The sequence below is a fragment of the Zootoca vivipara genome, chromosome 5 (assembly GCF_963506605.1).
Source record: "Zootoca vivipara chromosome 5, rZooViv1.1, whole genome shotgun sequence".
NCBI classification, from domain to species: Eukaryota; Metazoa; Chordata; class Lepidosauria; order Squamata; family Lacertidae; genus Zootoca; species Zootoca vivipara.
The window spans coordinates 18,686,739-18,758,827 of NC_083280.1; positions in this window are offsets into that span (position 1 = coordinate 18,686,739).

Below are 72,089 nucleotides of genomic sequence, written 5' to 3' on the forward strand. Positions count from 1 at the left end.
AAATTGCCTTGGACCAGCCCTGATTGCAGCCTCAAGTGTTTATAAATAACATAAGCGGTGATAACAAAGACGATGTGTCTGTCTTGCATCTCACAGGAAATGGACATCATCTTTAGCCAGCAGAGATGTTTCGATATGGAATTTGTGGTGTGTTCTGTCCTCCCCTTCTTCCACTGAATAATAACACAGTGCTTCCAACTGATAAGGTCCTTTCCTATTTCATTTGGCATCTTTTAATAAACAGTGTGATATAAACAGTGGGGAAACCATGGCACCTATTTCTGCCAATGTTCTTGTCTCAACCAGGCAAATTCAGTATCTCATTAAATGAACTTGAAGGATGCCTTAGATTTTACAGATGACTTTGTTTGTTTATACATAGATATGCTCTAGTACTCAATACAAAAAAACCTATGTTTCTGAGATCCAAGAGTAGATTTGAATAATGTAATAAACTCATATTCCAACACACACATACACCCAAGATAATACTCTTCTACGGTGTAACGTTGTTAGCATTTTGCTTATGGGACTGGGTCCAGTGTTGATTTAGGGCACTCAAGTGTGAGCAAACAAGTGAAATTGTGCCCTAGGATTTAAATCTTTCAGTAATGCCTGCTTTGTGATGAAAATCTTTTCTTTATTTTTTAATGGAAAACTGTATCTGTCAGCACAGTCATCACTCTAATTTGTTTTAAATGATTTACTGGAATTTGATGTGGTCCCGTCCCCCCCCCCCCCCGTGACTTGCTTTTTATGTATTTCTTGATAAAATTAAAAGCACTGATGCTTCAAGTTGAAATAGAAGCTTCATCAATGTGTTGCTAGTGAGCCTATATATAAATATATATTCCAGCGTATAAGACGCCTGGGCATATAAGACGATCACCAACTTTTCCAGTTAAAATATAGAGTTTGGGATATACTCGCCATATAAGAAATACGACCCGGCGTATAAAATGACCCCCAACTTTTGAGAAGATTTTCCTGGGTTACAAAGTAGTCTTATACGCAGGAATGTACAATATATTACTTTGGAAAGCTTATTGATAAAACTCTTTTAGAAAAATGTTAAACTCCAAGGGCATGGATCCAGAATTCTTATGAATTCTCCATAGTACTATGGTATTGGAGAGGCCTTCTGGACCCCAGAGGCAAACTCCCTATTTAACATAAAAATATATATTCTGCTGCAGCCCACCTAGTTAGTAAAGCCCAAAAAGTAGGACCTGAACACAGTTTGTGATTCCCAGCTAAGTGGTTCAGAACAGCAAATCACATGCATGGGATCAGACTGCTCAAAAAAGGAAGGAAGGAAGGAAGGAAGGAAGGAAGGAAGGAAGGAAGGAAGGAAGGAAGGAAGGAAGGAAAGAAAGAAAGAAAGAAAGAAAGAAAGAACTAGAATTTTTAAGATGTTCTCTCTGCCAATGAGCCAAGTTCTCCCTCTCTTAACTCAGTAGGGGCCAGATGAATCAATTTGATCCTACTGACATTGTACCTAACTTAATATGCAACCCCCGCTCGACCAAATAACTCTGGATTGCAATTACTTATACGATCCAAAGAGAAACCAGAGTGTGCTCTGGATTGCAATTATAATCTCAGTAGGGTATTGGTGCCATAGCTTCCTAGTGCAATTGGTTATGGAATGTGTTTGACTAGGTGCTGAACTGAAATAAATTTGGTTCAAACCTTAGTCATCTGTTATCTTGTCTCTTGAAACTTTGCAGAACAGATTGTAAATCTGAGGAAACTGCCTGCAGAAATTAGTACTATGGCATTTGTTAATGAATTGCCTTTCTTCTTTTGTGGATGTTAAGTCCTTTCATTGGTCAATTCGTGACTGTAGACATTGTTAACACACTCCAAAAGCACACAACCAGAAGAATGGGAAATAGGGAGTTATGTACTTTCTAGGGAAGTGTAACTATCTCAAGATAAGGAAGAGGTTGGAACTGGCTACAGGGCTTCCCTTTTTTATGGCCAACCTAAGTCTTCTGTAATATGTTGTTCCATTCCCAATTCAGCCATAAAGAGAACTTCAAATCTGCATTTAGATTACATCTGAATTCAATGTGAAAGTAATATCTGAGCCATGCCTAAAAATGGAGTTCACATGGCAGCAGCAATGGCAAAGGTAGACCCATTCCAGGGACCACGCGTGGAGCACTCAGAAATGTTGCTTCCCAGAGGAAAAGAACTAAGGCCCAGTCCATTATTTTGATAAATAATGAAATGCAGAGTAAGTGGCAGCCTGAATGTAGCCTAACGGAATCTCTTTGCGGTGTTCTTCTCCGCAGGGAAATGCCAAGCAGAAACTGGCTTGGCGTGCATTATGCTAAAAGCCACAATTCAGCGCTGACTTTCTAAATAATGGAAATCATAATTAGTGATGTCACTGCCAGCAGATGGGCAAATGGAGTTTGCGGTTGCCAGCAAACAAAAGATTGCCAAACAGCCAACATGGGGGTTGGGGGAATTAAACACTAAAACTAATTTTTAAATGCCACTGACAGCGTTTTAAGTGGAAAGACAATTAACAGCACTCCGTCCATTATCACGGTTGGACGGGCAGGGGAACCAGTTTGCTGGCATTCTGACTTAGCCTCCCATTGTTTTGCCATTAGAGCAACACTTACTTATTTACAAAATCTGTTGATGCAGTTTGGATGCTATATATCTTCAGGGAGGTTTGGTTTGGTTTTGTTTAAAAATAAGGTTCTGTTCCACCTCCCCAAACGTTCAAAGTGGCATACAAAGCAGTTTATGTAGTCAGCATCAATTCAACACACCATAATTCCACAGTATTAAAATGGTAATTGGCCAGTTAATAGATTTCCACAGAGAAAATTGGGGCACATCCAGGAAAGGATTAAAACAAGATTTTCTTATTTCAATCCCTACAGGGACACATAAATATATTGTGGTCTAAGGAAAACAGAACACATTGGGATATCCCTATGATGCACAAGGAACAATGCACTCATATACAAAAATGGCAACACTCTGGAAGGATCCAGGGGGAAATACTTGCATTATCAAATTGCAATCATCCATCTCTCACTGGCTATATCAATAAGTCCATAATCCTGGGTCAGATTTTACTTTCACAAAATGAAAATTCACATCTGTTTCTGAGTTGCTCCGTGCTCTCGCTTCTCTTCAGTTTGTATGCCGGGTTCTGGGTTGCTCGGAATAAAATGATATTCTGCATTTCCTCATTTACTATGATGGGGAATCTAAAAGCAACTGTGTTGGCCAAAGCAGATGAAATTTACAGGCACAGGAGCACTTCCAGTATGGATGAAGTCTGCCAAATTGCAGACAAATTGGTCCAGGGCCTTTTTATGGGATAAACAAAAGGGAATCATTCTCCTCTATAATGACTTATGGGGGAAGCAGTCATTTGTCTCTTGCTCTTCCTTATCTTAATATAATTAAGAGTGATGGATATTTTTTCTTAAGTATTTTTGAATAAAAACAACAACTTCCAGGTTTATACCATGCATACCTTTCCATTGCCTGTGTCCTCCAATAGGCCTTGTAATGTAAAGCTGTCTCCAATTATGTCTACAGAGTTCTGGAGAGCTCTGAGTTTGTTTGTGTTTTGTTAAAGCACAGCAATGTAGGATTTTAAAGAAATTTAAATGAAGCTTTTAGCTTCTTCTTTCTTAAGATCCTGCTTCAGTGCTTTAGCAGCAGCAGCAACAAAAATCCATAGTTCTTCAGCAACTTTTCAGACAAACCATACACCTAAAGAAACATGGAGCCAAAGGAAAACATGTAGTTATATGCACAGAAAAATACAGAAATGACACGGGCCATTTCGGGGGCCCTGATTTGACTCAGGGGAGTTTACTGATATTGCGCTTCAACTAAGGAGATGGGGGAAGTTCCTCAAAATCACCCTGATTTGTTTCATTACTCAGCTCCCACACAGAACCTATGTATGTCCCAGTAAATACTGTATACATATCTGCACGGTACAGAAGTGCACAAACAAAATCCAAGCACTGTTTACCTCTAGGAAAATGGCACTGTAGAACTCTGCAAGGCTGGAATAAGACATTCATCTGGTGTAAATCAGAAATATATTGCCAAAATAGAAAGAGAGAGAGAGAGAGAGAAAGTTTGGGATAAATCTCTCCAATAAGTAGATTGATGCATCTTAAGTCCTATACTCAGTGGAAGAGGAACATGTTCTGTTAAATGAAGGGTAAAGTTTCTATTCCTATTGCACAGATTCCTGTCACAGAAAAGGCCATACACACATACAACTGCATAAATGGTGTAGAGCATGGGTCAGCAAACATTTTCTGCAGGGGGCTGGTCCACTGTCCCTCAGACCTTGTGGGGGACAGACTATATTTGGGGGGAATCCCCCCCACTGACTCTCCCCTCCCGTCTCCACAGCACTGGATGAGCCCCAGTGGCTGCTAACCTGTGCCTTTGCAGCAGCAGTGGATGGCAATGGTAGCAGCAGTGGGATGATAAACGGCGCGAAAGGGCTGGCTCCAGAGAGGGGCTGCTTAAAATGGCACTCAGCCAACCGCAGCTCAACAAAGCCCCAGCCCCCTTCCTTCTCTAGGCAGGGATGGGAGAAGCCAGGAGGAAGGAGGGAGGAGGCGATGCTGCGATGTGTGTAAGGGGGGGGGGAATGGCGCAGCCCGAACGATCAGAATCCTCATGCCGATCCACACGGCGATTCCTGCACAGTCAGTGGGCCAGATCCAGAAGGCAATTGGGCCAGATCCAGCCCCTAGGCCTTAGTTTGCCGACCCATGGTGTATAGGCCTCTTTCACATATCCAAGTGAAACAGGGGAATCAAGGAGCAAGACCAGAGCAGTACATCAGCATCAAGGGTTTGCCTAGGCAGTGAGGTCTGGAAAACAGATAGACTTTAAAGCATCTTTTGATTCTCTTTAGCTTTCTTGATCAGAGGCCAATTTGACAGCATCAACAGTTTGCGAGAGTCCATGTAGGTAAAGGTAAATGTAAAGGACCCCTGGACCCCTGGACGGTTAAGTCCAGTCAAAGTCGACTATGGGGCGCAGCACTCATCTTGCCCAAGGCCAAGGGAGCCAACTTTTGTCCACAGACGGCTTTCCGGGTCATGTGGACCTGGGTCATTAAACCGCTTCTGGCTCAATGGAACACCATGGAGGAAGCCAGAGCACATGGAAATGCTGTTTACCTTCCTGCTACAGCAGTCTTTATCTACTTGCACTGTTATGCTTTTGAACTGCTAGGTTGGCAGGAGCTGGGACAGAGCAACAGGAGCTCACTACCGTTGAGAGGATTTGAACTGCCGACCTTCTGATAGGCAGGCCCAAGAGGCTCAGTGGTTTAGACCACAGCGCCACCCGTGTCCCATGTATAAACAAGCAAGCATGACTGCAGCAGCCAGAGCACTTCTCCTACAAATTGTGAGAAGAAAGTGGACAATGGATGTGCTAAAACTTGGGGCAAACCAATGAAACTGAGTGGCAGTAGGCAGTGTCAGCCCAAGACTTTTTGCAGCCTGAAGTAAAGAACAAGATGACACTCCACTTCCATGTCAGAGTCCAACCAGACAATGAATCTTACATCAATGAGAAAATGCCTTCCACTGCACATGAGTGTAGCAGGCTGGCTTGGCAGGATGTATAGCTAGGGCTCTGAAATATACTCGGAGTCAAGAGTGAATTTCATGCTCTTTATTCAGCTCATAGTCATCAAGGAGGAGAAGAGAAGACGAATGCTCTTTTCCCAAAACCATCTGCTTATATACATTATTTACACAATGGGCCTTGCGTGATTGGCTACTTCAGGGCTACACCTGTGGGCCAATTATATTGTGGATTGACTTTTGCCTGCAGCCTGATTGGCAGCTCCTACAGGCCAATCAGGTAGCAGATTCACTTCTGCCAGCCGCCTGATTGGCTGCTCCAGCAGGCCAATCAGGTTGCGGATTCACTTCCACCTGGAGTTGGATTGGGTAGCTCCCGCTGATTCTGAATCCTATTGTTCTAGGATTCAGCTCAGTACATAACACCCCTCCCCTCTAAGTTCCAGTCCTGCCCGGCATTCGTAGTCCCCAAGGTCTGCTGGCCGCCTCCGTGTGCGTTGTGGCCTGGGGTGTTCCTTGGTCAGGGGTTCTGGTTCTGGCTCGTGTTCCGAGGCTGCTGGCTGTGCCGGGGCTGTCTGGTCTGGCGCCACTGAACCACTAGGTTGTAGCTCTGGTTCCGGTGTCCTTCCAGCCTCGGGGCGCCCCTCTGTGCCTACTGCTTCTGCTTCCTCTGCCCACCCCTCTCGCTCTACAGGCCTCACTGCCCTGCTGTCCCCTTGGGACCCCTCTGTCCCGCTCTCCTCCCGGGTTCCTCCTGGGAATCGTCGCCGTATCTGGTCGCAGTGGCGGCGCCAACATTGCCCCCCTTCCGTTAGTACCTCGTACGACACGGGACCGGTCACCTTGGTGACTGTGGCGGGTACCCATGCTGGGCCTGCCCCAAAATTCTTTGCATACACTGGGTCCTGGGCCACAAATGTCCGGGGGTTCCTGCCTTTCCCCACCACTACCTCATCCTGAGCTCTGTCGGGGTGAAGTCAGTCCAGTCTAGTTGCAAGGCGCCGGCCCATTAGTAATTCAGCTGGGCTCCGGCCCGTCGTTGTGCTTGAGGTGCTGTGCTGTGCTAGAAGAAATGCGGCAAGGCGGTATTCCCAGTCCCCTTGTGTCATGCGGCGGAGGCTGTCCTTGGTGGTCCGCACCATGCGCTCCGCTTGGCCATTGGTGGCAGGGTGGAATGGTGCTGAGCGGATGTGGCGGATGGCGTTCTGCGCTGTGAAGGTCTGGAACTCCTCTGACGTGAATGCGGTTCCATTGTCCGAGACGAGGGTGTCAGGGAGCCCGTGGGTCGCAAACAGCTTACGTAGTACCCGGATGGCTGCCGCCGTAGAAGTGGATGGTACCAGTGCGACCTCCAGCCATTTGGTGTAGGAATCCACCACTATGAAGAATGTTTTTCCCTGGAAGGGGCCAGCGAAGTCCACGTGCAAGCGTGACCATGGATGTCGGGCGGACTCCCAGGGCTGGACTGGGGCCCTTGGGGGATCCGGGCGGGATTCTTGGCAGGTCTGGCAGTGTTGGACCCAGGCCTCTATCTCTCTGTCAATCCCCGGCCACCACACATAACTCCTGGCAAGGGCCTTCATCCTCACTACCCCTGGGTGTGTCTCGTGTAGGGCTGTGAGGACCCTTTTGCGGAGGGGCTGGGGAACAACAACCCTGCTTCCCCATAACAGGCACCCCTTGTGGGCCGACAGTTCATGTTTGCGGTTTGTGTAGCCAGCGAATTCTGGCCCGGGGCTGCTGCTGGGCCATCCTCGCCACACCCAGTCCAGGACCCGGGAGATGACCCTATCTTTTGTGGAATGGTGCGCAACTTCTTGTGCCTGAATGGGTCGGTCGGGAAGCAGCTCCAGGGTCATAACCTCTTGCGCAGGCGCTGGGTCGGGGCCTGTTTCTGGTAGTGGTAGCCTGCTGAGGGCGTCTGCGTGGCCCATCGCCTTCCCAGGGCGGTGGATTAGTGCATACTGGTAGCCGGCAAGGAAAATTGACCACCTGAGGACGCGGGGAGACAACACTTGGGGGGTCTGCTTCTCAGGGGCAAACAGGCCAAGCAACGGCTTGTGGTCAGTCACTATGGTAAAGGGCCGCCCGTACAAGAAATCATGGAATTTTTTTACGCCCTTCACGATTGCCAGACCCTCCTTGTCAATCTGTGAGTAGTTTCGTTCGGCTGCAGCAAGCGTCTGGGAGAAGTATGCCACCGGCACCTCTCTTCCATCCGGGAGTTGGTGTCCCAGGACAGCGCCGATGCCATAGGGAGAGGCGTCGCATGCCAGCACCACTGGCAGCCTCTCGTCGAAGTGTGCTAAGACCGAGTTCGAGACGAGCAAGTCCTTGACTGCCTGGAATGCGGCCCTTTGTCGCTGGCCACACACCCAAGGGGCCCTTTTATCTAGGAGTCTGTGTAGGGGCTCCGCTACCGCTGCCTTATGGGGAAGGAAGGCATGGTAAAAGTTCAATAGTCCCAAGAATGACTGAAGTTCGGGCTTGCTCTTGGGCGCTGGGGCCTCACAAATGGCCCGTACCTTGTCACCGGTTGGATGGACCCCTTCTGCGTCCACCTTAAATCCCAGAAAGTCCACCTGCGGCACTCCCAGTAAACACTTTTCCCGCTTCACCTTGAGGCCCGCCGTCTGGAAACGGTGCAGGACGGAGCGTAGGCGGTCCTCAAATTCCTCTGGTGTGGGCCCGGCGATCAGTACATCATCGAAGAAGGGGGTGACACCAGGAATCCCTTTAAGGAGAGAGTCCATTAGATTCTGGAATATGCCTGGTGCCACGCTAACGCCAAATTGCAGCCGCTTTACTCTGAATGCCCCTCTGTGCGTCACAATCGTCTGAGCCTCTGCTGTGGCTTCGTCCACAGGCAACTGTTGATACGCTTGGGCCAAGTCCAGTTTGCCAAAGATTTTTGACCCAGCCAGGGTGGCGAGGACATGGCTGACCACTGGCACTGGGTATGCATGGGCCGTGAGAGCCTTGTTTATGGTGCATTTGTAGTCTGCACAGATGCGGACCGAACCGTTAGGCTTGACGGGTGTGACAATTGGAGTTTCCCAGGGGGCGTTGGGCACCGGCTCCAGCACTCCTTGCTCCACGAGCCGGTCCAATTCCTCGTCTATGCGGGGTTTCAGGGCAAACGGGACCCGGCGGGCCTTGTGCCTGATGGGTCGTACAGCGGGGTCTAGCTGTAGGGCAATGGGGGGGTCCTGTATATCGTCCCAATGCCCCATCGAAAACCCCTGGAAACTCTTTGCATATGGCATCCACGTCCACTTGTAAGCTAGTGCGGTTCACCCCGGTAACGGCTAGCCCCAGAGGTCCAAACCATGCCAGTCCCAGTAAGCTAACGTAGGGGCCCTTAACTACCAGCAAGTCCAATTGTTGCTTTCGCCCTCGATATTGCACCCTGAAGGTCCCCACCCCCATAGTAGGGACCTTACGTTTCTGGAAGTCCCGGAGGGTGAATGGGGCCGGCCTTAGTTTGGGACCCCCATTAGGGCACAGTTCCCTTAATGTTCGGGCCGAGATTATGGATAGAGTTGAACCCGTGTCCAGCTCCATGCGGCATGGGGCTCCCTATATCTGTACCTCTATATAAATTTTCTCTGTGCTGGGATGGGGCAACTGGAATACCTGGTAGTCCGTGATCTCCGTCAAGTTGCCTTGGTGCATGGTGCCGTGTGACCTGGGGCTCCTGGGTCGGTCATCTGATGCTTGTCGACGGGTGAGTCGAGCCCGACACACCCGGGCGATGTGTCCCAATTTTCTGCACTGCCTGCACTCTGCGTTGCGGAAACGACAGGTCCTCCTCTCGTGGTTCTCCCCGCAGCTTGCACAGTTCCCTCCTTCTCGTCGAGGCTGCTGTGGTGTGTGTGCTGCTTGAGTGCGCCGCTGTACTCGGTGTACTTCCTCCCTGTCAGATTCGGATTCGTCGGTGAGGTCTTCGTGGTAGACCCTCGGTTGGGATGGCGGGGCTGGTCGTGCCTCTTGCGTTGACCTCTCGGCGGCTTCGGTTGCCAGGGCTTCCTCCAGAGCAATCTGGAACGTGAGGTCTTTTTTGGCGTAGAGGCGTCGTTGCAACATCTCGTCCCTCAGGCCACCGACGAGGCGGTCACGAAGCATGTTCTCCAATTCTGAGAAGTTGCATAACCGGGCGGCTTGGCGGAGGGAGGTCACAAACCCAGTTATGGTTTCCCCCGGGGCTTGCCGTTTTGCGTAGAAGGCATTTCGGCAAGCTACCACCGAGGGCTGTGGTGAGAAGTGCTCCTTCAGCCGTTCCATTATTGTTTTGTAAGAGACGGTAGCGACATCTCTAGGTGCAAGGAGAGCCCGGGCGATTTCAAACGTCTCCTCTCCACAGACGCTGAAGAATGTCGCCCTCTTCATGGCATCGTTGGTGACTTCTTTCGCTTGCAGGAGGAAGTTGAAACGGGCGGCGTACCCTTCCCAGTCTCCTGATGCTGGTTTGAATGGCGAGAAGCTGCTGTCGGTTGCCATTCTGGGTTCCTTGGGTCCTGGAGCTGAAGCCTGGATGCACGGTGCGATGCAGCGGTGCAGCAGGTGGCGGTGCTGCGGTGCAGTGCGTGGTGGCGGTCAGCTCAGCAGGATCCCATCCTCGTCGCCAGTGAAATATACTCGGAGTCAAGAGTGAATTTCATGCTCTTTATTCAGCTCATAGTCATCAAGGAGGAGAAGAGAAGACGAATGCTCTTTTCCCAAAACCATCTGCTTATATACATTATTTACACAATGGGCCTTGCGTGATTGGCTACTTCAGGGCTACACCTGTGGGCCAATTATATTGTGGATTGACTTTTGCCTGCAGCCTGATTGGCTGCTCCTACAGGCCAATCAGGTAGCAGATTCACTTCTGCCAGCCGCCTGATTGGCTGCTCCAGCAGGCCAATCAGGTTGCGGATTCACTTCCACCTGGAGTTGGATTGGGTAGCTCCCGCTGATTCTGAATCCTATTGTTCTAGGATTCAGCTCAGTACATAACAGGCTCACAGCTCCAACATAAGAGCAGCCTGCTGGATCAGGTCAATGGCCCATATAGTCCAGCATCCTGTCCTCACAGTAGCTGAACAGTTGCCCATGGGAAACCTGCACACAGGATTAGAGCACAATAGCACTCTCCCCTCCCATGGTTTCCAGCAACTGATATCCATAAGCACTGCTTCCTGTGGTGGAGGCAGACCATAGTTCTGGCCCATACAGCTGTCCTGCTCAGCACCTTCCTGAACCACTTAGCCTACTCACCATCCTGCTGCCATGCAACTGTGGTGCAAGGGTATATCATCTGTGCAGAGCAGCAGATGTCCACGCGTCACATGTGAGATGGCCACTGCTGAGAGCTGGTGGGGAAGGTGACCTCAACTTCACAGCGCTGTTGAGGGTAAGGATGCCAGTCAACCCAGACTAGCAACAAGTGAATGGGAAGGAACCAGCTCAGGAGGATGGGAACGGCTGGTGGGTTCAGGGAGAATAGCTGGATTAGGGGGTGACACTGCCCCTTCCTCTGAATCTGCTGCCTAAGCAAACTGCCTCACTCTGGCCTTGGCAATAAGCCCAAGACTAATAGCAGTAAGTATGTCTTCACACAGCGTGCAATTAACTTAGTGGGGATGGATCCTAGAATAAGTTAAGGAAGCTCAGAGGAGGAGAAATATCCAGCTCTTCATTCCCCTGGCACCTCTATATAAAAGCCACTCTGGGTGGTTGGAGGCCCTCTTGGACAAAGTGTCATGGGTGCTGCTGTGGAGCTGTGAAATTCAGCTGTGAAATTCAGGCTCCTAAGCTAAGGAAGTACACAGAAAGAAGGTTTCCCATCCCCCTCCTTCCTCCAGCAAGCTCTTGAGTCCTGTCAAAGCTCAGGATGGCCCACAGACTCTCTGTGGAGTCTGTGCGGTAGGGCTTGCAGGTCACTATAGAGGAGAATGAAAAGCTTTCCTTCTTTAAGCTTCCTTACCTGAGCTTAGGGTCAAAGCCATGGAATGGCTTTAAATAAATGATTAGACCAGGGGTGGGCAACCTGTGGGGCTCCAGCCCTAGCCAGAATGGCACAAGGAGCTGTAGCCCAGCAATATCTGAAAGGTCACATGCTCTCCATCCCTGGATTTGACTGACATTTGAAAGATAAGCCTGTCAAGGATGTTCAATCTATAACAGACAAATGGAACATCTATGTACAGGGAGAGCATACCTGTAAATATCCGATAGTGGTGACAAGAAACAGGGGTGGACCACAGTGTTCATGTTCAGCTTGCACGTTTCAAGAAGCATTTGGTTGGTCCATGTTAAACTGGAAACAGAATATTGGTGTACCTTGAAAATGATCCAAAAGTTAATTATGTTCTCATGAGCACATATTTTTTCCACAAACAAAATGTTTCTTCATTCTGGCTCAAATCATGAACGAGAATTTTGCCCATTTCTAAAAGAGCATGAAATCTGGCCAGATGCCCCCTTTTGAGATTCTTTGACTTGCAATAAGGTATCATTTAGCTTCTTCCTCCAGCACAGCCAGATTTAAATGTGCCTCCTGAACTATTGCCAGATGAAAATGAACTCCATGGTGTATTTAATAGACTTTTCCAACTGATTGCCTAGCATTATATCAAAAGCCAAAATGTTTTGGTAGGGGACAAACTACATAGTTGAGTAAGCAGTGCTATCAATAATAAATTATTTGGTCAAGAACATGCATGTAAATGTTCTGAAGTAATAGATAAAGACACTTTCTATGCAGCAGAAGGAATTATGTAGGCTGACATGGAGAACTTCTATCCTTCTGTTGAGTATAGCATTTCCTGAAACTGAAAGGAAACAGGTTTTTTTCATCACACTAGACATCTATTACATATTTTGTAAAGTGGTTTGTCTGTCTGTCTACTATGGGTTAGGATACCTCTTGAGAGAATGCTGGTAAACATCACATGAGGGTTTCAAGGTAGAGGAGGTAGTGTTTTGTCTATGTTTGGATGCCGGATGCCATTTTTGAATAAAGATCATTGACTGAAGTGTTCCAAGCTGCCCTAATTCAGACACCACTGGAGATATAGCCACCCAATTTGGTGTGATGGTTCCTGAGACTGAAGAGTAGGCTTTGGCTTACAGTAGCATATAGAAAGAATTATGACTAGATAATGAATGGGAAGGTATTTGAACAGTCCAAAGACCCATCTAAATGTTAAGTTTGCTTTATTGTTAAAATGCTATCAAAGTTCCCTATCTATTTCAAGTGTTTGCCAACCATCAAAAGTCACTCAAAGGCTAACAGAAAAGACCCCCTTTTAAATTCATTTTCACTCATCTTTTCTGCTTCTTATGCCTCTTGTTCATTGTCTTCTTTACTTGAGTTAAGTCCCTTTAGCAGGGGTGTCAAACTCAAATTCATCGGGGGCCGCATCAGCAGTTTGGTCACCCTCAAAGGGCCGGTTGTGTCTGTAGGACTATGTGTCCACGCTTTATTATCATAATTTATTGTCACTGCATTCAATTACTACTGTTTTTTGTAATAATGTAAGCTCATTCCCGCCCCCACGCGGATCACATTCCTGCGTTGTGGTGCGTGTGTGGGAGGGGATGTAAACGAGGGGAATTTGAACAAAAGGTGGGGATCAACGGCTTCCGGGGGGGGGGGGCTCAACTAAACCTTCGGCAGGAAGGAGAAAGCCACTGCTGGGATTAAAAACCTGCAGATGGAAAGAGAGCTTCCCTCTCCTGCCCTGTGCATACCCAAACCCCGCTAGGCAGGATGCCACACGCTGCAACCCACCCCATGCTTTGGAGAGGGGCAGGAACATGTGGCGCAGCGCCAACTCCCTGCTTTGCTTTTGCATCCTCCCTCCTCAGCGCCAGAGTCCCTTCCCCTCGCGCTGAGGGAGGGCAGCGGATCTCCCGAGGAGGAAGGCGGCGGCAGCCCCAGCGGACATGCATCTTCGCCTCAGAGCTACTCTTTCCCCCACCCGCGCTGTTGTCGTCTTCGCCGCCGCCTCTCCCTACCGGGACTGCAGGCAGAGGGACTGCAGGCTTGAAAACCTCCCCCCCCAAAAAATAAATTCCCCTCCCACCTACTCAAACCGTGAGGCGACTCCATCTGGAGCCCTACATCACGAGGGGCTGAGAGAAGGCGGCGGCAGAGCGGGAAGAGCAGGAACCCGTGCCGTCGTCGCCGCCTCCCTCCCGGCCGCCCCCCGGGGAGCAGCTCCGCCGGAACTGAGAAGCCAAAGGGCGGCTCCGGGGTGGGGGGCAGAGCAAAAGCCAGGCACCCTCCCGAGTGTCTATGAGGAGAAAACGGGGGAAGAGGGAAGAGAAACCCGGCTCCATCAAGAGCGCGGCTGTTGCGCTTCGCCTACTTCCCCCTCAGGCTCACTCCGCGTCCCTTTTGCCCGCTCGCTCGCCCACCTCCCGGATGCAGCCGAGGAGAGGAAGGGAAGCGGCGGGCGGCGGCTCCCCAGTGCCGCCTCACTCACTCTCGGAGACAACAGCGAAGCCCGCCAAAAAAAATTCCAGCGCTGCTCCGTCCCGGCACCAACTTTGCCGGCGGCGCCTGTAGGGCTTTCCTACCCCCTCGGCGGGTTTCCTCCTCCTCCTCCTGCATCTCACTTCCCCGTCTGGCCGCTATGCCACCGCCTCCCTCAGCCTCATTCGAAATTGAAATTCCCTGGCCAAGGCCGTCAGCGCGGCTCCAGCGCCCCGGCCTCCGCCTGCAGCCCCGCCCCCAGTTTTTACCCTCGGCCAATCGCAGGCTCCAGAACTACTGTCAGCGGTTACTGTCGGCGGCGGCTACACGGGCCACATGACGAGGTCTGGCGGGCCGGATTAGGCCCCCGGGCCTTGTGTTTGACACCCGTGCTTTAGGGTATTGTTCTATTGCTTTCAGTCTTTCCCATAGTCACAAAGTTCTTCTTCCTACCTGCTTTCTGAACTCTCTTACTTTGTTCCACCCACCCACATTAGCATTGGTGTAACTTGTGCCAGCAAACTGCACATAAAGTATCAATGTAAGTGTGTGTGGTGGGGGGAGAACAACAGATTTTAAAACAGAAAATTACTCTTAAAGCATACTATATTTAAGATGAACTGACAGTGTATGAGGTCATTTCAGGAAGTCAGGCAGACCAGAAAGAATGGAAGATATTTCTACCTGACTCTAAGGAGCATAACAGCTCTGGCTGAATCACTCAAAGGCCCTACCTAGTGCAGCATACTGTTTCTCAGAGTGGCCAAACACATGTCTGTCACAGTCCAGTCGGCGGGAGGTAGCAGTCCCAACGGAGGACGTCAGGACCGGGGGCAAGATGGCGGTGTGGAAGCAGAAGCAGGAACGAGAGTCCAGATAGTTTGGGGGCTGAGGGTCAAGCAACAGGGAGTCACTAAGTCGAGGAACTGAAGGTTGGGAAGTAGGGCATCATGAAGGCGAGGGTCCAAGGGTCGAGGAGCAAGAGGCCAGCCGCAACAAGGCAGGGATTGCGTTGCTGTGGCAAAGAGCTGAAGGGAAATACTGAGCTTATATCCCTTCTCAGCTCTTGCCACCAGTTGCAGTGAGTTACCAAGTGGCCTCACCTGAGTGGCCGTGCCTTCTCCAGAACAAGCTGAGGAGGGCCCCAGTCCTGCAAAGCCCGACAGGTCACAGGGCCTGACTCCTGCCCATACTCCTGGCAATGTCTGTGGGAAGCACCATGTCCATGACTTGAACCTATTGTGGAAGTTGGAGTCACAGGTGATCTGGAGCAGCAACATTTATTGATGAACAAGGGAGTTGACATTAAGGAATTAAATAGATAGCTGCTGACCTAACAAGAATAATCTTCTTCTTGGGTTGCAAAGGCAAAAGGAGAGATCTTTTTTTCACCACCTATTGGTTGCAATATGATACTCCTGAATTAAAATAGTGCTGGAGAAAAGCAAATACTCCTTCTCCCAAGTTAATGTATGTGTTCATTTAAACAACACGAAAGCACTGTTTGTCTAGCAATCTAGCCTGCACTTGTTTGCTTTCTTTCCAGACATGTCTGGCATTTCTCTCATAAACATAGCTGCCAAGTTTTCCCTTTTCTCGCGAGGAAGCCTATTCAGCATAATGGAATTTCCCTTAAAAAGGGGGATAACTTGGCACATAGCTGCCAAGTTTTCCCTTTTCTCGCGAGGAAGCCTATTCAGCATAAGGGAAAATCCCTTAAAAAAAGGGATAACTTGGCAGCTATGACTTGGCAGCTATGCTCATAAAAGCTATTTTCTCATCCTTTAAATAGTTTCTGCATGAATAAAGCCTCTGAACTCCAGAAACTGTAAGTGATCACTTCTATTTAATCCACCCAGTCTGCAAGGTCTTCTAACAAATAGTTCATAATAAGACAATTTCAGGTGGCATCAGGGGGCCTAGGTAAAAAGTCTTCGTACTATTGCATGATCCCCCAGTACCTATGGGGTTCTCCAGGGGTCTCATACCTTTTCCTGAGAGAAGATGTCCCATGATTTGCGTTAAGCATGATCATGACACTCACAAGAAGGTCATGAGGGCAATAACCCTCTTCAACTGTTGTCCCCCAGCAACTGATATTCAAATGAATGGTTCCTCTTATCCTGGTGGCGGTCAATTGAGAACATGACTAGTAGCCATTGATATCTCAGTCCTTCATGAATTTGTCTTATTCCCCTTTTAAGCTGTCTACAGTATATTGGGACCCCATGGAAGCTTCCAAGCTAATCTTGCTCCATGATCTTAGTAACTAAGGCAGGGATTGGGAACTGGCAGTCCTCCGGATAGTACTGGAATATCCAATTCCCACCACCCTGATCATTCGCCCTGCTGGCTCTGGCTGATAGGATTAAGAGCCCAGCAACATATGGAAGGCCAAGGGTTCCCCATCCTTGCTGTTGCAATTCTGAATTATAGGTATTTTTGCCTTGTCACCACCAACAGTGTTGACTGAAGCTAGGTTTGATGAGAAAAGAGGGATTTCATATAATCAATAATGAGATCACATCATTATCTTAATTTAAGGCTTATTTCAGTCTAATCAAAGGGAGATTTCTAATCAAGCTGCCTCAATTGATAATGGTTTCAGATACGGCCTCACCTCTTCTCATCTATAGCCTACGTTTCATGTCTCTCCAGGGGATTGCTTCTATTAACCTAGTGATTAATGCAGCTTGGCTTGCCTTCTGTTCCCTTGATCATATTGTTACAGCACAAGCAAAGCGTCTTAAAGACTGTTCCATGCTGGGACAGCCTTATTAACTAGGTTGATGAGAGGAGAACTTTTTTTAAGGGGCAGGAGAGAACAGTGGGGTGGGTGCTTAGATCCTTGAGTAGGTTTTGAGGTGTGCAGTGGTACCCTAAGCATGTTTGCTCAGAAGGAAGGCCCACTAGATTCAATAAAGGTGCATAAGATTGCAGCCTAAATGGCTTTGAGTATGTAAATGGTTCTGATTTACTTCATTTGCGGAAACTTATACATCCGGTAGGTTTCTAAATAATCATTTCGGGGACAATATTACAATACAAATATATTTCACAGCTGTTGATGGCATCAGTCATATATAGCAATAATGATCCCAGTTCTCTGACTGTCAGTATGCATATATAATATACATACCACCCACATACACAAGAGAGAGGTAATAAAAGGCTTGAGGGAACCAAGCCTTTTTATTACAAGTACAAAAAAACCAGACCTTTATAAAATAACCTAAGAGGGAAATTTCCAAATCATTCCAATGAGGAATGAGCATGCTCAGTGGCCATGGAAGGGGAATAGTATGGAATCTCCTGAACAGGAATACAGTACTCTACGTTGCAAGTTCTTACTTATGATCAATCAAGAGGAATATCTGCCTCTACCTACTGTTGGTCTCGACTTCTGCCTCACCAGTCCAGTTGGCTATGGATAAGTCTCTCTCTCTCTCTCTCTCTCTCTCTCTCTCTCTCTCTCTCTCTCTCTCTCTCTCTCTCTCTCTCTCTTGTTCAAATATATAAAAGGATGTCATATAGAGGAGGGAGAAAGGTTGCTTTCTGCTGCTCCAGAGAAGCGGACACGGAGCAATGGATTCAAACTACAAGAAAGAAGATTCCACCTAAACATTAGGAAGAACTTCCTGACAGCAAGAGCTGTTCGGCAGTGGAATTTGCTACCAAGGAGTGTGGTGGAGTCTCCTTCTTTGGAGGTCTTTAAGCAGAGGCTTGACAGCCATCTGTCAGGAATGCTTTGATGGTGTTTCCTGCTTGGCAGGGGGTTGGACTGGATGGCCCTTGTGGTCTCTTCCAACTCTATGATTCTATGATTCTCTCTCTTGTTCCTGTCATAGAAGCATAGCTGCCAAGTCTTTCCTTTTCTCGCGAGGAAGCCTATTCAGCATAAGGGAAAATCCCTTTAAAAAAGGGATAACTTGGCAGCTATGCATAGAAGAGAACCTCAATAGATGATCTTCTGATAACTGATCATCAATGCACTTCAACAGTAATACAACGGCCCTGAAATCAATAGCACACAAGGCTAGTCTTTGGAAGGGGGGAGGCAGAGATGTCTGCAATGTCATCATTTGCAATCTGGAAATATGGGTTAACTCAGTGTTTCCCAAGCTTGTGCCTCCAGCTGTTTTGGGACTACAATTCCCATCATTCCTGACCACTGGTCTTGCTAGCTATGGATGATGGGAGTTGTAGTCCAAAAACAGCTGGAGGCACAAGGTTGGGAAACACTGGGTTAACTCACTTGGGCTCTGGCAATGCTCCAGGTTAATATTTCTTAGAAAATTAAAGTTTTGTTTTGTTTAAACAAAAATCAATATTGATTTTGTTTTGCCCTGCTTTAATCCTGGATTCAGTTCTGCTCATTTTGCTATATATGCTCAAAGGCCTTGAGTTAAGCAGGGAACGCTGTAGATTTGAATGCCAAGAAAAGAGGAGGGGGGTGAAATCCATTTCAATCCTCAAATGACAAAACCATTGGTGCAGAAGGCAACTAAACCTTAGCAGCTGCTTTTTGGAACCATGTTCATAGAGTGGATCCAAACAACAAGCTTCAGTACACAATTTACTGCTCTGAGGAATTGCAAAGAGAACAGAGAAGTGCATTCGGTTAAATTTGAGGTCTGTTCCTATGCCATATTCATCTTACAGTGCTTGTGGAATTAAACGTGACTCCTGCACAAGGTGGGCAACTTTACCACTATTTTGATGGAGAGACTCCATCAGGCAAGGCCTCTTTCCACCTGCTTTGCCCCACCCTCCAGTCTCTGCTTCTCATTTTGTATTGCATTATGTTGTGCACTGTGGTTTGCTGCTGTTTTATTGACTGGAGTTTAGAAATTACTCATTGTAACTGTTAATAGTGGATTTCTGATTAATTTTGAAATGCTGATATTTAATGTTATTCCATACTATTTTAATGAACGTTGTATGTTATTTATTTGCATATTGCACATTGTATTATGCATATTGTCTTATTTATATGATGTTAGCCGCTCTGAGCCCGGCTTTGGCAGGGGAGTGCAGGATACAAATTTATTATTATTATTATTATTATTATTATTATTATTATTATTATTATGCCCCATAACATCTTCCCATTTGCCACTCTTGTACCAAATGGCAATAAGCAAGGCTTCAATAGGAAGTGGGGGGGCAACATCTCCCCATTTTGCTTTAGGTAGCAAAACATGATAGGCTATCCCTGGGGCATAGAGTTATTCTCAACTACTGTAGTAAAAAATAAACTCTAAGAAGAAGGAAAACTCATATCACCAATAGTCACTGTGAAAAAAATGTTCAATGTTTAATTTAAAATTAGGCTGGAAACAGTAAATATTATGTATATTTGCATGTTTTTCTTTTCTTTTTGTAATGGTTCCTCTTGTCATTTCTTGAAAGTGGCGTGGTGGAATCATATACTGTCAGCCCTTGGTTGAATTGATCTAGTACGAAATGGTACTCTTCAAGAATACTAACAAAAAAATCTATAATACTATGAGCAAAGTATCCTGTTAACTGCCCTGCATTGTTTATTTATAGGAATGTAGTTGGATTAATTAAACCATCCGTCTTTCAGACCGTTGGTGCAATGAATGGAAATCACTCTCAAGATCCTGATTGAATTACCTGCAAAACAATAGACACTACATTTGAAGTACCTAGTTCAACAGGTTTATGATGATTGACTATATCTGCATCACAGAGATAGCACACCTTCCCTGACTCAAAAAAAGGTGATTGCCCATCACCCTGAAGCATGTTTATTGAGAGGAAATAGAGCATGCAACTAATCCTCTAGAGACAAATTCCTCTTGAGTCTTCATATTTTATTTAAGATTTATGCCATGCTCTGTTTCACCCATCCAGGAAGTTAGTCATTTCAATTCAGGAGATTTGTGTCCAACACTTTCCCCCCTATTACATTTAAAACTTGTTTAATTTGAAATATTTGTGCAGCCCATGTTCCTTTTGCTGTTTTTCTTTAAAGTTCCATACAGCAGGTTAAATGCCAGCTTTGGTAAGGATGGGGAATATATTTGATTCAGTTCACACTGAAAGGCAAATCTACCTAATTTGGACTTTCTGAAACACTATGCAAACAACAACACAGCCATTCTTCAAAATTCACGGTTCTCTGAATTTTGCAGTACCGTTTTTCAGGGACGTAATGTGTACAAAAATGAACATATTCAGGTATAGGGTGCCTAAAAATGCAGATATTAGAGAAACCACCACACACAAATACATGCAATTAAGAATTCATATTAATAGTTTTGGTATAAATAAACACAATGGAAATTACCCTTAATTAAATAACAAAACAACATTAAAATATTTTATTGGATTGTGTCATATATGCAGCCACCTGCCTATAGCATAAAATGACAGGACCAGATTGCTATTTGGAGACAATAAAAAATGACAAATGAAGATCTTGTCCTTATAAAACTTTATCCTTTAAATGGTTCTAATTTCAGAAAAGTGGAGCAGTTTAACTGCAATAGTGACTGCAGTTGTTGTTGGTTGTTGTTGTTGTTGTTGGTTTTTTTCTGACTTAATTTTAGCTGCAAAATAAAAACAAGGTTTTCCCACAAAATATTCCACATTTACTACTTTTTACGTTCTGTCATTTTAGTGTCCCATATTAGTATAGACCAGGGGTGTCAAACTCAAATTCATCGGGGGCCGCATCAGCAGTTTGGTCACCCTCAAAGGGCTGGTTGTATCTGTAGGACTATGTGTCCACTCTTTATTATCATAAATTATTGTCACTGCATTCAATTATTACTGTTTTTTTGAAATAATGTCAGTAATAACTAGCAGAAACATAGTCAGAATAATGGCAAGTAGATATTCAAGTGTACAATTATTGTACAATTTATTGAAAAATGATTTTTGGTAACTGCACTGGGTGGTGGAGGCTCGCTAGGGTTTCATGCAGGAGCTTTGCAGAGCTACTGGTACCTGGAGATGCTGGGGTCCTTCTACATGCAGCTCCACACGGCGCTGCTGGGTGCTTTGTCTGTGCTTCAGCAGCAGCAGCAGCCGTTTCCAGGCGCCGAGCCGTGGCAGGAGGAGGACGATTCAAAGTGCTACAAAGCACTGCTGTGTCCCAGAGGCTCGGGACTCTCCGTGCGGCGCTGCTGGGCGCTGACCCGGCAAGCTGCCTCCTCCTTCTCCTGCTGTGGCTCGGGGCGCTCCACGCAGCGCCTTTCTAACACCCCCAGGCCCCAGCTGTTTGTCGGCGCTTTGTCGGCGCGGCGCTTCAGCAGCAAGGTCCCGCTGCTGGGTCCTGCTGGCTGGGGCGCTCGGCGGGCCACATGACGAGGTCTGGCGGGCCGGATTTGGCCCCCGGGCCTTGTGTTTGACACCCGTGGTATAGACTAATATGGGACACTAAAATGACAGAGGTAAAAAGTAGTCAATGTGGAATATTTTGCAAATATTGCTGCTTTGGATGCACAGTTCCAGGAACAAAGCAAAACAACATTTTAAAAAACACACAACAAAGCTTGCTACAGCATTCCAACCTTACTTTCTACCTTCATCTATTTCCCCTCATAGTACCGGTATTGCCGGTACACAAAATGGCTGGCCTTCTTGAGATGGACTGAGGAAACAAGGCAAGGTCAGTACATTAGCACTACCTTCTTAGGTTCAACACATTTTGTCGCCTGAGGCAGAATAGAAACAGAGCATCTACTAGAACCCCGGAAACTCAATGAACCCAGTTGTTGGGAGATTCAGGGTATACAAAAGGAATTATTTCTTCATACAGCACATAGTTAAACAATGGCATCCCCCCCCCCACAAGATAAAATAGAAAAATCCTTCCAGTAGTACCTTAGAGACCAGCTAAGTTTGTCATTGGTATGAGCTGTCGTGTGTATGCACACTTCTTCAGAGAAAGCTCATACCAATGACAAATTTAGTTGGTCTCTAAGGTGCTACTGGAAGGAATTTTTCTATTTTATTTTTATTTTGTTTTGACAGCAGACCTACCTGTTACTAGACCCCCACAAGAAGTAGTGATGGCTGCCATCTTGAGTGGCTTTAAAAGAGGATTAGACTAATTCATGGAGGATAAGGCTATATGCACCTGAATGCCAGTTGCTGGAGATCATATGTGGTGAGAGGCCTGTTTCCCTCAGGTCCTGATTTTGAGCTTCCCATAGGCATCTGGCTGGCCACTGTGAGAACAGGATGCTGGACTAGATGATCTTGTGATCTGATTGAGTAGACTCTTCTTCAATTCTTATGCCCCTACACACACACACACACACACACACACACACACACACACACACCTTAGTCAAGGTGCATACCCAAGGCTGGTCAAGTTTTTTGACAATCAAGCCAGAAAATCCCCAAAGCTTTCATCAATACAACTAACAATTTGCTACCCTTTCATGATGTGCTGGTCCAAGGGTATTCTGAGAGGCGAGGTCCAGGGCTAGTCCAAAGTCTAAGGAATCAACGAGGGGTCAGTCCAATGAAGCTGAGGCAGGGTGCAGGGCAGGAAACTAGGCAAGGTCAGGTTCTGGAGCACAGGCAGGATCTGGCAAGCAGCAATGTTGCTCCTGCAACCTGGGGCGGGGTCTGACCGCCTTTTATCTCTGCCAAGGTAATGGCCGGTCCTGATCCCCCAATGCCTCACCACCCTGCCTCGCCTGAAGATGAGCACTCCTCCTGCGAGTACTCAGGTCTCTCCTCCTCACAGCCCTGATTCTCTGCAGCTTGGGAGATGCCAGAGGGTTGCTGGACCCAGGAGCCGCCTCAGCCTCTCCTGACCCAGCCGGTAGTGGAGCAGCTGTTGGCAATGAGGTATTCTCAGCACCTGGAGCCAGGACAGGCTCAGGTCCCTGACTCGGCCCAGCTGGTGCTTGTTGCAGGGGAACCTGAGCAGACTGAGGCTCTTCAGCATGCATCCCCAAACTTCGGCCCTCCAGATGTTTTAATAATAATAAAAATAATAATAATAATAATAATAATTTATTTATTTATACCCCACCCATCTGGCTGGGTTTCCCCAGCCACTCTGGGCGGCTTCCAACAGAAAAATAAAACACAATAGTCTATTAAACATTAAAAGCCTCCCTGAACAGGGCTGCCTTCAGATGTCTTCTAAAAGTCTGGTAGTTGTTTTCCTCTTTGACATCTGTTGGGAGGGCGTTCCACAGGGCAGGCGCCACCACCGAGAAGGCCCTCTGCCTAGTTCCCTGCAACTTGGCTTCTCGCAACGAGGGAACTGCCAGAAGGCCCTCGGTGCTGGACCTCAGTGTCCGGGCAGAATGATGGAGGTGGAGACGCTCCTTCAGGTATACTGGACTACAATTCCCATAATCCCTGACCACTGGTCCTGTTAGCTAGGGATCATGGGAGTTGTAGGCCAAAACAGCTGGAGGGTCGCAGTTTGGGGATGCCTGCTCTTCAGGAACAGGCCCCAGACTAGGTTCAGCCGATGTGCCAGGCAGAGCGTCCAGTACAGGCTGTGATTCCTCCGGCTCCGAGTCCGAACCCGAGTCCCAGGCCATCACACATGACACCCAAACTCAGCCACCTGAGGTGGGCACTTCACTCTGTCTAATGTAAGGTCCAGAGGCAGAATCAATAAGAGCCCCTAGGTCGAAGCAAGAAACATTAAGCAAAAACCTTTGGCCTGTCTCCTCGCTGCTTCTTATTGCTTCTGTATTTTTAACTACTTGCTGGAATCAATTACCTAAAGCGATAGCAATGTCTCCTCAATCAGCCACTGGAAATTCAGCTGTCAGGCATGATCTAGCTCTGGACTTCCTGCATTGAGGAGAGTTGGGGTGGATGACATAAGAACATAATGCACAAGAAGAGACAAGCATCCTGTTCTCACAGTCACCAACCAGATGCTTGTGGCAAATCATCCAGTAGAACCCAAGCCCAAGAGCCTTCTCCCCTCCTGTGGTTTCCAGCAACAGTTATTCAGAAGTATTGCTGCTTCTAACGGTGCTGCTGAGAGAGCATAGCCATCTGGGCTAGGAGCCATTCCATGAATTTATCCAATCCTCTTTTAAAGCCATCCAAGTTGGTGGCCATCCCTGCCTCCTGTGGGAGTGAGTTCCATAGTGAAACAATGCCCTGTGTGAATAAATGCTTTCTTTTATCTGACCTACAAAATACCCTCCATCTTCATGGTTCTCTAATTATGTGCAGTCATGCAAATGAATGGGTGCAGATCTCAAATTCGCCCCATGCATTTAATTGTATATTGCTTTCAGCCATTCCAAGCGTCCAAGGTTCATGAATTTAAATAAGAAATAAACAGTAAACAAGATGGCCCCTGGTGGGCGTGCTGCAGTGGGCTGCGTGACTATTTGTCCGTACAAATAGCCAGCACTACTGATCAGATTGGCACTGACAGCTTTGCTGTGAGCTAATTGCGACTTTGTACATGCAGTAGCCCATTTTGCAGGCAGTTCTTGATGCAGCAAGGAATACGGCCTCTGGAATACATGCAGCTCTCTTCCTGGACCAAGAAATAACCGACTCCTGAAAGGTCAGAGTCACACTGAATATGATTCCACTGCCAAAAGGGCACCAAAGTTTCATTAAAGTTTCCACAAACTCTGGGCAAGGCATATGCAGTCGCATATTAGAATAGCAGTACAGAAATTAAGATCAAGCTCCCATTACAATTTATTTTATTCTGCTTTCATTTAACAGTAGCAGATGTGCAAATGTTTGTTTACTCAGTTCTTGATAGTAGGCATTTGCTAGGGGAAGCATGAAATTAATTTCTGCCCTAGTATTAAAAAATCATTTCCTTGATTTAAATGTGTCTTTGATAAAAGGAAGAGTCTCATAAAATGCTTAAGCTGATGAAGCACTGCAAAAAAAGAAACAATATTTGCTGTTTTAGGATTGCTATTTCTATTTGCTTACATTGCAGAGGCCGGGTTTTTTTCTGAGAGAGAGAGAGCAAATAATTATTTTGTACAATTGCCCATGCAAACACTTCCTGTGTGAATGTGTTGAGAGCAGTATGGAGAAAGTTGTTTGTTAAACTGCAAGGGAAAATTATATTAACTGGTAGGGGAGAAAACACACACACACAAACTACAACTCTTTTTGGCATCTGTCATTTACTAAAAAAAGATCACAGGAAGACAATTTGCACCAAGCCAGACTATTGGTCCATTTTCCTCAGTATCATCTACACTGACTGGCAGCAGCTTTCCAGTGTTTCAAATAGCAAACCCTCCCAGCTCTACTTGTAGACACTAGTTATTGACCTTCTGCACGTAAAGGAGATGCTCTACCACTGCCTTATGGCCCTTCCCATTCTTTGGCCTCCAACAAGACATGGGGGGGGGGCAGTAGTCTAACTTCATATAAATTAGTTTACTATGTTCCTATGAAAGAAGCAAGCCAGCAGTAAATCACACTGCACAAGTTAACTCTTTATTAGCACAGCAACTCATCTCTGGCAGTTGCTGAGACTGAAGGTTCCCACCTTCCCACAGCTGCCTAAGTCCCTTCCAGGGTTTCCCCCAAGCAATCTGAGACTGTGCCTGTGTGAAGCTAACCTCCTCATGTCTCTCCTGGTTCTGGGAGACTAAGGGGGAGGAGAGCTTGTCGCAGCAGGAAGGAGAGATACCTGTGTCAAGGAGGGGGTCGCTTTCCCGAGTCCTCCCTCCCAGACGGGTTACCAGGCTTCTTCTCTGGCACCAGCTACAGAACATCAAACAACAAGTCTAAAACATGGCATGTTGTCTCCCTTCCCTGGCAGGTTAACTCGGAGATTTATGGGGTCTGGGGAATGCTGGCAAGCAGCCAGCCCCATAACAGGCTCCCACATTGGGGACTAATTGTTACAACCTGCCTGAGGGTCCCCACCAAGCGATACTTGCTCACTGGATCACTACTTCATGACAACCCGTACCTTTTCACCAGCCAGACTCATCTCTGCCTTTTCAGCTTCCACCACCTCTGCTTCCCAGTCTTTTCCCTCTGACCACTCATCATTGTCCCACCAACAATCCCCTGACTCTGAGCCTTCTTCCCTTGTGGGTTTCCCAGCTGGTTCCTCACACCATTCCTCTGCACCCTGCCAATCCGTGGGATCCTATCGGCGTTTGAATGCAAAAGATCAATTGACTATGCTATCCATTTGATTATTTAAAAATGGTTCTGACAGAAATTAACAATATCCCCAAATGCACTTTTTTCCAGGTATGTGAAAGCATCATTAATCTAGAATGCAATGCCACATATTCTCTAATAACCGAGGAAGTTGGAACATCCATGCTTTGTTGCTTCTCCAAACAGCCATTTTTAGTCTCCAGAAGCCAAAATTTTGCTTCCCTTAGCAACATTGAATATACTCAGTGCCCAACAGTGGCAACTTTTCATACTGAGGACAGCAACTCCTATTACTGACAACAGCAGGTTGTCAATCCCTGCTAAATGTATGCAGTGTAATTACTAGCAGTGCCTCCCCGCCCCCTAAATCCCACTCCCAGGAGCTGGCAGATGGTTCCCAAAACCAAATTCTTTTCTCAGCTTTTTCATCCTCACTGATGGTTTCCCAGGAGATTGTTGTTTCCCAAAAGCCACACTGCCTCATTGCGCTGTAGTGCATCAAATAGCCTTTCAAGGTTGATCCCTGGCCTATGGGTTGTGAGTATGTGAGCTCCACTCCTTGGCCACATTCACACTACAGTGGTACCTTGGGTTGCGGACCCAATCTGTTCCGGAGTGCCGTTCGCACCCTGAAAAGTCCGCAACCCGAGAGGAGCTTTCGCACATGCGTGAAAGTGCGATAGAGCGCTTCTGCGCATGCGCAAAGCACAGAGAATGCTTCTGTGCATGCGTGCATGGTGGAACCCAGAACTAAACACTTCTGGGTCTGCCGCGTTTGCAACACAAAAGAACACAACCCGCAACGGACGCAACACGAGGTATGACTGTATACATTTAAAGCAGGGGCCAGCAAACTTTTTCAGCAGGGGGCCAGACTGTCCCTCTGTCCTTGTGAAGGGCTGGACTATATTTTTTTGGGGGGGGGGGAATGAACGAATTCCTATGCCCCACAAATAATCCAGAGATGCATTTTAAATAAAAGGACACATTCTACTCATTTAATTAAAAAATTCCTTCAGTAGCACCTTAAAGACCAACTAAGTTTTTATTTTGGTATGAGCTTTCGTGTGCATGGACACTTCTTTTGTTTCTTCTGAAACAGAAGTAACCAGACCCTTATGTATATTCAGAGGGTGGGGTGTGTGATGGGAATGGGTGATGGGCTGATAGGAGTGGTAAACCTGTTGATGACTGTTAACGACTGTTAATGACTGCAATTGGTCTTGCGGGAAAAAGCAAGGGCTGAGGTGCTAAAGAAAGCTTGATAATGTATCATGAGATAAGAATCCTATGTCTCTGTTCATACCAGGTGTCTCCATGGTTTTAAGCTTGGTAATGAGTTGCAATTCAGCAACTTCTCTTTCCAGTTTGTTTTCTGTAATAAAACAGCTGCTTTGAGATATTGTATAGAATGTCCTGGGAGATTGAAGTGTTCTCCTACTGGTTTCTCTGTCTTGTGATTCCTGGTGTCAGATTTATGTCCATTTATGTCATACCAAAATAAAAACTTAGTTGGTCTTTCAGGTGCTACTGAAGGAATTTTTTAAATTTTGTTTTGATGCATACCAACATGGCTACCTACCTGTAACTAGAACATTCTACTCATGTAAAAACACGCTGATTCCATCCGCGGGCCAGATTTAGATGGCGATTGGGCCGAATCCGGCCCCTGGGCCTTAGTTTGCCTACCCATGGTTTAAAGTCCTCTAATACCATGTTAAACATCCCCCAAGGAATTCTGGGAGGTGTAGTTTGTTAAGGATGCCAAGAGCTGTTAGGAGACCCCTATTCTATTCCCATAGCTGCAATTTTCGGAGTGGTTTAACAATCGATCCCTCTTCACATCTAACAACATAAGGCATATGTGGGTCTGCTGGTCAGCTGACCAAGTCACCTGATACTCCAAAAGTCTCATGAAGCTCACCTAAAATAGTGTGTAGTGTGCAAAGATTTCAAGTTCTCCTGAGCTCTTCCTCAGGGCTAAATGTTATGCAAAACAACTAGGATCCGACACGTATGTTTGTGCATTATCGCTTCCATTACAGCTTCATTTCACCTTCATATAAAATTTATAGCCAATTTATTTGCTTAATTTCTGAAGGGAAAGTGGAATTAAATCATCAATCAAAGGAATGTTCAATCAGAGTCAGGCTCCATAAATGTGCTTCCCTGCAAATCTATAGATTATAACTAATCTGCTGTATAAATTAATGAAAATGATGTATGTGATTAGTTGTCAACTGGAAACGATATCTGGTGAATGGGAACATTGTAAAATGGGCTCATTTTAAATAACAGATGATCTTTCTGTTTGCAAATCCTTTCATCTTAATGCTTCATGATTCCCTGAAACTCCTGTGGAGAAGAGAATTTAAAATAAGAGATGGAGTCTGCACCCCTTCTGCACACAAAAATATAACATCTTTATTTTATTTGTCTACTGGGGAAAAAAGCCATTTAAAGTCCCCAAGCCTCTTCTGAAAGTAAGTGTTCCATGTTGTATTCTGACATTGGGTGTACATGGTCCAGTTTCATTTGCAGAAATTAGTATACTAGACTTGTTTCATGGAGCTGTCAGTGTTTGACTTAAGCATTTAGTGTTTTATGCTAGGCTGCAGTACAGATTGCATTCACTTAGATCTTTGACTGCACTGCTTAGTTAGGGCAGGGATGGGCCGAATAAAAAACTGGCCACCTGCTCCATGGGCCACATTTAAAAGGTGGGTCACCCCGACCCTCTGTCCATAACCACATGATTTGTGACATCAGGTGGATCAGAGCCTGTGAAAAGTGGTAGAGCTTGAATTCAGTAATGAATTTAAACATTACATGAGACATTCAGGAGTCAACCTGATCACCTGCCCTGGTCAGAGTAGACCTGGAATACTGCGCCCCATTCTGGGCGCCACAGTTTTAGAAGGGTATTGACAAACTGGAATGTGTGCAAAGAAGGGCAACCAAGATGATCAAAAGGTCTGGAAATCAAGACTTATGAGGAACGGTTGAAGGAGCTGGGCATGTTTAGCCTGGAAAAGAGGAAAATAAGAGGAGACTATATGATAGCCATCTTCAAATATATAAAAGGCTGTCACAGGGAAGATGGGGCAAGCTTGTTTTCTCCTGCTCCTGAGGTTAGAACCCAAACCAATGGCTTAAAGTTACAAGAAATGTAAACAGGAAGAACTTTCTGACAGTAAGAGCTGTTCGACATTATTGAATGTAGCTTGCAAAAATATGAATTCAAAAACCACACTTTCAGAGAAATGTGCACAAAATGTGTATTAATATTGTTTTTCGGGCTGTTTTTCTTTTTTTTAAAAAAATCATGCATTGATGACCTGAAGATTAAAAATAGCAATAAACTAAAATTGGCCAATTCACCTATCACTGACATCCCATAAAGCCACTCAACTATTTGTGCATTAGAAAAGCCTCCTGAATTATGGGATTCCATAGCAACGGCACGTCTACTTTGCACAGACCCACCAAGTACAAAGCATCCTTGAAAGAAAGACTCATTCAAGAGTGTACTTAAATATCAAGAACTTTTAAAGGTGGTGTCTGAGCTTCACATATTACTTTGACCTGGAGGAGCTGACATTCATTTTGTTCTCTGGATTCTACCAAGTCAGCATATTTTGCAGTTTGCTTCAAGGCATGTGCAAGTAACCTCAGCACTCTTGAAATCAATTAACCAAAGCACAGGGAGTTGTTAGATGAGCAGAAGCAAAACACTGTGATTTCAGGTAAACTGAGGTAACAAGCGAGGAAACACACTTGAGTTGAATTTCCAAGAGGCATGAATCTAGCGGCTTAGTTGCAGTAGTTCTTTCCATTTCTGTTTGCCTTATGATACTTCCCCCCATTTTGTGACAATTTGGCTTGGCTTTTAATAAAGGTGTTATGTACTGAGCTGAATCATAGAACAATAGGATCCAGAATCAGCAGTCTGATTGGTCCGCAGGAGTCACCCAATCCAACTCCAGGGGGAAGTGAATCCGCAACCTGATTGGCCTGCAGGAGCAGCCAATCAGGCGGTTGGCAGAAGTGAACCCGCAACCTGATTGGCCTGCAGGAGCAGCCAATCAGGCGGCTGGCAGAAGTCAATCCACAAACTGATTGGCCTGCAGGAGCAGCCAATCAGGCAGCTGGCAGAAGTCAATCCACAAACTGATTGGCCCACAGGTGTAGCCCTGAAGTAGCCAATCACACAAAACCCATTGTGTAAATAATGTATATAAGCAGATGGTTTGGGGAAAAGGGCATTCTTCTCTTCTCCTTGATGACTATGAGCTGAATAAAGAGCATGAAATTCACTCTCGACTCTGAGTATATTTCAAAAGGTGTTGCCCAGCTATGGATGCTGGAGTTTTGCTCTTTCTTATGAACCAAAATCTTTGCTTGAACTCAGATACAGATGCAATACAGGCACTCCTATTCACAAGAAGCTGAAGTTGGGGCAAAGTACATCAGATTCAGTCTCTACTCTAGAGCAGGACTACTGCTTATGAGGTCATGTGGCTGGACGGAATGGGCTTAGGATCCAGCCTAAGTCCCCCTTTTCTGGCCCCCACTGCCACACCAACAGAAAACCCCTTTTTCAGGGCTTGACACATCCATTGCAGACTCAGCTTAGAAGGCTGCTTCCCAGCTGAGCCAGGACAGGCAAAATGTTCCAGCATATCTTTCAGCAGAGCCAAGAACAGCAAGTTACACTGGAGTAGCAGGAACCTTTCAGATCAGCTGGAGAATCTTAACCCAACCCATCTTGGCGGATCTTGCTGTGGGATCGCTCTCCCAGGAAACACGACTTAGGGCAATTCTTATGCATGCACACTTAAATCACTGGGCTGGCTTTTTGTTTGTTTGTTTAGCTCTTCATTTGTTTAATTCCTATAATGCTATTAAGAGACACATCACCCCCAACAGATCCCAACATTCCTATAATTCCTGTATAATTCCTGCAGTCTTTCTTAGACCGGGTAGCCAATGTGGAACTACAACCCGCATCATCCATGACCCTTGGCTATGCTGGCTGATGGTGATGGGAATTGTAGTTCAGTAAAAGCATTGGTTCTTCCTGTACTAAAGCTTGATACCTAACATTTTTAACAGGTGTCAAAGATGGAATCTGGGATTATCTGCACACAGTGTCAGCTCTCTTATTACTGAGTTATGGCTTTTCCTTAAGGCAACTTCCCCAGATGACTGGCAACCTATGACAAATGGAAAGGAACAGCTAAGTGAAACCTGCTGTCGACCGCTAAGATTTATGCAACTTTTTTTTTTTAACCATAGGGAAAACCACACAGCAACACCACCCATTAAAATTCCCCTTTAAAAAAATGTTTTATTAATTAATTGCACAAATAAGCCAAGCAAATCTTACTTTATGGGATCATTTATTCATGCTTCGAGTGTGTTATGAGGTTAACTGCACAAGGGATGTTTTACGGGTTTATAAAATGCTTCTTGTTAGGTCTTCTTGCTTTTTTGATTTCACATTTATTTATTTGTAGCAGGCTTTGCACTAAAGGCACTTCTGTTGTTCCACTGGGGATTTTCTGCTGCAAGATTTATTTGCTTATATCCCTAGCTAACAGGACCAGTGTTCAGGGATGATGGGAATTGTAGTCCAAAGCATCTGGAGGGCTGAAGTTTGGAGATGCCTGCTCTAGGTAATAATATCCCTCTTAAAAAATGACACGAGCAGCACCTGCTTCAACAGGCCCACGGTCTATCTAGTCCAGCCCCCTGTTCCCACAGAGGGTCAGCAAGTTGCCGGTGAAGAACCTGCAAGCAGGTGCTGAGCACACTCCCTTCCAGGGATTTCCAGCAACTGGTCTTCAGAAGCATGACTGCTTCCGACCATGGAGGCAGAGCATAGTCTTCCTGGCTAGTAGTCACTGAGAGCTTTATCCCCCATGAATTTTAAACCAGTCCTCTTTTAAAACCACCCAAGGGGTTAGCTAGCTTCATGCAGGTGATAGTTCTGAGTTGCAATGGAGACTAGATCCCAAATGTGCCCCAATTATTTCCTGCTAACCCACTCTGCTACCCTTCAACCTCTGAAGAGCTGAGCCCTGCCCCCCCTTATATTTTGGGGGTAGAGTCAAGGGACCCCATGCCCCAAAAGCACAGAGCTGAAAAACAGAGCAGAGCACTATAAGTTATTTGATATGATACGGTGAATAATATATTTTATTTATGGAAGAGCACAGCCGGTTACATCTTGTGTGTTTGTTGACTGTGAGATACTCAGCTTGCCAAAACCAAAGAGAATATGAAGCAGAACTATAGGCAAAAAATGAGGCTATATCTGAATCTGTGCAAGATTTATTGGACTTAATGAGAGGTGTACAACTGTGTTCTCTTCCATCTCTTATTCATTTCAATAACGCTCATGCAGGGAAATTTACCAATGGATTCTGCCACTGCAAAATCCATCCCCAACTCACTGGTTACATTTTTCTGTTCTTTTGCTTTTATTTTTAGAGTGTATAACAAAAAAATAACCCCCCCCCAAAAGGTCTGTATAGTTAAAGCTATGGTTTTCCCCAGTAGTGATGTATGGAAGTGAGAGCTGGACCATAAAGAAGGCTGATCGCCGAAGAATTGATGCTTTTGAATTATGGTGCTGGAGGAGACTCTTGAGAGTCCCATGGACTGCTGACAGCAAAGAATATTAATCTATACAGTGATAATTATGAACCAGTATGGAGAGAAATAAAGAAAGACCTGGAAAGATGGACTAACATGAATATGTCATTCATAGGAAGAATAGCAGCAATAAAGATGAGTATACTACCTAAGATGTTATTCCTATTCCAAACTATACCTGTTGTGAAGGGTACAAGACAATTCCAAGAATGACAGAAAACTTTGTCAAGATTTGTCTGGCAGGGGAAAAAACCTAGAATAAAACATAAAATTTTGGTAGATAGAAAAGAAAGAGGCGGATTCTCTCTACCAGACTTGAGACTTTATTACGAAGCGTCTTGTATGTGTTGGATAAAAGAGTGGATAACTCTAAAGAACACAGACCTGCTAGATTTGGAAGGTTTTAATAATAGATTTGGATGGCATGCATATTTATGTTACGACAAAAAAAAGTCTCATACAGGGTTTACAAACCATGTGATAAGAAGATCTCTTTACGAGGTGTGGGAAAGAAATAAAATGCTGTTAGAGACTAAAAAACCATGGTGGGTTTCACCAGTAGAGGTATTAACAGTCAAGAAAGTAAATATGGAGGGGAGGTGGGCCACGTATGAGGAAATCTCGACAAGGACTGAGAAAGGATTGAGACTAAAACCCTATGAAGAAATTAAAGGAGTTTTAACAGGATGGATACAATACCATCAAATAAATGATGTTCTTAGGGAAGATAGGAAAATAGGTTTTGAGGACAAAAGGTCCAAATTCCAAATAGAAGTGCTAGAAGGCAAAACAAAGCTTCTGTCAAAAATGTACGATTTGTTGTTAGAGTGGTACACAAAAGATGAGCTGACAAAAGAAGTGATGATTAAATGGGCAAAGGATTTTGGGCATAATATTAAATATGATGCGTGGTTGAAATTATGGAATCAAACTTTAAGATTTACAGCATGTACTGCTTTGAAAGAAAATGTATATAAGATGATGTATAGATGGTATTTAACACCAGTTAAATGAGCTAAAATGTATAGAATGAGTGACAAAACTTGCTGGAAATGTAAAGAGAGAGATGGTGAATTTTATCATATGTGGTGGACATGCGATAAGGTAAAAAGATTTTGGGAGATGCTTTATAATAAATTGAAAAAGATGTTTAGATATACTTTTCCAAAAAAAACCGGAAGCATTTCTGTTAGGAATAAAAGAGGAGAGATTAGAAAAGAAGATCAAGTATTGTTTATGTATGCGACAACCGCGGCTAGGACATTGTTAGCCCAAAAATGGAAATTACAGGAATTACCAACAATTGAGGAGTGGCAGACAAAAATGATGGATTATGCTGAACTTGCTAGGTTGACTTGCAAGATCCGCGACCAAGGTGAGACGAGGTTTCAAAAAGACTGGAGTAAATATGTGGACTATATGGAGAAAAACTGTAGATCTTTAAAAACACTTGCAGGATTGAAATAAATCCTACGAATTGACAAAAAAAGTCAAAAAGGAACTGCAAAAATGGAGTCAACAAGAAACCCGCATGAAGGGAGGGGGGGAAGTCACAGCTCGGCAGAGCAGATGTAAGATGAAAATTTTAGATGTTTTGTATAAAAGATTGTTTTTATTTTATTTTAATTTGTTAAATTGGAAAATGGAATAAAATTTATTTTTAAAAAAGAGAGTCCCATGGACTGCAAGAAGATCAAACCTATCCATTCTTCAGGAAATCAGCCCTGAGTGCTCCCTGGAAGGACAGATCGTGAAGCTGAGGCTCCAATACTTTGGCCACCTCATGAGAAGAGAAGACTCCCTGGAAAAGACCCTGATGTTGGGAAAGATTGAGGGCACAAGGAGAAGGGGATGACAGAGGACGAGCTGGTGTGGACGGTGTTCTTGAAGCCACCAACATGAGTCTGGCCGAACTGCGGGAGGCAGTAGAAGACAGGAGTGCCTGGCGTGTGCTGGTCCATGGGGTCACGAAGAGTCAGACATGACTGAACGACTAAACAACAACAACATAACAAAAAATGTCAATATTTTCAAAACTGTTGGATCAGCAGAAATATTACAGGGGGGTTATATAGCAGTAGACCAGACATCCCCAAACTGCGGCCCTCCAGATGTTTTGGCCTACAACTCCCATGATCCCTAGCTAACAGGACCAGTGGTCGGGGAAGATGGGAATTGTAGTCCAAAACATCTGGAGGGCCGAAGTTTGGGGGTGCCTGCAGTAGACAAATAGTCTGGTTTTTTTAAAAAAATAGGATGTTGTAGGCCAACATTCCCCTCAGATGCAATTCCAACCACAAAGTGACATAGACCATGTAGTCACTCTCAGGATAAGTCGGCACCAGAGTTTTTGCTGAATCTAGTTTGGAGCTTTCTGAGAGAATTCCATGAAAAGGCAGACTAACTGCTTTACCTCCATCCCATTTGTGGGGGCCAAGCCCTCCCTGGCATACTTTTCCTTGTGCAGTTCATGGAAAAGTAAAACTATAGGGGAGTCCTTCCAGAACATTGTCCAAAATCATCACCTGTGCAATGTCCCCAAATTTCAACCAGTTGTTGTTGTTGTTGTTTAGTCATTTAGTTGTGTCCGACTCTTCGTGACCCCATGGACCATAGCACGCCAGGCACTCCTGTCTTGCACTGCCTCCCGCAGTTTGGTCAAACTCATGTTCGTAGCTTCGAGAACACTGTCCAACCATCTTGTCCTCTGTCGTCATCCAGTTACAAGTTATTATTTGCCTTCTAGAAGCATCAAACTATCCGAGGCATAAAGTGATCCCAGAATGCATTGAATTTTGCCATTGAGGTGTGTTTTACTACCTTTAATAATGGCAGAGATGGTCAACACCCCATTGTTATTTCATAGACAAATGGTCCAAGAAAGGTCAAGAAAGTGTGTGGGATACCAAACGTTTATCAAAAACCATATTTCTTTAACCAAGACTATTTTCTTAATAGAGTCAAAAAATAATAAAAATAAAACACCTCCACAAAACTGTTAATGTTACTTCTCAGCTGATAGAAAAGTGCCTTTTTTAAAAAAAGAAAAAGATACAATACTTTTCATATCATTTTTACTCTAAAAGTACTTTAAAACCCTCACCCTTGACTTCAAAACGTTCTGTTGATTATGGCTGAAAATAACCTACTGCACATTGGAGATCTCAAGCGGGTGGATAAAATATCCCCCAAACCATTAGTATGATCCCCCCCCCTGCACACACTGGATAATGGTTTAAAGGGGGGGGCTGTTAGTGTTAGTGAAGTTATCCATGCCTGCAATTGGTAACCTATAAGATGGGGTGTGGGGCATTCAAATGAAGTACTTGCATGTTTCAGAGAATGAAGATGATAAATAGGCAAATTATATGATGGTGTGATTTCTGACAGTAAGAGCTGTTCAGCAGTGGAACAGACTCCCACAAGAGGTGGTGGACTCTCCTTCCTTGGAGGTTTTTAAACAGAGGTTGGATGGCCATCTGGGGGCGAGGCATGCCACCCGCAGGGGCGGGGCGCCAAACACGGGCAGGAGGAGCAGCCGCGATGGAGCCCCACTGGGATTGCGCTGCCGGGGGCAGTGTGCTCCCCCTGCACTCCTCTTCCTCTGCCAGTGCATCTGTCATGGATGTTTTAGTCAAGATTTCTCCATTGCAGGGGGTTGGACTAGATGACCCTTGGGTTTCTTCCAACTCTAAGATTCTATGATTCCAAGGAAATGTTCCAAGGCTATAGGGTTTGGACATTGTAATGAATTGCCCAGAAAAGCAGCGGAATCTCTATTCTTTATGGTTAATGATAATAAACCATTTAAGTCAGTTGTTCCCTCTGATATCAGACTTTATCTGTCCTGGTCTCTTACATGCTCATTGCATAACCCACCAGAAAGGAACCAAAATATGCAAGCCATAAACAAAAGCAAAGACGTATGAAGTATGCAGGTAAACACTATTGCTTACAAGGAGGCAGCAGAAAAGTCCAAAACCAAAAATAGCAGTAAGGAGGGACATAGCTATACAAAGAGAAAGGGACATAAGTCCTAATTCTACAGACAATCTAATTTTAGATAGAACACAGACATCGTCAGCTGAAAAACAATGAGAGGAAAAGAAATGCTCATAAATAATAATCTGTCTGGATTATGGCTGTGTATATACAATATCTGTAAAGCACATTCAAAACACATTTCCCCCCTCAAAGAATTCTGGGCACATTAGTTGGTTAAGGGTTGCTGGGAATTCAAATTCTGTGAGGGGTAAATTATAGTGCCCATAATTCTTTGAGGGTGAGAATGTGCTTCAAATGTGCTATAAAGGTATTGTGTGTATGCAGATTCAGTCAGGATTATCACCTTTCTAATGGTTTACTTTTTTAAATTATAATTTAAGAAACCTATTAGCATTAACTAACAAAGAGGAACCATAGAATCATATGTTGGTAGAGTTGGAAAGGACCACAAGGGTCATCTAGACCAACCCTCTGCAGTGCAGGAATCTCAACTAAAGTATCTATGACAGATGACCATCCAACCTCTGCTTAAAAATCCCAAATGAAGGAGATTCCACAACCTCCTGAGCGACTCCATTCAAATGGCTCTTACCACCAGAAAGTTCTTTCTGATGTTTAGTTGGAATCTCCTTTCTTGCAACTTGAATCTATTGGTTGGGGTCCTACCCTCCAGACCAGGGGAAAACAATATTGCTCCCTCCTTCATATGACACCCCCTTAACTATCTGAAGATGGCTATCATTCATATCTCCTCTCAATCTCCTCTTTTCCAGGCTAAACACACCCAACTTCAACCGTTCCTCATAAAACTTGGTTTACAGACCTTTAACCATCTTCGTTGCCCTCCTCTGCACATGGTCAAGCTTGTCATTACCCTTCTTAGATTGTGGTGCCCAGAACTGGACACAGTACGCCAGGTGTGGTCTGACCAAGGCAGAATAGAGTGGTACCCTTACTTCCCTTGATTGGGAAGAACCAGTTGAGTCTCCTAACATAATCATGCTGATAAAACAATTCTGATAGTTATTTGAAGAATGCAGCAGTCACCAACCCGGTGCTCCCCAGAATTTTTAAACTGCAACTCTGTTAAAAAAAACCCAATTAACCATGCTAGTTGCAGCTGGTGAGTGTTGTAGTCCAATGCATATGGAGAGCACCAGGTAGCGTAAGGTTACCATAGTGCATAAAAATAAATGATGCATACAATTTCAATGCAGATCCAGGTTCTCAGATGTTATTCCAAAACCCACTTCATGATAATCAGGTTTACACTGCCACAAGGATGTTGAAAGCTGGGGTTCCTGTGGGGCCTAGGGATTCTACAAAAGTTATCATTTGGCTCCCACTGGGACATCTGTCCTAATGAGACTATGAAGAAAACATCTTATTTTGGTTTTGACAGAGGAGAGTTGTGGAACACAGGAAACATGTGTCCAATTGAAATTGAAGAGTAGTATGCATTGCTTTTAGTTTGTGAAGAGTGACTGATTGGTTCAGTCTCAGGTTGAGGGGATGTATGTGGTCATATAAAGAAGACGGGGTTAAATAAGTCAAGCTATCACACGGCAGAGGGTCACTGGTATAGTGGCTTCCAGCGATGCTTCTCGCATTATCTACGCACGGTCGTGTACAATTTTACAAAGGCCAGCATAATTTGCGGCGGCATTCATTTACAAGATGCATCTCGGAATTGAAAAGATTAAGCATAAAGAGATTTGATCACAGCAGAACAGATAGACTATCTGTAATAAATCAGAGGCTTCTCATTTGAAACATTTATTAGCTCTGCACTTGCAAGCGCAAGACAGGCTCCTTGCTGCTTTCATTTTCCATCGTCAGCTCTACTTCAGTAATCATGCAACTATTTGCCGTTGCCATAAAGCTGTTGTCTACCTGTGAGCACATGCTGGTTCAATTTTCCAGCTCAAAATCGGAGAGAAAGTGTTCAGGGCACTCATTTAGAACTGTCTTCTTAATGACCACAAAAACCGTGAAGCTTGTGCTAGAGAGCTCTCTAGCAATAACAGGGCGAGAGGAGACTGTCTTCTTAAGCCACCTTAAAATAATATATAAAGACACAACAACTACCAGTCTTTTTAAGATGCTGCTGCTGTTGGCATTCCTGCTGTTAGTTCTTCATGCCCTTTTACTTTCTCTTAATGAAAAGCAGCCACTCTTTTCTCCATCAGTCTTCCTTTGACAGATGCAAACAACTCAGAAGCTTGCTGTTGTCACTGGTCATTTGAAACCAAGGCTGACTGTTGACCAGAAACCTCATTGCTTACAAAAACTGAAACTGTGTTTTGTTTTAATGATTTGCTTTCTGGAGGAGGCAGTTTTGCACTCGCTGACAAGAAGCAGTCATACAATGTCAGGAAGCTTAATTACAATGGCTGTGGCACACTGTGATGTAAATTGGAGGAGCTGAGATTAGCAACACGCTAGGTCACTGAAAAGAGAATTATTTCACTTCTTTCTCCTCTGTTGGACAAATGTGCTCCCTTCAGGGGATAGTTTGACTTGCGTTCATTATAGGTAGGTAGCTGTGTTGGTCTGCCGTAGATGAAACAAAATAAAAAAAAATTCCTTCCAGTAACACCTTAGAGACCAACTAAGTTTGTCATTGGTATGAGCTTTCATGTGCATGCACACTTCTTCAGATACACTGAAACACTTTGTGCATGCACACGAAAGCTCATGCCAATGACAAACTCAGTTGGTCTCTAAGGTGCTACTGGAAGGAATCTTTTTATTTTTTTGTTTATGTGTGAACTCGGGGAAGTATTTAGTTGTTAAAAGGAAATATTGTTTATATCCCGAATTGGCATCTCCAGTCCTGATTAACAGCAGAAGTGGTGTTAATTTTATCTTTAAGCATAAAGCAGAGCAGGTTTTAGGAGAGGTGGAGGAAAAGATTTCATTTGCTGTGGTTAATTGCTAACTCGGACACAGGAAAAATAAAACAAGGTGAAGCAAAATAAAATCAAGCAAAATTAATTTAAATTAAAAGCCTGTGGAATAAAACCACAACACATGGTTCCGAATTTATTTCATAGGTCTTTTATTCTACTTTATATTGATGTGCACTGGTTAGAAATTAACAACAGCAAATGAAATAGTGGCATATGCTTTTGTTAGGTATGGGGTATTTGCGACTGAAGCCAGTGCAGGAATGAAACATTTCATAATGTGTCCGATATTAAGGAAGGACAGAGTGCCTTGGGGGATGGCCATGGATCATTGGTACACCACAGACTTTACATGTAGAAAGTCTCAGGATCTATCCCCAGCATCTCCAGGAGGGCTGGGGAAGACCCCTGTCTGAAATCCAGATTGTGCAAGACCTCCCATTACCCCTGACAATTGGTCATGCTGGCTAGCATGATGGGTTCTGGAGTTTAACAACCTCTGGAGGACCACAGGTTCCCTGTCTCTGGTGCAGCCAATACTAACTTATAGGAAGATGAATAGTCTGATTCAGTAAAACCACCATTTCCTATGTTCACTTTGAAGAAATTTAAATAAATTGGGGTTCTTGTTAGTAAATGCACCAATATCAAACATACCTAATTCACACTTTCAAAAACAAAATGGGAACTAAAACATAGCTATTCTTCAAAATCTGCACACGTCTGAATTTTGCAAGGGTCTTCTGCAGCCACGTAATGTTTGCAATGCATATACTGAGGGGAAGTGTGCAGAAGAACACTACAGTGGTACCTCGGTTTACAAACTTAATCCATTCCGGAAGTCCGTTCTTAAACCAACTCCGTTCTTAAATGGAGGCGCGTTTTCCCTAACGAGGCCTCCCGCCACCAGTGCCCTTCCACCATTTGGATTCTGTACTTAGACTGAGGTAAAGTTCTCAAACCAAGACACTATTTCCGGTTTTGCGGAGTTTGTAAACCAAATCGTTCTTAAACCGGGCTGTTCTTAAACTGAGGTACCACTGTATTTTCATGAAAATAACTTGTAAAGGTGTTCTATATTAGGGGGAATTGTGTTGCAATTTTATTATTATTATTTTTTGGTATATTGAGCAGAATATAGAAATGTATATAGTAGAAGAACAGGACACAAAATGGTGATGAATTTGCATGTGGACATTTTAAAAAAATACCCTCTGCAAACTGAATCCTCTCTCATTCCTACCTTGAACTGGTCTCTCTCTCCCCCTCCCCAACCCCGACTGGGACTTTCCTTCCATTTCTTTTTTAAGAAAAGAGAAAGCTCAGAAAAAAACCACACCTATTCTGAGTCAAGCTGGAGGGGGGTTTCTACCCACCTTTAAGATCCTTCACAACTTTGACCTTTTCAGTATTCATTACTTGACTGAGAGCTGCCCTCTCAATTTCTCTGATTAGAATAGCCTTATTAAAATGGCACATGTGAAGGCAACTCCAGCCAATTAAATGAGAGAATACTGAAAAGGTCATTGAAAGGAAGGCATGGGAAATCGACACCGTGCCCCCCCCCCAACATGATTGGCTCACAACATGGAGACACAATTTCCAGAAGACGCATTGATACGCATTGATACTGCAAATGGAATGCCACCCAAGCAACATATTCTTAGATCCAACATTTAAATAAGGGGAGTAATAGCACAGGTCTAAGTCATTTCCATTAAACTCATAGTATGCAATTATACAATTCTTCTTCAGAAGATGCTGCCTTGATGATATTAACAAATGTCACTCAAAGACACCCTGACATTTTACCTCCATATCTTGATTGCTGTCAGGAAAAAAAGGTGTTTTAATAGATAATAAAGTGTTGGCAATTCATTAGATTTTCATTATCAGTTGTGGTCTTCCTGTAATTAGATATCAACAGGGGTCCTTTGAGAACCTACCACTAAGCTTCACATTGCAAGGATATTCTCAGCAGGGGTTGCCTTTCATTCAACTGGTTTGGTACATTTATATTGTATAACTTCTTCCAATTCTCCCCACTATTTCTTACCTTGTGTTGTGGTGTAACATGGTGTGTTCAATTGGTTCTTCGCGAAGCTGCATCTTCTTTTCTGGGAAACATTTCTAAGGCTTTGCCTCTGTTTCTGAAGGTAGCTTTTCCAGATGTTCAGGAACCAGCCGTCAGGTATGAGGAAATGGAGGACTTTCCACACCCACATTGCAGCTAAAAGTGTAAGCACGTCCCGCAGCTTCATCCCAAGTGGATAGGCTCTTAAAACGAGTAGGGGAGAAATCTCGAGCCTTTTGTAAGTGCTTGATGTGCATTCAAAAGACCCGAAGGCACTCCTGCTGAGAAACCTCACTGCTGGCTTTCCCAGTGGGTTAGTGTGCATCCCAACAACTGAGTTGCTGCTGCTTACCAAGAGGGGAAGCTGGAGGGCTGAGGCAGCAGGGAAGTCAGCCACAGTGCAAATGCACCGGCTGAGCCAATCCAGTGGTCCTGCTTATGTGTTTGCACCATGCTGCCTTCCCCACCAACTTGCTTATTCCCCTCTTCTGCCACGTACCGTATTTTTGCATGTATAACACACCCCCGTGTATAAGACGCCCCCTACTTTGGGGGATTCCAATTGAAGAAAATGGGAGGTGGCCAGAACTGTTGAGCTTTTCTTGGGGAGGATTGACCAGAGTTGTTGGGCCTTTTTTGGGGGGGGGGAGCCAACAGTTTTTGGGGGGATTGCCCAGAGTGCTTCAGTTTCTTTTGGGGGAAAATGCCGACAATTACTCACCCGACTGACAAACGCTGCAAAACGCACACATCGGCGAAGCCAAGAAGCATCTGCCCACTCGCCACCAGCAGCCGAGAATTGCACGCCCAATTGCCGCAGCGGCAGCCAATCCAAAGCAGCCCTTGCCGCAGCCACCAATCTGTTGGATTTTTTGAATAGTCAAGTTACTTTAGAGCTGGTCTAATGTAAATACTGTCTGTTTAAGAGAAACCGGTGCTGGTGTTTCTGTTATTTGCTCACAGGCGTGGGCTCTGCTTCTTGTATATAAGGCTCTGCCAGAAAGCCTTCTGTATCTCTTAGTTAGATCTTTCAGTTTGATTCATCTCTAAGTAGATCACTCTCTCAGTTGTTCTCAGTGTAAGAGATTCCCAGTTGAATCTTAGTATGAGAGTTGCTTAGTTATAATGCTAGTTTGCTGTTAATTCTTGGGTAGTTTAATGGGAGTTTTGTGGGAGGTTTGGAAAGTGTGTAGATAACATTGCTAAGAGAGAAAGCATTTATCTTTAGTTTAAAGTCTCTTTAGAGTCAGTTTGTATTTCAGTTAAAGAAACCCAACCGTTTATATTTTCATCTGCATACTTTTACAAATGTATGCAGCTAGTAAGGGGTTTCATATAAAGGAAATAATACCCTACGCTCTTGGTGGTGTTTTCTTAGCCAGGTCAACTTCTGACTCTGTATACTTTGCGTGAGGCGTACTTTAAAGGGCCACTGTAAAACTGGGATATATGATTTAGGTTAAGCAGGTTTCAATATCCAGTTTTCTCCAATATTATTCTTATCATATATATATTATTTCCAATACAATCACGTACACAATCACTGCTGATGGCTCCAACCAATCCCCCATCTGCATTATCTGTGTATAAGATGGCCTCCAATTTTAAGCATTAATTTATAGTAAAAAGAAAGAAAGAAAGAAAAGCCTGGTTTTATACATGTCAAAGTATGGTAAGTAACATACATGATTCATACATGGAATGTCATTAAGAGTGCAATTCTGAACATACTTGCATGAGAGGAAGTCTCACTGAACTCAATGGAACTAACGTCGGAGACGGTATGCACTGTTAACCTTTGCTCCACAACACCCTCCTAAATCTCTCCCATTGAAATCAATAGAGGGATGGGAAAGAAATTAATTCAGTTCACATTTTTATGTGCTCCTGCACATAGTCTGCACCCCTCAGAACAATATATGAAACAAAACACAGATGTCCTTTGAAATTCCCACTTTTCCTAATTCAGCAGTGAAGTTCTCCAAGCAAAAATCTGCATATGAAATGGAGCACGCTATTAAAATATGCACAAATAAATGATTCTATTATTGAAAATAATGTTCGAAAATACACTATATCAGGTAAAACAACACATCAAATGTCTACAGAAGAGGTGAAATAGGTGAAAGCTCATATAAATTTTAATGCAGACTTCTTTTTAAAAGCAAACTGTGGTGGAAATTAGATAATTGAAATTAAGAGTGGGAAAATGAAAAACTCAAAACAAAGCAAAGTTGATACATTTGTCCATCCCTGCAAAAGTGTCAGCTTGTCATGGATCATGACCATAATGTTTATTTCAACAAATCATCACCATCATCATTTAAAAAAGAGTTAATATTTCAACATTGGCAAGAGTACCCGCCTTACATTTCCTTCCTTGGATAAGGCGTGTGTGTGTGTGTGTGTGTGTGTGTGTGTGTGTGTGTGTGTACTCCCAACATTGTTCACACAAAGCTCAGAAAAGGCAAGTACTTCTATAATAGCTACATTATACAAACTAACTATTTTTGTCAGAGAATATATTGGCAATATTAGAAGCAGATAAGAAGAGACCAGCTGAGTGGCAAGTGTTGTCAGCAAGTGGCATTTCCCCCTACGGACAGAAAATGAGTAAAAGGGCTAAAATCTGTAGGGTGCTGTGAAGCATGGCTGACCAAAATCCTTAGTGTCATGATTGCTGGAAGCCTTCAGCTCCATGATCTGCTTCTGCACAGCACGATTCAGGAATGAACCTGTAAGGAGAATCTATCTATCTCTATCTATCTATCTATCTATCTATCTATCTATCTATCTATCTATCTACCTCTGGGAAATGAGAGAGAGCAGTGATGCAGCTTTCACTGACTTCTCAGGTGTCGATAGATTTGTGTGCTATGAAACGCAAGTAGAATTGTCTAAAATAAGCAATTAAACTGACTTGGAACTTGAAAGACAGGTATGTTGCTGATGGCATTTGTTAGAGTTGCAAACAAGCAGCACATAATTACCCTGTTAAATTGGCATGAAGCTGAACTACAATTTGCATACTGCCTAAATAGGCAGTAGTGATTCACTCCTTGCAATGGAAGCTTCACAAAGCACATCAGATCATTTTCTTTATTATTATTATTATTATTATTATTATTATTATTATTATTATTGATTTTCTTGATTTACAGAAATATGTGCAATGTCTCTCATAACATTTTTACAAATCAGTTTCATTTGTTGAGACATTGGGGGGGAGGTAGATGGGGGAAAGATGGGTGGAGGTGGGGTGGCGATGTTTCCATTTTAATTGGTATATGTGGGGTTTCATTTTCTGACTTCAGAATGGAGCAGGATCAATTTGAGGCCCCCATATTTGTGTGTGTGTGTGTGTGTGTGTGTGTTATATTCTGTTCCAGTGTTCAGTCTACCGTATATAAACATCTGCTTCTAATATATAATGATATATGATTAAATATCCAAATGTTAACATTATTCCAAACAAGTTAGCAAAATGAAGATTTGCACACATATTGTGCATCTTGCAGGCAGTAACTGGCAAATAAAAACCAACCAAGCATTGTATTTTGTTTATAATGATTTTGATAAGGGCAGAGACAAAACAATAAAAAAACTAATGGCTCAAAACAGTTTAGTGTGCAAAGGGAAAAAAATCCATGGTGGTAAAAAAATAACAATAAACCAAGTAATTGACAAACTGCTATTTTTTTTTTAATAGCTGACACTAGGCATAATTTCTTGGAAGGAAATTCTGCTTTCTTCAGTGGAGTTTGTTTTCAAGTACGGGATCATCCAGATTTACAGTATGTTTTCTAGGCACAAGACAAGCACGAGTCCAGGTGGATTTCTGCTTGTCCCACACTTTCTCAGTACGAGTCCAAGCAGTTTTGCCCTTTGAGGGCCAGTGTGGTGTAGTGGTTAAGAGCGGTAGACTCGTAATCTGGGGAACCGGGTTCGCGTCTCCGCTCCTCCACATGCAGCTGCTGGGTGACCTTGGGCTAGTCACACTTCTTTGAAGTCTCTCAGCCCCACTCACCTCACAGAGTGTTTGTTGTGGGGGAGGAAGGGAAAGGAGAATGTTAGCCACTTTGAGACTCCTTCCGGTAGTGATAAAGCAGGATATCAAATCCAAACTCTTCTTCTTCTCTTCTTTGCTACTGTGCTCAGATCCTGTTTGTTGGCTTCCCAGAGGCATCCGATTGGCCACCGTGAAAACAGGATGCTGGACTAGATGGGCCTTTGACCTGATCCAGTATACCTCTTCTTAGGTTCTTATATATATCTAATGTATACCCCAATGTATACCTAAACAAAACAGAAGTGATCTTCCATGGTATATGGCTGTTGAGTATAGGGGGAGCAAAAACACAGCTAAGCAGCTCAAATCATATATACAGTATGACTGACACCCTTCTTTGGAAATTAAACCAATGTCCACACTTTAACATTCAAAAACTTTACTTGCAGAAACTTATGAATTAAAACATAATATTTACAGTCACATGCTTATTTAAACAAGGCCTTGCAGTGTCTTCTAACTTCCAAACAACTGTATTTTCCTCTCTTTCCAGAACTCAGCACTCAGTCTTCTGTATCTCAGCTAGGCCATGCCATGCAGCTCCTATGAGAGATTTCCACTTTTACTTTCTCCTGCAGCTTTCAAGCAAAGAAGAAGCACTCCAACACTCTAGTCAGCTTAGCAGTGTTCACAGTGGATTCTACAACACAGCCATCTTGGTTCACATAAAACCGTCTCTCCTGTACCAGATACCTCCTATGTGGCCAACATTAACCAACATGAGAACTGCTAGAGAACTCTCTAGAATTCAGTTACTAGCCAATCAAATTTAAACACATAAGTTTGTTATTGGTATAAGCATTTGTGTGCATGCACACTTCTTCAAGAACAAACTTAGTTGGTCTCTAAGGTGCTACTGGACATTATATATATATATATATATATATATATATATATATATATATATATATATATATATACAGTGGTGCTTCACAAGATGAATTTTATTTGTTCTGTGAGTCAATTCATTTTGCGAAAAATTCGTCTTGCGAATCCCACAGGAATGCATTGATTTTTTTTTGCCCATAGGAATGCATTAATTGAATTTCAATGCATTCCTATGGGAAACCACGATTTGCTAGACAATTTTTTCACAAAACGAATTTGTCTTGCGAGGCAACGTCCGATCGCAAAACCCATTCGTCTAGCGAAAAATTCATCTGACAGGGCATTCATCTAGCGAGGTACCACTGTATTTCAACTGTGTCAGACCAACACGGCTACCTACCTGAATCTTAAACACATAGTAATGCATACAAGCATTTCCAGTTTCAGTGAAATAAATTACTATACATAACAATGGCTTGATCCAGGTGGACTTTCTCCTCTTCATAAATAAGGCATCCTTTTCTCAGCATCATAAGTTTTGCAACCAATTTCTGAACAAATTCACTCACATTCAGGCTGACCCAAGATTGCATGGAGGCTGTCCATTTAGACATAGAACCAGAGTTTGCAGATATGGAACCTTAGTCTTGTGACATTTATCACTGATGATGATGAAGAGATGTGACAGTACGTACCCCTGCTTTGGTATTGTACGTGGGACTTTGGTCAACCGTCTCAGCTTGGCTTAAAAGTTTAAATGAATAAAGATACTGCTACATTCTGAAGGCTGTTGTGAAACATTTGATCATTTTTTGTTCCCCAAGAGTCTCAAAAATTGCATTAGTTTCGTGTTTTTTTAAGGACAGGGAAAAATCTGTTTGACATTCCAAGCATGTGCTATGCTGAATGAACAAAAAAGGAAAGTTAACATAATTAAAATGGTTATAAACATGCCTGCTATTTCTGTTTACCAAGCCAAAATTTAATTATCAGAAACATACTGTAGTGTATGTTGTCTTTGCAAATATACGAGCCTGGCATTGTAAATAGCTTGTTTCCAAGCTGTGTGTTCATAGTTATGTGCCCATCTGTAAACATTTTATTTAATTGATTTTTCAAGTCTTTAGGCTCCGCTTCTGAGACTTCTAAAATGTAGTTAATTAAAATCCGTAGACTTAGAAACAATTACCTTGCACCCTCTTCATAATATTTTTCCCCCAGTAGTGAGGTATTTGGAGTGATGTTGTTACAATTAAGGTAATTATAAGTAAGTGCAGAATAATGGGGAGTAAAGGTACAAAGGTTATGGCTTGTCTCAGAGAAAGTGTTTAATAATGTACAAATTAGCTTAGACTGGAATGAAGGTCATCTCAGCCAAAGATGGCTGCAAGGCATTAACAAAGCTAAATAGAGTGCATAGTATGCAAATACGGCTGAAGGAAAACTCTGTCTTTTTAAAATGTTGCATCATGAAAAAAATCTGAAAAGGAGGAGGGGGAAGATAAATAAAGACTGAAAAAGTGATAGTTCTATTTCAATTGGGCTCGAGATAAGATAGCCAGGTCTCAACAGCTGAGAAGATCTCACAGATATAGAGAATACGCAAGTAAAAAAAGGGGGTGGGGTGGGAGTAACATCTTTTTCTTTTAACAACAATGAAAAAAACCTTTTTCTTTGCGGGAAGCCAGCCGAGAGGAATTTCTCTATAGAAGAGTAGTTAGATCAGTAATTGTATATCTCATGAACAATAAGGCACTGAAAGAGAGGGAACCGAGATCAGAAAAAATAAATAAATACTGTACTGAAAGTCAAGGCAGGATTTTGATGCTGGGTTAAAAATAAAGGTGCTGACACTGCTATCCACAGAGGTCCCAGGAAGACAAAAGACGTTCCCAGGCATCAACTATCCCAGGAACACTAGCACACCAACCAGGAAGTGAAACAGTTAAGTCCTTAAGGCAATTGTTCCTTTTATCATGGTGGGTTTAAGCATAGCTGCCAAGTTTTCCCTTTTCTCATGAGGAAGCCTATTCAGCATAAGGGAATTTCCCTTAAAAAAAGGGATAACTTGGCAGCTATGGTTTAAGTAAGAGAAGCTCCGTTTTACAGCATAGCTGTTGTGCTACCCATGCTGAATCCTGCTAGGTGGATTATGCATGATCAGCATGGCAAACAGCACCTTCCCAGCCCTTGTAGGGTTGCAAATAACTGGCATGCTGATTTAGTGTCCTTGCCACTCACGGAAGCGTTACCAGTGTTGGGGGGTGGGAGCTGATTTGTTCAGACATGGTGCTTTTTGAAGAGGACAAGTCATAACTCATCCTGCTTGATTTAACAAAGCCCGTTAAGCCAAAGAGCTTTTCTGGAAGCCAGGGGGACTAAATCAAAGTAATGTATAGCTCCTTGCCTAACAGTGTGCGGACCAAGCTACGTCTAATAAATAATCCTTTCTTTTTATTTTCCTTATTGCAATGTGTGTGTGTGTTTGTTTTGATTTGCGTTTTACATGCTAACCAGAGCAAATCCTGCCACAGCCCAACTTGGTCTCATCTGCACTATGCATTTAGATCACTATCATACTGCTTTTAACAGTCGTGGCTTCACCCAAAGAAGCCTGGAAACCAGGGGTGCCAATTTCAATAAAATATGGAGGGGGCAATAAGTCCTGCCCTGCATAATTGAGCATATAACATGATGAACACACACCATTTGAATGGCAATGCCCATCAACTTTGGGGTGTCCCTGGACCCCTCAGGTATTTTATTGGGGGGCCAAAGCCCCCACGGCCCCTAGGAGCTGGCTTCAGTGCTAGAAACTGTGACTTGTTAAGGGTGCTGGGAGTGACCCCTATTCCCCTCACAGAGTTACGATTCCCAGAGTGGTTTAACAACCAATCCCTCCTCTCAGGGGACTCTGGGAATTGTAACCCTCTGAGAGAATGAAGGGGTTGCCTAACTACTTGGAGCACTCTTAACAAACTACAGTTCCCAGGATGAGGAATCCATGATTGTCTAAAGTGGTGTGATACTGGTTTAAATGTATAAATGGCTAAGGAACGCAATACCTCAAGGACCACCTCTTTCCACGTGAACCTACCCAGACCCTGAGATCATCTTCTGAGGCCCTCCTTCGTGTCCCTCCTCCTCGAGAGGTCCGGAGGGTGGCAACATGAAAACGGGCCTTCTCTGCAGTGGCTCCCCGTCTGTGGAATGCTCTCCCTTTAGGCGCCAGGCAAAAACATTCCTTTTTAACCAGGCCTTTGGTTGATCTGATTTACATCCTATGCCCCTTTGAAATGTGTTTTTTTGGGGGGGTATTGGACTGTTGTTTTTATTTTTTATTTTTTATTTTATGGTTTTATATCTTGATTTTATTCTGTGAACCACCCTAAGACCCCCAGCTATAAAACAAACAAACAAACAAACAAACAAACAAACAAATATATAAATAGTGCAGATGGGTCCTTTGTTATTCTTCTTAGGACATGGGTAGAACCCAATGTTGTGCCTGTGGGCTTGACACTCTCTTTGATGCCTGACAGCGCTTCCACCTTCCAATAGTTGTGTGTGTGTGTGTTTGCTTGTGGGGGGGATGCCTGCCTCTTTCGCCTGTGTTCAGTTTATTATGGAATGTTTTGCCTCTTTGGGGAATGGTTTTGTGCAGGGGTGGGGGTTCCCTCTGTGAAATGGGTATTTTGTGGTGCCCATGAGAATTTCTTAGAGGTGTTCCTGTTTTTACTACTACTACTATTACAAAAACAACAACTTCTTCTTCTTCTTCTTCTTCTTCTTCTTCTTCTTCTTCTTCTTCTTCTTCTTCTTCTTCTTCTTCTTCTTCATAGATAGATGTGTGTGAGAGAGAGGAGAGAGAGAGATGACCACAGTGTTAGGGTTAGAAGCAATTGAGTTGCATCAGCAGAAGCTGGCTGAGGGACTTACACATAGTCATACCAAGACTTAAACAAATGTTTGGTTTAATGGAGAAAGTAAAAATAACAAAAATTAAATTAGGCTTACACAAAACACCCACACAACCAAAACACCCACCAAGAGCACACTGGGAAATCGCCCAGCACAGAGGCAACACACAACACCCCTGATATACCCTGCATCATCAGCTTCACAGCAACACCTGTCGAGCTGCTCCACAGCTGCAGAACTCCAATCACTAGATCTTTCCTGACTCTTAAAGGTACAGTGAAACAATAATGACACTTTTACACAATCATTCAACACACAGATCTCCCCCCCCCCAAATATATTCCCTCCCCCAACAAAAAGACAAGAATCGATTGTCATGAAAAGGAACTCAATTTTCCAATAGGAAAGGAGAGTTTTGTCTGCATCAATAAAAATTCATAGAACAACTCATATAATAATCTCACCATTCATCTTCCAAAAATCTTTCAATTATTAACACTGACCTTTTTATTTTGCCATTTTTGCCATTTCCCCATTATTATTATTATTATTATTTGCAGCATTTCAGGGTGAAAAGTGCCCCGAAGGCAGATCACGAGATCAGTAGCATATAAAATGCAACTAACTAAAGGAACAGCATACAAACATTCCATTGCACCTGGCTTAAATGAGAAATAGCAATGGCAGTTAAAACTACAGCTTGCAAAATATAGACCAGCTTATTACGCAATTAAAAGCAGATCGGAATGTCTGGGCCTTAAATGTAGTATTTCATTTCATACGGCTTTAAGCCTGCATTCAGCTGCTCCATGCAGTAAAACACCGTATGAATGGAACACAGCGCTCGAAAATCTATGTTAATGGGATGGATTTAAAAGTGCCTCACTTTCTTATTGAAATCAGTATGGTCTTGCTTTGGCTGTATTGCAGATCTAAGCACACACAGTTTTATTCATGCACTGACTCTGCATGCACACACACAGGCTGCATCCACATGACACTTTATTCTAGTTTCCTGATGTTTCCCTAACTGTTAATTTCCACATTATAGTTGCGCTTTTGTATGACATAAATGCCACTTCTGTAAATATAGTGGAATACAGCTCAAGTTGGGAGCTCATTTCAGTGTTATTTGCGTTCTCCTCCTCCGTTCCTCTCCCCCAGCCGCTGACAGGAAGGACACGCGCACTCTCCCCCCCTGCCTCCTCCAACCGCCGCTCCTCACGGCCAGGGAGGGTTGTGAGGAGGCCTTCGCCGGCCTCCACCCTCGCTTCCCTGACGTGCCCTGCCGTGAGGCGGTGTCCGGCGGGAGCGGCGGTTGGAGGAGGCAGAGGGGGGGGAGAGTGCGCGCACGCAGTCTCTGCTGTCCAATCCCTGTATCCCTGGGGCACATGCGCAGTGACCCAGGGACACACGGGACAGCTTGGACGCAGGGACAACTTGGACATTATTATATAGGATAGGTTTTTTTTGGGGGGGGGGGAGGGCAGAAAACCGAAAGGGAGAGAGGAATGAAATGGAGTATCTTGGAAAGTTACAAAATTGGTTGGCTGGCTGAACAGAAGCGCATTGTGTAATTCAGTGGTTCCCAATTGGGGGTCTGCAGATCCCAGGGGGTCTGTGTAACCCACCCAGGGGGTCCATGGCACATATACATCAACAGTCGGGGACATCCTGTTTTGGGGCGCAATGCTCTTGTGCAGATCACGTGACTCACGCAGGAGCACGGCCTAGAAGACACATTTCCCAGTTTTGCGTTGGGACGTGTTGGAGGGTATGATGGCACCGTTCACATAACAAAAACTACCGCAGAGATATCAACATTTTCCAAAGTAGGGGGTTCATGGTTTGACTTTTGAAAAACTGGGGGTCTGCAATACCTGGCTAATTGGAAAACACTGGCATAAATGATAGCTCCATGGGACCTTGGATGGTATTTATTTACTGCAGATTCTAGACCATTAGGTAGGTGCTACTTAATTAGTGGCAAGAGATCGGCACACAAAACTGGGTCGGACGTGCCTCTAAATCACGGGGAGGCAAACTTAGGCCCGGGGTCAGATCTGGCCCAATCACCTTCTAAATCTGGCCTGTGGATGGTCCGGTAATCAGTGTGTTTTTAAATAAATAGAATGTATCCTTTTTATTTAAAATGCGTCTCTGGGTTATTTGTGGGGCATAGGAATTCATTCATATTTTTTTTTCAAAATATAGTTCCCCCCCCAAGGTCTGAGGGACAGTGGACCAGCCCCCTGCTGAAAAGGTTTGCTGACCCCTGCTCTAAATCCTTGTGATTAGAAAGAGAAGAAATTGTGTGTTCTATCTAATGTATTCACAGAAGTTGTAGACAAATGAAGGCTATTGTGGGCACTGTTGAGATGGTCCCAAGGGCCACAATGGTTTTCCATCTGAAATTTGACTAGCAAGAGCACGAAGACATTGATTCCAAAGCAAGATGTCAGGAAGACAGTCTCGCAGCAAAGGGAGAGTTAGGGCTGGGTCAGTAGGTGCCTGAGAAAAAATGGAGTTGGGAGCTGTCAGCATAAATATAACACTAAAGCCTACAAGCATGAAGAACAGTGCCCTGAAGAGGAATATAAATAAAAAATAGAGCTGAGGCCCAAACGATCCTTGAGCTGTGATGTGTGTTGTTGTTTTTTCCTGAGCAATACGATACACATGAGAAGCATAAGGGCAAATTTTGCAAAGCACAGATTACAATCTGAAGCAGAACCAGATGGGATATGCTGACAATATTTCACAAAGGGGGACCTCCTCTTGGCCAATAACATGCAACGAACTCGAGAGGAGCATATGCTGCTGTTTGTGGATGCACACAATTGGACTGGAGTTTTATTATTTGATTCAAACAAGGCCACTGTTTCTAGCCAAGGTTCATCAGGAACATATCCATTTTTAAGAAGAGGAAAAGATAGGTAGCTGACATATAGCACCTTGTGTCCACATGCTGTTTTTCTACACACTCTATTTATGATGTAATGCTTTTGTGCAAATTTTCTGCCAGTGTGCATCTGTATTGGAACTGTTTTGTTTTTTAAAAAATCACACACACAGAGAGAGACACAGACTTGTTATTAAATGTTTACATTTTATATACGGTATACATGGAATCCCTTTATAGAAAGGGTTAGTTTTATTATTATTTTTACACTTTCTTTGTTTTATAGCTGCAACAGTTTTGCTGGTTTTATTATTGTCTATATGCCGTCTATATGTGTTTAAGGGGTAGGTAAGAAATCTAATCAAATAAAAGAAATGAGCAAAATAAAAAAGAACAATCTTTGTGGAAGCATAAAGCAGGAGAGTTGCAGAGGCTTTCTCATTCTCATCCAGACAAAAATGCATCTTTCGCACCCAAGAGTCTCACATCAAAAACCACTGCATTTGTCCTTCTCTTCCTGAGTTTAGGAAAGGCAATTCTGCTATTTTGAAAGATATCGTGGGGGGCCACACCATGGCAACATCCACAAGGATGAACAGTCCCTTACTATATGGAGCTAGCCCACCCGCAACTACAGGAAAAGATGAGGTCTTGCAGCAAGTCATATCTAGAATTCATATCCAGGAGGAGAACATCGGTGACATGCAGAAGGCCCTCCAGTTCAAGCACCAGCATTTCCATGTAGGGATCCTGACTGAAGCCCTGGAGAGCGGCTGCCAGTCTCTGTAGACAATACAGAGCCAGATGGAAAAATGTCGTTGGAAAATGTTGATCACTTCTCCTACCTGGACAGGTAGGTTATCTTTCCACAAGGGCTGACATTGATGTCAAAATCCAGCATTGCCTGAGCTCTGCGAGTGCGGCTTTCTCCCGATTGAAGTGCAGAGTGTTTGAGGACTAGGACATTCGCAGAGGAACCAATATGCTTGTTTACAAAGCTTTGTGCTACCAACCTTACTATATGCTTGTGAAACATGGACCACTTATAAACACCATCTCCAACTCCTCGAAAGATTCCATCAACAGTGTCTCCGAAAATTTTTACACATCACTTGGGAAGATAGGCAAACTAATATCAGTGTACTGGAAGAAGCAAAGATCACCAGTGTTGAAGCAATGATTCTTCAACATCAACTTCGTTGGACTGGTCATGTTGTGCAGATGCCTGATGATCGTCTTCCAAAGCAACTACTCTATTCCAAACTTTAAAATGGAAAGCGTAATGCTGGTGGTCAACAAAAGAGGTTTAAAGACTGTCTCAAGGCAAATCTTTAAAAATGTAGTATAAACACTGACAACTGGGAAACACTGGCCTGCGAGCGCCCCAGTTGGAGAACAGCCTTTACCAAAGGTGTCATGGGCTTTGAAAACATTTGAACTCAGAACACAAGTGAGAAACATGCTAAGAGGAAGGCACACTTGGCAAATCCACACCATGATCAACTCCCGCCTGGAAACCAATGTCCCCACTGTGGAAGGACATGTGGATCCAGAATTGGCCTCCACAGTCACTTACGGACTCATTGTTAAAACCATGTTTATGGAAGACAATCTTTCTTGGCTACAAGTGATCGCCGAACAGGAAGAAGAAGAAGAAGAAGAAGAAGAAGAAGAAGAAGAAGAAGAAGAAGAAGAAGAAGAAGAAGAAGGAAAAATGTTGTGACTTCTTATAAGCCAGTTTCCTGTGTTACTAAGTGAAGCTTGCAAAAATGAAGTAAAGTTACTCAGTTTAATTAAATATATTTTTGTAACATATACATGAGGCTACAAAATGGCTTTACAAGGAGCCAAAACACCCTTGAAAATACAGGATAATGTGTGTGTGTGTGTGTGTGTGTGTGTGTGTGTGTGTGAGAGAGAGAGAGAGAGAGAGAGAGAGAGAGAGAATGTGTGTGTCTCTAATGTAAGAGAAAATGAGTGTACAAGAAATATCAAATGTGTATATGTTGTGTGTGAGAGAGAATGAAGGTGTGAGATTAAGACTATGTGTCATTGAATTGTGAAAAGCATGGCCTCTGTTGAAGACAAACCAGCGACCACATCAGACAGTGAGTCTGAAAGCAAGCAAATAAAATAAAAGTGTTGCCAGTTCACAACAGAAGGCGTGTCGGCTTTTTGATGCTTTCAATGGCCGTTTTTGCCATTCAGGCTCCCGCGGTAGGAAAGAGAGAGCTTAATGGAGGGGTGCAATATCATTTAAGAGTGTGTGTGCTATAAAGAACTTCATAAAGTTCTAGCAACAAATTCCACTTGAGTGGCAGCTGAATACCAGAGGGTCCTGAAACGCTGGCGGTAACCACTCTCTTAAACTGCAGCAACAAACCAATCATGCAGCAATCAATACCCCAGGTTTTCAGAGCATTTGCAGTTAAAGCAAACTTTTCATATAACCACTGCAAACTCCATTTGAGTTGCCATCAATATCACAAGGCCCTAGAGCATTTCCAACAAAGCTTTCCATAAAACTGCAGCCAATCCCTCCTTCCCCTTGCTTAGTCAGTTTTCTCTCAAGAAGAAGAAGAAGAAGGAAGAGGAATGGAGTTGGGGGGAGGGTGCTCTTCAAAAGGAGTTTTTGTCATTGACTTCAATCATGTGAGGATTTTCTCTTAGAATCAATGCCAGCCCTGGCTTAAAAAAAAATAAAAAAGGCAGCTTGACTCTGCAGCTGGCAAAGAAACAGAACAGTTCTCCTTTAATCATGGTTCTCCCTGCTTGCACTTTCACTGGACCTTGAAAATAATTTGGGAATGTCTAGAAAACGAAAAGACCTACAGGAACTAGTGATGGGTGAGTCTGTCAATTTTGGTTTCTCTCAGTTTGGGTTCTTGAAAACCCATCAGGGTTTAAATACAACCGCCCCGCCCCCCAACTATACACTTTTATGTATGCAATTTCACTAAATGTACACATTTTTGCAAAGCAATTTAATGGATTTTTGTATGTTGTTTTCACTAATGTAATGCATCTTTATGCACACATTGCCCTAGTGCACACACTTTTGTGCAAATTACTTGGCCTGAGAACTGCATTGCAAAATTCAGAGACATGTGGGTTTCAAAGCATGTCTGTGTTTAGATTTGTGTATTGTTTGGGAAAGTATGGATTTGGCTAGTTTCAGCTCTAAATATGAACTGAATTGAATTTCTCTCCCCATCCTTAATCAGAACCCAACAGATTTAGTGGATCCGATCCCTTTTCAATGATACACATCTTCAATCTAAATAGAAATATTTGTGTAAATAGGATTACCTGTGCATTTATTTGATTACCCTGCCCAGGGCCTAGGTTTTCCACATTGTGTTCTATGGTATCATCTGCACAATATCTGCACACGCAGTGAGTAACATAGCCTCCTTTTCAGGTTGTATTATGACAGTGACATTTTCATTTGCTGCTGCTTCCATGGCACTAGAGATGTGCGCAGCTATGGAGCCAAAGGAACATCCAGATGGAAAGAAATATGAGTCTGCAGACTGGCTCTGTGGCAGAACTATTTAAAATTGAGCCAACAGACACTCCAAGCGAAGTGTCCATGTCCTCACGCCTGGAGGCTTCCTTCAGGGCTCCAGCTGAGAAGGCATGGCATTGTCCCTTAAACAGGGGAAGGATGCCATGTCACAACAATGATGAAGTGATTAGTGAATGACTGTGGGGAAAAGAAAGAAAGAAAAAGAGAGAGAGGGAGAGAGAGATTACCAACGCGTTCTCTATCCTGACTAAAAGATACATTACAGTAAATATGCAAAAATAATTTTTTTCATACACCAGGCATCCCAGATTTCTTTTTAGCACCTCTTCTCCTATTTTATGTGAACATGTGTTCATTGGTAATACAGAAGAGATGAGGCATTAGTAATGCAAATGAGAATTTCTGGCCAACGAAGGCTTTACATTTCCATTACAAATGGATTAAAGCTATAACCTTCGTAGTTGGAAAGCAGGTTCTGTCTCCACTAGAGAGCCGGAATAAAGATCGGAACGTTGTAATCAATCATACAAAATAGGGAAACATAACTTCGCAAAATTAACTACTTTAGACTCTAAACCACTGGTTGCTGTTGCAGATGTACAGAAAAGTACAATTTGCCCCAGACACCCAGCAAAGACGACTGAGCAAGCATTTGGGGGAAAGGATGTATTTATTATTCTTTTAAAAAAAGTTGTGAAGAACTGAAAACCAATTTAACCAAATAAACTGAATTAATATAGTGCCAGAAGGTGAGGATATTTACTAACTCTGGTAGGGAAGCAGCCCTCCAGACCACCAGGACATGTTATGCAGCCACAAGCTGTCAGTTTTGAGATAAGGATGAGTAGGGAATGATTCCCTCTTCACTAGGTGAGCCTTGGGTATGAACCCAACATACATACCAAAGCCCCACTGTCCAGTGGGATGTGCCAATTCTACTAGCAAATCCCTAAAATGTGCTCTTAACCCAGTTATACTGGCTTTTCTCTCCCACCTCCTCACCTGCCAGGATTCCATGTCTCAGTGGTCAACCAAATCACAACACTCTTAGATGCCAATCTAATTCATTCCAGCAGTGTGGAGTAGATCAAAAGGGAGGGACCAGGAATCAAGGAATCCCCCTGTCCTACTGACAACTAGAAGAAATGCAGACTTCATATAGGGAGAGTGGGAAGGCACAGAAGAAACACAAGGAGCAAGAGTTGGGGAAGGGGCAGACTTATAAAGTCCAGCTGAACCCCATTCCCCATTGGTCAAAGGCCAACACATAATTTCCTCCTAATCCCCTTCCTCTGGAAGCAAACTACCAAAGTCATCTTTCATTAAGAAGAAGGGATGAGAGCAACCCCTCTCCCTGTAAGAGTGGGTAAAACATTGTGTAGTCTCCCTCTTCCCTGACAATTCTATCCCAAGCAGCAGCCTAGAAGCAGTTTCAAACCATGGTTTGTGATCCTGCTTTGCTTAGCCTTGTGACAATCACCGGTTTGGTGTTCCATCTGAATCACCTACTTAAATCAGTTTATAGACTGCCGACCTGAATTACATACTCTTCGGGGAGGGATGGGGACCTGGGAGACCCCCCACATGTTGCTGGATTTCAGCTCACATCATCCCTAACCGTCAACCATGCTGGCTGGGGTATACAGAAGCTGGAGTCCGACAACATATGGCGACGAACATAAATCTCTATTCCTGCACAATTTGTGACTCCTGTTTCCAACCTGAGCAAGGCCAGGTTGCACAACGAAGGCGCCTTGGAATACAATGGCATCACTTGTTCTTTCTTCCTGCCAGGGCCAGTAAAAATGGAAGGGAAAATCAAGCAATTGTTGGGAAGTGTCGCTTTTCTGAGCTGTGTTCAGGTTTATAGGCAACAAGCTGTGCAGATCTGTCTTAGAGAAATTGCTTTTATATACTGGGTTGTATAGTAAGTGTAAGTGAGCTTCCACTCAGGCAACAAGTCTTCTTGTTCCTCTCCTAACACACACACACACACACACACACACACACACACACACACACACAACTCCCAATTTGCCCCCAAAATCTGCCCTGGAACCCCCCCCCCCATCCCTCTGAAGCAGAATTTGAGAGTGCAAAGGGGGGAGACTACAGAGGAGAGAGAAAGGGAGAAATCCTGCTGTGCGAGCATACAACCTGTAGCATTCAATATCAAACTTCTAATTCAATTTATGCATAAGAGAATGCAATGCACCTGTCATTTTTAACTTCCATGCAGCACAATACTGGATTACATGCTAAATAGTCACAGTAATGTGACAAAAGTAGGTACATAACGAGTATCCTTGAGGCAAGAATTCATATTTCAAACATGTTTTCTTTTCTCCCCATAAACTGAATTGCTATGGAAATAAATAACTCCTATTAAACTCTGAGGTTCAGCATTGGTAGCTTGAATGCAAATCCAGCAAGACATAAAAGTTTCATCTTTTTAAATGTTGACATTAGATCAAGCATTAACTCTCCTATTCACAAGCAATAGATCAAGCAATGCGTTTATCATGTAAAAAGGTGCATCAAGCACATTTAAATGACATTCAAGCTGTTTTTTGAATTGGACACTGTCTCCACAGAATAATTTGATGTGAAATGAACTCGGCATATCAAGGGAGTATAAACACAAATCTCTGCATGGCACGCTCCAAACAATAGGTGTTGTGATTAATCAATCCAGTTTAGTTCTGCTAGCTAGCCTACGGCTTTAAGGGAAGAAAAATCCTCTTTTTATTTTAAAAAAAATATATAAAAATGTTACATCCCAAATGTATTCTAGGGCTCTGTTGTTGTATATACTCAGTCTATCCTTGCCCTCATTGCTGGACGAAGAACTTGAACTCCCAGCTCAAGTTCTGCAGTTCCCATGCCAAAAACTGAGATTGAAATGGATCTAGAAAACTGGTCACAGTCAAGAGAACCTGTATCTGATCAGTAACCAGCAGCTCAAGAGCCTTGCCCCACAAAGGGAATATGAGTAATTGGTCAGCAGTTTGCATTTTCTAGATGCATGGAAGGCTTCTTAAGGAGTGGTCTCCTTTAAGCAGGCATGGACTGTGATAAAGAGGCACCTCCCTGGTCCAACCAGCGCCCCCACCCACTTTATTAGCATTTATCATCCATCAAGAGAGCATGTGGGCAACCACACGGATCTAAGCATTTTGTCCACATCCACAGCTGAAGCTCATTCAACAAAACTGGGCTAGGCGGTGCTCTGGACATCTCTTGAGGTTCACCTGCTATAATACTGGTAGCAGAATCAAGGTACTGATTGATGCAAGTGATTTTATCTTCAAAATGCTTTGCAAACAAGTTGCTGTACGCCACCGTTGTTGTTGCTACCACCTCCTTTGGGCTACAGTATGAAAGGCCAAGGGGAAGAAATGGAGGCAGTGAGAGATTTTACTTTCTTGGGTTCCGTGATCACTGCAGATGGCGACAGCAGTCACGAAATTAAAAAACGCCTGCTTCTTCAGAGAAGAACCTAGACAGCATCTTAAAAAGCAGAGACATCACCTTGCCGACAAAGGCCCGTATAGTTAAAGCTATGGTATTCCCAGTAGTGATGTATGGAAGTGAGAGCTGGACCATGAAGAAGGCTGATCGCCGAAGAATTGATGCTTTTGAATTATGGTGCTGGAGGAGACTCTTGAGAGTCCCATGGACTTCAAGATCAAACCTATCCATTCTGAAGGAAATCAGCCCTCAGTGCTCACTGGAAGGACAGATCATGAAGCGGAGGCTCCAATACTTTGGCCACCTCATGAGAAGAGAAGACTCCCTGGAAAAGACCCTGATGTTGGGAAAGATGGAGGGCACAAGGAGAAGGGGATGACAGAGGATGAGATGGTTGGACAGTGTTGTCGAAGCTATCAACATGAGTCTGACCAAACTGCGGGAGGCAGTGGAAGACAGGAGTGCCTGGCGTGCTCTGGTCCATGGGGTCACGAAGAGTCAGACACGACTAAACAACAACAACATGAGAGGCCACACATTACTCAGGAAAGCTCTACGGGGTGGCACAATGAGAATGCAATGGAGACCGCGAAGTATTCTTCTTTACTGTCTTCACTGCCGCCGAGTAAGCTCAGTCATGAAGTCTAACGTTTGGCTGCATTGGTCCAGTGTTTATTTGGCAAAATTGCACACAAACATATGTATATTAGAAGAAATTTACAGCAAGATGCTGATGAATTTCCATGAAACAAATAAATGAATTGCAAGCTGACGTGGAAATCTGGAGAACTGAACAGGAGAAAATCAGAAACTGAGAGCGCTGGAATGGACAAATCTGTCATTTCCCCATTGTGTAAGGTAAGCTGAAGCTATCCACCCACCCAAATTCTAAGAACTTCTAAAGTGCCCTGAGAAAGAAACGAGAGAAGAAAACTTTCAAGAAATTCAGTACTGTACTCATTTGCAGTGAAGCAGTGAGAAAATTACAATTGTTGACCAAGCGAGTGGAATTGCCACAGTGCCCGCCTGCACCCTAAGCTCCATTTTGTATCCCATAACTTTATTAGGCTATTGTTTCAGGAGAGTGTTGAGCTTCCCGTTTATGCAAATACAAACTCATTAGTGCTCAGGCAAACAGGAGCTAAAGAGAGAATGATTGGAAATGAGAGTGCATGTGGCTATGTGGTAATCGTGTGGATAAGAACAAGTCGTCACCAGGGTACTCGAGAAGAATAAAAATGTGATTAAGGACAACACTGTTTGGCCTTTCTAGTAGGCCATAGGGGGGAATTTGGGAGAAAGATAAATATGACTGTAAGGAAGATCCCGGGGAGAAGGGGCGGGAGGGAGAAATAGAATAACTAAGTTGCCAAAAGGTCAAATCTTACAACACAGACCCAAAAAGAAAACATTCAATAATATTTTTTCATACCCATGTGTGCAAAAATAGCTTATAGTTATTATTGCTGTAGAGAAGGGAAGTTGTTTGGGGGTCTCATAATAATTTCAAAGGCAATTATATGAGTACAATGGGCATTTACTGAGAGAGGAAAAAAGAGACCCAGGAGCCTCGGTCGATCGCAAGACGATTCTGAGTCATCAGTGTGTGATGCAGATACAAAAAAAAAGAAGGCAAAAAAAAAGCAGTTTAGGGTGCAATAGGAATTTCTAATAGGAATAAGGGAAATAAAACACTCAGCACAGAGCACTTAGACTTGGTTTCTGAATATATTTTATAGTTTTGGTCACCTGTGTTCAGGGTAGATTAAGAAAAAAAGAACCTTCCTAATGCCTACAGGAGTACAGAAATTCCTTATTTTGAAAAAGGCTGGGAGAGAAGCCTTAGCTTGTTTGTTGGCTCAAAAAATCATAGAGTTGGGAGAGACACAGAGAGAGATCATGAATGTGAAGAGAAGGTGATGCATATGTCTGCCTGTATGGCTGTTTGCAAGCACAATAGCATTCTCCTCACTTGTGATTCTCAGCAAGTGGTATTCCATCAGTATCCCAAACCTGAACATTGGCCCTCATTTCTTCAATCGTCATTGTTTACTCTTCAGTGCTGGAGTTATGGCGCTGTGCCCCTTCCTTGTGTTCCACATTGGACAGTCTTTCTTTTGCAAGTGCTTATGTGCATATGAAATCTGCATAGGAACATAGGGACCTTCCAGACCTACATGGAGATGTGAAGGACTGAGCCTGGGATGAGGGCTGCACCAAATCCAGTTCTTCCAATCAAGTCTGCCCTGGGCCAATCCAGGCACCCCTCATTCCTCTTCAAATCAAGTTCTGAATTATTTCAGGGCATAGGGCTAGAGTAGAAAAACCTAATTTAAACTTACAGCTGGGAGGGGGCTGGAGAAAGAGGCATTGCATCTCCCCCTACTCATAACAGAGGGTTCAGTTCTGCAGTGTTCCCACAAGCAGCTTCTCTGTGGGGAAGCTGCCCTTGAGTCGGCACCTAGACCCTGGAAAATTGCTTCCTCCATTCAATAGCTGTTGAGTGGAGAGAGTGTTTCTGTGCAGTGATTAGCCATAAGCTGCTTTCCTGCAGGGAACATAGTAGACACTCTGTGGTATACCAAGCAGGAAGGAGAGTCTGGAAGCTTTCCCCAAGATGATGTAGATGGTAGTGAGGTCTTGGTCTTTGCATTGCTTCCCCCCCCACACACACACCTGATGCCTGCCCCCTGTCTTCTTGCTTCCCATTAAAACCCTGGTTTGTTCTGGGTCATCTACCCTAACCCAAAGTGACCTGTGACAGTCTTACCCTGACTCAAGCAATGCCTGAATCCCTCCAAATTGGACCCATTTGGCTCACGACTTGGCCAAATCCAGAGCACAGCTCTACCTAGAACTTTCTACGTCAGGCATCCCCCAACCTGCGGCCCTCCAGATGTTTTGGCCTACAACTCCCATGATTCCTAGCTAACAGGACCAGTGGTCAGGGATGATGGGAATTGTAGTCCAAAACAACTGGAGGGTCGAAGTTTGGGGGTGCCTGTTCTACATGCAAAGTACGTGCCCTGCTACTGGGCTGCAGCTCCCTCCCAATATACCAGAGTTGTTATTAAATAGTTTTCTGGCAGCATTTTAACAATGATTTCATAACCAGATTGGCATGCCGTATGCGACGGACCTCTCCTCTGACTCTAAGATTCCCCTTGTTGCCTTTTTAACTATCTGAGGTGAAGAGCAGGATCTCTTAAACCCCTGTCCCACCAGTACTTCGAGGTCCGCCTTAAATAGCGCTCTGCCTTTGCACTTAAGGACTTTCAGCAACTAGGGTACTCCTATCCAGCTCTTGTGGCCAGTTACAGGCTTGGCTCTGGATTACAGGGAATAAAGCTCCTTTTTGCCTTTAGTCCAGGGCTCCCCCCCCCCCGCGCCTACGGTCCCTCCCTGTTACTGTTGCCTCAGCACGCAGTGTGACAATGTAGCACTTCTGAGCTTTTCCGTCTCTTCACCCCTCTTTAGTGTAACTCAAGGACCTGACTTATCACCTTGTAAGTCTTAGTGTCCCTTTCTTCAAATTCGCCTCCTTTTGAGCCCGCCCACCTTGCTGGATCAATCAGCCGGCGATATTTCTTAGCACAACAAGAACTAGGCTTTATTTATTATATAACACAACTGTTTCCCAGTAGTGATGTATGGAAGTGAGAGCTGGACCATAAAGGAGGCTGATCGCCGAAGAATTGATGCTTTTGAATTATGGTGCTGGAGGAGACTCTTGAGAGTCCCATGGACTGCAAGAAGATCAAGCCTATCCATTCTGAAGGAAATCAGCCCTGAGTGCTCACTGGAAGGACAGGTCCTGAAGCTGAGGCTCCAATACTTTGGCCACCTCATGAGAAGAGGAGACTCCCTGGAAAAGACCCCAATGTTGGGAAAGATTGAGGGCACAAGGAGAAGGGGACGACAGAGGACGAGATGGTTGGACAGTGTTCTCGAAGCTACGGACATGAGTTTGACCAAACTGTGGGAGGCAGTGGAAGACAGGAGTGCCTGGCGTGCTCTGGTCCATGGGGTCACGAAGAGTCGGACACGACTAAACGACTAAACAACAACAACACAACTGTTTCAGTATTCCATTTGTTTACAGTAAGCTTTCTTCATTCAGATGTATAACTGTAATTCCTACTTTTTCCTTTCTAACCACCACTATCATGGCCCCACACCCTTCCAGTCACCACTCTCGCCCGCCCTCTCCTCATGACTAACAGCCGCTCCCTCCTTTTAAAGTGCGGAATGTCCCGCCTCCCAGCAGCCAACTGTCGCTCTAACAGAGTGAGTGTAACTTAACCATTAACATCCTGGAGAACTTCCTAAACCAGACCAATCCGTCACACCATGCCACAGCTAATTATGTGCCACCAGTTCAGTTCGCCACCTGTCTCACAATTTGCAAACAATGGATTTGAAAGGCAAGGCCTAGAGGTGGGATGTGATTTTGGTGTTGAGCTCAACGTAATGCCAGGAAGCCAGGCCCTTGCACTAAATGTCTCATGTGATTGGCAGGACCTCCGAGGGTATCATGTTCCCTACCACTGAGCTGGTAAACTGCTCCAGAGGTTTAGCAGCAATAGAGAAAGCAAACTGGCACACCTGCAAGGATGACAGCTGCTGAGTACATCGATCTTCTGTCATCATCTCTATTTTGTAGCTCACTTGAGAGAAAGGAGAAAAGAACAAGAGAGAGGAAAGATGTCACAAATACAGATGGGGAGAAATTAGTTCAGCTCACATTTTAACCTGCATATACCTAATCTTGCATTTCCTTTGCCAATACTTGAACCACAATGCAGCCCCCTCCTGTGAAATTTGTGAAATTATTTGTGAAATTTGTGAAATTATTTCATCCAAGGTGTACAAAAACCTCACTACATTAGGGAAAGTGTGTTCAAAAAAGCAGTAGTGAAACTATAGGGGGGAAAAGGAGAGCATTATATCTGGGGAAATCAATTCAAAATTATGTGCATTTTAGGACAAATGCCCAGAAAAATGCATACAAATGTTCATATAAATGTTTCCGCTCCACGCTCCTCCAAAAAAAAGTTCACAAACTGATGCAAACATTGAACAAATGTGAGATTGGGAAACTGAGAAACTGAGAGGGACCCAAAATGTCAGATTCATTCATGCTCTCTGCAACACCAAAACCACACTAAAAGCCTGATTAAAACACCATGTGGGAAAAACTTTCGTGGAGTAGGGATCACATAACTGTAGCCCTTCAGGCATTGTAGGACTCCAATTCCCACCAGCCCCAGTCAGCATGGTCAATGGTCAGGGAGTCCAATGAGATGGGGGTGGGGGAGGACAGGTTCTCAATCCCTGCCTTAGAAGAACTGCATGACAATAGTCAAATAAAAAAATAAAAAATCATTCAGACCATTCGATTTGTAGCTCTCTCATAATTTTTTTGAAAATTTTCTGCATCCCTATAATGGCTCCTCAACCTGTTCATCATACAACCTGTTCATCTTTGTCCTTCTCCAAGGAGGTTTCCATAGCATTGCACCACTGCATTTCTACTTTTCTATAAGGATGGATATATCCCTGCTAGTGTTCAATTATCAGGTGTAGCCTGCCCCATTTTGCCTGCCGAGGAGAAATGAGAATGTGCCCCTCCCACCACCTGCCCCCCCCCCAATTCACTGCCACCAGAACACCCCGCTCTCACAAAAACTAAGTGAGAGGAGGACATTCCAGCAGCGACAGAAGTGGCAGGAGGGGCGGCATCTCCTCTTGTTACTTCCACTGTCTGAGGCGGGTGGTTTACCCCGCCTCATGTGTGGGCTGACTCTGTCAATTACCAACCAGTATAGGTATTGGGAAGTCCAAATACCTCCTTTTTGCTGACCTCCCTTTGTCTGGAATGGCATCCTAGAGCCTTAGAACCTGGGATGGTGCCTTGATCTCATCTTTTTAGAGACAACTTGGTGATTGATTAAAAGTGATGTGGCAATATGGAGAAATAAACTTACGTAGGTGCAGAACAAAGGAGAAACTGAGAGCATCCAAAATTGGCAGATTTACTCATTCCTTCTCTGAACACACTCCCTTTCCCCCCTCCCAGTGTTATTAAAATGCTGCACCTTAAACAAATAATGATGACAATAATAATTATGACAACATATTTCATATACAGTAAATTATATATATATATATTCTCAGTACTAACACTTTCTCCATCACATTTTTTCTCTGATAGTTTTGCTGATGTTGCTCTGACATTGAGATGGTTGCCCTTCAGTGCTGCTCTTTAAATGGACCAGCTTCCTCTCTGACTCACCACTGGTCTCTTTTCTATTACCACTGAGTCCACCTGTTTTGACCCAGTTAATATTTTTTATCATGAATTTTGATCGTGAAGCTCAAAGCTCCTACAGTGCTTTCACAATCTTTCTGTCCCTTTCCATGAAGACTTAGCAGGCGGGCGGTTTTATCAGAAATGTTCTGGGTCATGTGGAAAGATCAGGGCAGGAATGGTAGGAGTATAGCTGTATGGTACAGATGTTAAATATCAACATGTTCTTTTAGGTAAAGTAATAGGAGCCAGGGGTGCCAACTTGAACAAAATATTGGGCCCAGGTAAGCCCTGCCCCGCATAATCGATCACATGGCGCAGTGCACACACACCATTTGAATGGAAATGTCCAACAACTTTGTGGGAGCCCAGCCCCCTCAAATATTTTACTGTAGGGGCTGTAGTCCCCACGGCCCCTAGGAGTTGGGTCCTATGATAGGAGCTGACAATAAATATCAATTAACAAAAGGGCACTGGCTCTGTATGTGTGCTATTCCAAGACTGGGCCTTTTACATGTGCATTAAGAGGAAGAGGGTACATATCCTGTGCATAATTGCCTAGGAGTAACTCCACTGAACACAGTGGAGGCTTATTTCTGCGCCAACAAATTGACTAAATCTGAATAAACAAAACAATAGTTAAAGTACGAGCCCCACCACCTCTGCTGTGCCAACAGCACTGGTTTCTGGTGAGATTACTGCTGGTACCACTTCCCCAGTTGAAGCAGCGGGGAGCCCATGGGGCCCCCGTAGCTTGCATTTCTGCCACCTGAGGTGGCTGCTTCACTTCGCCTCATGGGCGAACTGGCCCTGGTGGTAGACATGCAAGACTTAAATCATCACTCCCCTAAATTGATCCATAGTGGTACAGTCCATTCTTCCAAAGTAGTTCAGATATGGATAAAATTAGCACTGGTGCACTAACAAGAGACATTTTCTTCATCTTCCGCTTTCCTTGGCAGTGTGAAGTTTAAAGCAGGGCATGTGTGATAGGACAGTTGGCAATTCAAGAATCTATTTAAACTACTTCTGCTCACTTAGGGCAAGAGGGAGAACATTTATCCCTTAAACAACTTTACATTGGAGCTATATTTTTAGACCCGCACTGCAGCAGCTGCTCACAGACCATGGAACCCATAGCTACTCATGGGTAGGGGTTACACTAAGATTCACTTCTCCTTGCCAAGTTCAGTCTGAAAAGCAGCAGGCTCCGAGAAGTTCAGGAGAACATAGTGCTTGAGGTGAGCCATTACCAGGTGGAATTATTCAAGGTCTGGGATAACAATGCCCTAGCACAAGATGCTAACCAAGACTATCCCATCAATTCATTGGATCAAGGGATTAAAAGTCAAGTAGCTGAAATGATGGCTTTCCTAAGATAGAATTAACATTTATATCTCACAGGGCAGTGGGTGATGCTTGGGATTAGATGGTGGCATATGGAGACACTGCTTGGTGGCTGGTTCAAGTCCAAGCTCTGTTCATTGTGGCTGTAATAAGCAACTACTTTTTGATGGCAGTTAAGCGGCTTATGTGCAAAATAATTGGTCATCCCAGGCAGCTCCTAGTGGCCAAGTGCCTGAAAGCTGGAAACCAAGAACACAACTGGCATGGATTTAAACTATGCTGCTATGCACAGCTCAGTGTAGAGAAGTAAATGGGTCACTGAGTAAAAATTCATCCTCAGATCCCAAACACAGTGCTGAATGCAAAGGCCCAACAAAGAGAGAAATTGGTTTGCTAGGGAAATGAATAAAACAGCAGAATAAAAATACTGAGGATCAAAAATGTAAGTTTCAAGGTGGTTCAGTTGTGTGACCCATGGCCAAACAGCATGGGGGTGCTGCAGGATTTCACTTTGTTCCCATGAAGTCTAAGATCTATGTGAAACGTCTGGGAAAGGCAGTATGGAGATTTGGAATATGGTATGCTGGTGAGCCCCCCCCCCATATCAGATTGCAGAGAGGCAGTGAAGGTCCTGAACATGTATTAGAAGGCAGCCATGGAGAGGAGGTGGGTGAACAATCTGCTCCCCTCTAAGGATCAGATTCACAGCTTGGAAGTGCTCTTAGGTGCAGCCAAAGGTGCTCAGGAGTTTTCTTTTGCCTCGTACACTTCCATATTTTAAGATTCTGGGTTCTAAATCTGGGTGTGACTGTTTTTGTTCCTTTGTTTTCTCTCCTCTTACTATTTTCTGCTTCTGTCGCTTAAGATTATGCTGGAGTGGATCTCCACCTTTCTCCTTCCTTACCCTGAAGTTTGGGGGACTTCCCACTTACCATATAGGAAAGGAAGAGCAAAGGCATAGAAGTTCAGCAGGAGCGGTTGCATGCAGGAGCAAGAGCAGCAGCCTCTACCTTTCCCCGGGAAAGCAGGTTAGAGGGCATTTGACAAATGGAGTGGCAAACTGGGGACGCCACTTTGGCCCACTGCCATTTCTTCATGCCATATGTGGTCTACTAGGCTTATATGAATGGGCCTGCCTAGGTGATTTCAATACTCATCCTCCCTGCGGGAGGCGCGCCCCACCCCCGGTGCTGGAGCATGAAGCTCCGCCACTGGCGCCACAACCCCAGAGTTGGTCACAACTGGACCTAATGGTCAGGAGTCCCTTTACCTTTATGATCATCAAACACTGCAAAGGTATGCCACTGTATGCTCCCTTGTGTCTACAATTTCTGCACACAGAAGATAGATGGCATTTTGTGGTGGGGGGAGTGGAAGAATACCCACTGAATCTGTCACTAAAAGTGTCTCTGTTAAAACATTAACACAAATACTTAACTTTCAAAGATGTTAGCATGCCATTACTTGTCACATAAATTGTTCATCTGGATATTTGCAGAAGGTACATTTGAAGGCTGCTGCGGAGCAACTATCAGGATTCATGAATAAGATATAACGCATTTCATATTTTATAAGCGATAAGCATATTTCCCCCCGTTTGTAAGGAAATAGAGGGAATTGGAGCCTGCAAGTGTTAACGAAAGATTTTTGTTTACATAAGGTCAACAATGCACATATGATATTTGGAAGGCAGAAGCCACTGGTGTAGTGAGGCCTAATCAGGACCAGCCACTGAATAACCAATTAATAATGATGGAAAGGGCAAAACAATTGGCTGCCCACCCCAACAGAAGATTTGAGAGACAAAACTTAAGGGGGGAAATGACAACTTTATTAGTTAACAATTTGAGGACTGACAGCTTGACGCACTAGCCTATGTGAGCATTCCTAAAGTCATTCGCAGCCTACCATGAAAAAGATTATAATTAAATGTATTACCTGGCCTTTGCCAGCAGGTCCCAGGGTGGCTTGCAACAATTTAAAATCCAGTATTAACTACAATTCAAACATATCACAGTCACAGGTACAAGGTGGGTCCTAGAAAAACACACATCTGAGGGGTGGCACTGGAGGTCTTTCCACAGATAGCAAGAGGACAAAACCCCAACAAATGTGCAAAATCTCATTGTCCTATGTCCATGAATTACTCTGTGATCTCCATCCAAACAGGTTACCCTGCAAATCGGTGTGAATTTATCTCTGAAAAACGTGACAACGTGATGTCCACTTTTGCCTACCCTGTCGTGGTGAAGATTACGCTAACACTTGGCTGTCATAAATCAATTGATTAACTTTTCAAGAAGATATCAAAAGCTCCAGCTCCTTCCCCCCCCCCCCTCACCTTTTCAACCACCTCCTCTTTTACAAGTCCTTGGGACCTGCAATGCCCTGCCTGTCTCTTTGCTGCCCGCCTGTCTCGTGGGCAAAGAGGTTTGGTAATGAATTTATTTGCAGAGGAAGCATAGAGTTTCAAAAAGAGCGCTTATTCCACTAAGCCTGCTGCATTTTCATAGCTGGTATTACACAACACCATAGGTGTACATGGTCCTTTGTGGCATAAGTCTGGGGCGTGGCACATTTTTAGCCCTAGGGCCACATGGAAAACCTTTCAATGGCCACGTGCCAGAAGTAAAAGTGGATGGAGACACAGAAGCAGCTGCCATTATTGTACAATTCGTTACATCCCACACATATGAAAGTCAAGCGTTTTGACACACACAACCCCACTCTTCTCTGTATCCTGGCAAGCAAAGGGCATGATCAATGATCAGGTGAAAGCACTCAAAAAGCATGCAGTGAAGTAGGAGACCTGGGTGGGGAGGGTCATGGTCTGGGGAGAGTCCGCAAGGACCAGATAAGGAAGCCTAGCTGCTTTCCACCCCCAGGTCTGAGGCCTCCCATCACAACACTGAACACGGGAGGAGGTCTTCCACCACCCTGGAGGGCAGCAGCAGACTAGCTTGATGGGAGAAGGACAGGTCACAGGGAGTGAACCCTAGCTGTGAACCCCAACAGCTTATAACCACTCCCCAGTATCTGGTGCCCAAGGCATGAGCTGCACTCTTCCCTCAAGGAAGGGCAGCCCTGTCATCAGGGAAGAAAGCTGGGAAGCTTTCAAAATCAAGCCACCTCCTGTGATTTGAAATAGCTTGCTCTCTTCCGGAGTAAGCAGATTGGGTAGGGTTCCTGGTAGATTTTAGGTGCTTTACAATTAATTAAACAAACTAATAAATAAATCTAAGCACCTGAAATGTACCACAAACTGGTTGTTCTACCTAGGCTGCTAAACAGTTCTGCTAATATAAAGTATCTACATCTATAGTTTAATGCCTGTAGTAGCTTCATTCAAGCCAGGAATGCTATGTTCGCAAAGGGAATGGAGAGCGGCATTTAATGGGGAATGAGGAATTGTCTTTTGGGGATAAATGGAGTGTGCTGGATGACCTGATTAGGAAACATCTGTGAGATTTCCCTCTGGCTATGGCTGTGAAGAGACGAGGACAATAGCAGATGAAGGTGCTCAGACAAAAATAGCATCTCGATGTGGCTTATTTGCAGCTCAATTTTTGTTAAAGAAAGGGATCTCATCCATCCTTAACCAAAATGTTCTGCTAATTCTAACCTTTCCCCCAATTTGCTTCTGTGACAAACCGTGTGGCCCAAAGGCATGCTGGGAAGCTAGAGAGGCCTGGTATTAAAGGGGGCTAAATGCAAGCTCTTGCCAAGTTTTTACAGTGTGTAGGTAATACAGGTAAGGAAAGCTCTCTTTTTTGGTAAAAATAATAACAGTGCTGTGAGCACAAAATGGCTGCCACAGGAAGCATAAAAAGTGGTGATGATACTCCATACTGGTGAATAT